This window comes from Rhinolophus sinicus, chromosome 15 (genome assembly GCF_057876585.1).
Source record: "Rhinolophus sinicus isolate RSI-liver-muscle chromosome 15, RSI-T2T, whole genome shotgun sequence".
In the NCBI taxonomy this organism is placed as follows: Eukaryota; Metazoa; Chordata; class Mammalia; order Chiroptera; family Rhinolophidae; genus Rhinolophus; species Rhinolophus sinicus.
In genome coordinates, this window is record NC_142515.1 from 96,548,719 (window position 1) to 96,620,807 (window position 72,089).

Here is a 72,089-nt window from a genome sequence, read left to right on the forward strand (position 1 = left end):
TTCCATGTATAATAAGACTACCTGATGCTAATTCAGGACACACACATACTTTAGTAGATCCATAAATGGAAATGGAAAGAAAACAAAACGAAACAAAGCATGAAATGATTTAATAGAAGATAAAAATCGGAGCCCTCATACATTTATACAGAATCAGATAGCTTACTAAACTGCCTAAGAGCAAACCCTGTCAAACATCATTCTAATTTTGCATAAACACTGAGATGAAGTAAAATTAAACAGACAAACCAAAGAATATTTGGTGGAGAAAATGAATTAACACTGTTTAAAAAAATCTAGAAGAAACTGGTAAGAGCACAGTGGCATCGGCAGCATGATTTTGGATCTTCCTGAATTCCCATGTTAAAGCATGCAGAGTAAGTAGAGAGAAACAAACAAACAAACAAACAAACAAACAAACAAAAAACACATGGAGGATATTTACAATAAAGCTAGGTGAATGACATCCCCAAAATACTAATGGAAGGGGAAAACCACTAATAATCACAAGACCCATGTTTTTCTCATCTATTTTGGAGAAAGCAAAGGGAAACAATTAGACATCTGACAAATGATGATGATAAGTGGGGAATCCTTAAACATCTAGTGGATATTCACTGCAATACAAGTGGCCTGAGTTAGAAGAGCTAACAAAACCAGGAGAGATTTAGTCACTAGTGCCACTGGGTAAATAGATATATTAGGGTACATTAGATATAGAGGGACAGAAGCAATCTGTTTGCATGAACTGGTGATGCTGAGCCACCAGACATTCCTTTCAGAGCAGACCTCGCCACTCAGAGAGAATAGAGACAACAGACACAAAAGAAGGACAACGTCCAGATAAAGGTAGGAGCTGGTGACAGAGCCAGGCAATCTCAGAACATATATTTATTAACATTACATGAATACAATACAGGAGGGAGCTCTGTGATGCTGGAAAAGCTATGTGAACCAAACCTTCCTCTAAAGTTCAGAAAAAATAAATTCACATAAAAAGCAGCAGAAAAGATAAAAAAAAATTCAAAGACAGAACTCAATTTAAGTTACTATAATAGAAAGTTTTAAAAAGGAGAATTACCTTGCTACAGAAAATAAAAACTTCAAAAAGACAATCTCCCAGAACAATTCCAAACTAGCTGAGGTGAAGACACAAGATATGGAAGAACAACATAAACCATAATTATAAACTCAAAACTGAGATAGTAAAACTCAAGAAAGAATTAAAAATGAAAAAATGTTACAAATTAAGAATGTAGTAGAAGAAACACAAGAGCAAATGAAAAATGTTTTAAAATTAGAAGGTTAAAAGGAAACTTTTCAAAATTTAAGATAAAGGAAGCAATACAAAAGAGTCAAGAAAAAGTGGCAGGTATTGGAATTAGTCAAAGAAGATCCAAGATATAGAGAAAATTGATCTCTAAAGAACAGAACCAAATTCAAAGAACAACAATAAAAAAATCTAAAAATAATCAGTAGGAGAAGAAAATCTGTCCTGATAAATAGAAAAAGAGGATTTGAGACAACATATTACAAGAGCATATGCCAAGACTAAATACCAAGACTTAAGCTAGTAAAATTACCATACTTTAAAGAAAAAGCCAAAAAATCCTTTGAGTGTCTCAGTGAAAAGAATATGTGATGCATAAGAAAAAAATACATTAGGCTTTTCAACAACAATACTTTATGACATAAAGGTAAAATAATATAGTTAAGATTCTTAAGCAAAGAAAATGGAAACAAAATTTTTGTATGCAGCAAAAATGATCTCCCTCTAGAAAAGATAGGAAGGGTTGTTATAATAAAACAGTAAATCTCAACATGCAGCAACCTAAAATATTTTCCTACTGGGCCTTTTCTAAAGAATCTACTAGAAAATGAGCTTCTAATAACCAAAATGACTAATCATCAAATTGTGACTCTTGGTTAGCATTGCTTTGCTGTACAGTTAGTTACTTGTAGAATTAAGAATGAGTAAGGGGTAAAGGGAAAGACTATAGTACTTTAGCAATACATCTGATGATGGAGATGTAAAATAAACACTAAGAAATTGAGATAAAATAGTCAAAAATGTAAGTGTTTTAATCAAAAGAGTATTAGAATTGTAAATCTGAGATTGTTCTAGCTGTATTGCAGTTTAAAGCAAATGAGTACATATGAAATATTCTTATTGCCATTCCCTTTGTCCTTAATAATGAAGATTCCTGGTGTAAAAAAGGAAACAGAGATACAATACAGAAGATGTTAAGTAGTAGGAGCTGTTATAGTGCTAAATTTGAATTGGAAATAAGAGTACAATCTCATGAGTTATCTTCTAACTCTGTCCACTAAAAGACCTAGAAATAATGAGCCAACTGAGCAATAATGTACATTTTCAATATGCAAATTGTAGACTTACTATTTCTCATTAAAAGAAACAAAGAATTTTTGGAGAATGCTGACTCTGATTCCAACCTGGGCAGGAAATGTCTCAGACGAACCTGGACCACCTTGCTATATGAGGTAATAACGGACATCAGACTACTGAGGTCATCTAAAAAAAAAGTTAGCAATCCTTTTGAAGATGTATTTACTGGCAAAAATGAGACAATTTAAGTTTTATTAGTAATAAAAATTGTAATGAATTGAAACATAAAATATATGTAAATCCATGAGTTTTTAATGCCATTAAAAATCATCAATAAATGATCACCTCCTGAGAAGACAAGTAACTAAGTCATTTTGAAAACTGGTGGTATTAGATAAAAGGAAAGAATCAAGCATTTATTCTTCCTTTCTTGTATTAACTGTACTACTGATACAAAATATCTCCTTATGAAATTATTTCAGCTAATGTATGTAAGCTGAAATAGCTTACGATAGAATGAGTTTATCACCATTTTGAAACCTCCAATAAATTAGCGGTTCTAGGCTTTGAGAAACAATGGCAGCTAACACCTATAAAGTATGAAAAACAGTCATCATACACCTTCTGCTGGAAGAACACAACGGCACTGATAGTCTTGCCAAAGGGATAGAGTACATGTTGAATTGAGCCTCTGAGTTCAGTTATCTATTTGCAGGAAATACAAAGGACAGAGGAACATGTTAATTTGCACCATTAGTATGCAGTTAGCAAAATTTATAATCAGGACGTTAATAATAAGGAAAAGTGGGGCGGGGATGGTGAGGGAATATATGGGAACTCTACTTTCTACTCAATTTTTCTGTAAATCTAAAACTGCTCTAAACGATAAAGTCTACTAATTAAAAAGAAAAAAAATGTCAGGTAAACGCTCCATTTAGAGGAGAAAGGTGGCTGTAACTGTTTTTGGACACAGGACCGGGCTTCTGAGGGTGCTCGGGTTTTATCAAAAAGTTTTACTTTTTGGCCTGGGTGGTGATTACAGCAGTATTCACCCTACAAGAATTTACTAGACTATTTTGTGCAATGTTTGTTCCTTAAAGATCAGGTGAATTGAAATATAACTACTATAGTAAAATTCATCCCCTTGAGATGTAAAGTTCATTTAATTTGACTAACATAAAGAAACAGTCATAAACCACCACTGTATTGTAATATAATGGAAGAGTTCCATTACCCCCAAAATTCTTTCATGCCCCTTTCCTGTCTGGCACCTGGCAAACACTAGTTGGTTTGTTTTTTGTGCCTGTGGTTTTGCTTTTCTCAGAAAGAATGAAATCACACAGTAGCCTTTTGAGTCTGGCTTCTTTCACTCAGCATAATGCCTTTGAGATTCATCTGTCTCGTTGCAATCAGTAGTTCATCCTTTTTATTGCTAAGTGGTATCCCACTGTTTATCCATTCACCTTTTGGTGGGTGATTACAAGCAGAGGGGCTATAAATGTGATTTCTTTTTCTTTTCTGAATTTGCATACAAAACATAAAACAACAAACAAAAATCTGAGCATCTTCTTCACCTACTAATGCTACATTGTATACTTATATCCAGAAAAATAGAAATCTGTTTACGGAGAGATCATTATGTCAAAACATTGCTCAAAAAATGGCTGTCGTAAAAATATATGTGAATTCTATTTTTCCACTTAATTTGTGGGGAAAAAAGGAGGAAAAATGAAGAAAATCTGAAAGAACAAAAGAAGAGTGAGATCAAATAGCTACTAAACATGTACACATATATTACTTTAAACCCCATAATTAAAATATTAAAATGTGTATGCATCTGCTAATTTAGTCAATGGGATAAACAGTCACCACTTTCTTGCTTTACCTACTCTGTTAATTCTTTCACTATGTATTTTTGTTTTAATTGATCTGATAATAGAATGATATATTCCTGTTTGCAAAAAGGGTTTTTTTAATGACATGAGGATCAAGTCAGCAGGACCAACTACCATTTGTTGAACATATACTATGTACCGTGTAGCATATCAAGGGTTTTCCATTGATAGTAGTATATCGCTGAACAACACTGCATAATACCTTTTCAGTATCCCCATTTTATAAATAAATACTGAGGTATGAATGAATGAATGAATATTTTATAATTAGGATCCCGTATTAAAACCCAGCTCTGCCTGGTTCCCAGGTCAGTACGTACAATAAGTAGATGTGGAACCTGAGTTATATAATGTACTAGATGTGTGAGTCATTTAGCTTTTCCCTCTGGTAACTTTCTGATGTAAAAGCCAGAGAGATTACCTTATATATATATATTTTTGTTTATGTTTTAAGTTTATATTTCAATTTTCTTTCAGATCTAAAACAACCAAATTGTATTAGTTTATGAGTTAAAACAGATGCACTGGCCTTTTATCTGCTTCACTGATATGACTGGCAATTTATAATAAGTGGTTGAAAAGCAGGCTTATCTAAAACTGTTTGCAAGTAAGGAGAAACATAACAATGTTACTAAGACCCCAGCCTCTTATGGACTATGCTGAGACTTCATTACTTATATATCTACTAAAGCGTCATCCATAACTTCCATTGAAATTGGATCCCGTCTGACTACTCATCAATTTTTAATTCTACTTTTTCTTTTGGTGTAAGTTTTAGTCTTGTGTGGTAACATTATAATCATCTCATCGAGGCCAAAAGTCCAAAATCAAAGGATCAGCAAGGTCATCATTCCTCTGATAGCTGTAGGACAGAATCCTTTCTTGCTTCTTTGTAGCTTCTGGTTGTTTGCTGGCAATCCCTGGCACTCCTTGGCTTGTAGCTGCACCATTTCACATTCTGCCTTCATTGTCACAAAGTATTGTCTCTCTCCTGATGTGTCTGTGTCTTTTCTCCTCTTCTTATAAGGACTCCAGTTGTATCAGATTAAAGTCTCACCCTACTCCAGTATGACCTTAACTTAATTAAATATGTACGCAGTGACCCTATTTCTAATTAATGTTCCTTTCAGAGTGGGAGAACTTAGAACTTGAACATATACAGAGGGTGCCAAAAAATGTATACACATTTTTAAGAAAGGAAAACTTTATTAAAATTTAATACTCAATATATACTGTTAACAAAAGATGAATACAAGTCACGTTTAACTTCTGCAGTTGTAAGAGGTGCTCAAAGTGGTTGCCATCAGTGTACAGACACTTCTGATTATGGCAAAGTACGGCTTGTGCAATGTTAACCAAAGTGTCCACTTGTATACATTTTTTGGCACCCCCTTTGCCCCCCTGGCATTTGAGGAGGGACACAATTTAACTCACAGCAAGGCTATGACAACTTTTTGAGAACATACAGTATAAAAGAACTATAGGTTCCATATCCATAGGTTGATGTGTTCTGTGATAAGCCTTGGCAAATACATTCTGACCATTCAGACTTGCTTGACAAGATCTCTTAATGGACAATCAGAGATCTACGTCTTTATCCTTTAGCTTGTCTCAGAGTAAGAGGATTGTTGCATGTTATCATTTTTTAAACCTCACATTCCTGGTGGATTATAAAAATTGATATGTGTCTGATTTAATATTGAAAATGAAACCTGGAACTGTTGTACTTCCAGGAATGAAAAAATACAATAGGTGGTTTTCATTATAATTGGAACATAAAATTTGACTTATAAAAGCTTTAATTTATACTCTTTTTAAAATAGTATGTTATCATCACCTTTATTTTTGAGATAGAATTGTACATTTTTCTTTGTATTTGTTACCAAACATCACTAGGTAGTTAATTTTGCCCGAAAATGTGTGGACCATTATTCAGTACAAATAAAGAGTCTCAGCCTGAGCTTTTCATTAGTTTATTGTTTAATTCTGTCAACTTCCAGCTAATCAGAGATAAAACACAAATTACAAAACAGAAACTTTGAACTCGTGCAAATAGGATGTAGTCATTATACTGTATGTGTTTTGCAGTTTTAACTTCATTTTAATGAGGTGAGCAAAGAAGCTGCAGTGGAGTTTCACAGAGAAACCCTGAGCTTTTGAACGATTCGTTAAGCCTATTTATTCTTTTTGCCTTTGACTCCATTTCTTTTCTGAACATCAGTGAGTGTGCTGGTGAAATCATATTTAACTGTAAATATAATGCAGACACTAATGTCATTTTTTTTCAGTCCTAAAAGATTTTACCTAGGTTTTACCATTTTGGAGATATATATATATTTAACTTTTTAAATCAAACTTACTGGGGTGACAATGGTTAGTAAAATTACATAGCTTTCAAATATACAATTCTATAAAACATCATCTATGTATCACATTGTGTGCTCACCAACCACAATCAGTTCTCCTTCCATCATCATATATTTGACCCCCTTTTTACCTCCTTCTACCACCTCCCTTGGCTTTTACCCTCTGGTAACAACTAAACTGTTGTCTGAGTTTCTGTTTCTTTTTTTGTTTGTCTTGTCCCTTTGTTGCTTAACTGAAAGCAACAAAGAAACATTTGGATATTTTTATCTCAATATTTTCTGCCCTTTCATGACAACATTTACAAAGTTTAATGTACCCATGTATCCTACACCTCTGCCCTAACCTTACTTAATACACATTGACCAAATGTGTGTGTGTGTGCGCGCGTATGTGTTCTTCCAATCTTCAGCATTTTGCCAACGTATTCTTGCTTCTAAAATATGCTTTATAAGGTGACCTGCCGAGCTGTTTTCTTGCCTAGTAGGATGCTCATTTCTCTAGCAGATTGTTGCAGGTGTTCGTTCATGCACTGTCCCTCATGCCTTACGTAATTCTGCACAAGAATAAGCTACATGGACCTATTTCTTTGAGGTAATAAACACCTCTTTCCAAGGCTTTATTGGTAGAGCAGCAGAGATCTGCAACATCTTGTTCCTCTTTCCTCAGGACCACAATTATTCTTTTAACTCGTATTTCCCATGGAGGTTTTCTATTTTTGTGCTCCTTTTCCATGAAAACACATCATCATTCTGTTTATATTTTGTTAACCAATAAAGGTTTCCTTAATAATGACTAGTAACCTTTAGTAAGAGCCTTTGTGCCAGGCATTTAGTTTTTAAAAATTGAAGCAAACGTCCTAGATAATATACAAAGGTACTTACTGTATAGCATGGACTATTTTTCATGGATTACAATTAATTATTCTTCTCCACTTATGCGGCAGGCACTTCTATTATTCTCTTATACAGATATTATGATCTGGATGTTTGTGGCCTCTCAAAACTTGTAGGGTAAAACAATAACCCCCTTTGTGATGGTGTTAGGGGGTTAGGGCTTTTGGGAAGTGATTAGGATTAGATGAGATTTTGAATATGGAGTCCTCATAAATGGGATTAGTGCCCTTATAAGAGTTATAAATTCGCTCCAAATGCCAAGCATGCTGATACCCTGGTCTCAGACTTCCAGGCTCTAGAAACTGTCAGAAATACTTTTGTGTTGCTTATAAGCCACCTAGTCTATGGTACGTTATTATACCCTGGTTCTCCGAAAATAAGACCTAGCCGGACAATCAGCTCTAATGCGTCTTTTTGAGCAAAAATTAATATAAGACCCGGTATTATATTACATTGTATTAAAGACCTGGTCTTACAGTAAAATCAGACTGTAAAATTAATATAAGACCTGGTCTTACAGTAAAATAAGACTGGGATTTATACTAATTTTTGCTCCAAAAGATGCATTAGAGCTGATTGCCCAGCTAGGTCTTATTTTCGGGGGAAAACGGTAGCAGCCCAGACTGACTAAGACAACAGAGAAGGAAACTGGGGTACAACAAAACTGAGTATTGAGAGTGTGTCAGTTAATCGCAGGAAAAAAAAAAATTTGAACCCAGGCAGTCTCTAGACCCTAAGTTCTTAAATACTGTACCATACTGCTTCTTGATGATCCAAAATATATGAAGGGGGATATTGGATTGAACACTAAATCATATTCTTTCCTGTCTAGATAGACATTTTCTATACCTTTAGGTCAGGGATGCTATAGTTATTTTGATACAAAGTCCTCAGAACATTATCAAACAGTCAGGAGGAATTCCTTAATAGAATTTTTGTGAGCAATTGGTGAAGATCACCTTACAAAAGTTATGTAATTTAGAATGTCACAGTTGTTCTATTTAATTATTAAATTGTAATCATGGGAGACAGGTCTGATCTAAAGGAAGAAAAATGTTTGTGAAACAAGAATTACCCATGCTCATTATAATCACATACACAAAATTATTAGGAAAACATATAAAAACTTCCCCTTCTACAGAAAACATTGATACTTGTTTTCCATACCTAGTTCTCATTTGTCATTTGGTTTAAAGCTGCCTACGGTACAGTGGAAACTTCTATTTTCAACATCCATATAGTTTAATATGGGGATTCACATGTATTTTGGAGGCAATAGAGCACAGTTCTGGATCTGAAGTTTCCTTGTGGTACACTTAATGACATCTGATACCTACATATATCTCAATAAAACCAGAACTAGAGAAAATAAATTGAGACAATTTTTCTTCTTGAATCATATTAATAAATTTTCTTTAAATGTCTCTAGAAATATTTAAAATGGGTGAAACAGATATTGTTGTTTCCTAAGACCACAGAGTCTTATAGACCCATTTACATGATATCATAGCCAGTGGTTTATATCTGATGGCTGATCAAGATAGATAGTAAAAGAAAATAGTTAAGTGCCGCCTGGTGACTTCTGGAATTTTGTGGGAATGTGCTGCTATGGACTAGAGTCTGGAAGGCAGGGGAAACTTCTGAGGGAGGTCTTTCCCACAGCAAGTACTGCTTCTAAGGCAAGTGGATCGTTTGATCCTCTGAGCGCATAGAGTTGGGAGCCACCTGCAATGAGTAAAAGATACACTCAGCATTTGCGGGCTTTTGTCTAATTTTAGCCTCAGTGGTATCAGCAGTCAGCATCCTACGGAGGTCTACCACCCCAGGGCTTTCCAGTGAATGCTTATGTCACAGCTTCTGCCACCATCTCCTTAAGTTACCTTTCTCTTTTTTTCAGTGACTAGCTGTCTTGGCAGGAAGTCTGAGTCCACACAAAGTGATTATGGAAATCCAGTGATTTTAATGTCAGTCATAAACAGTCATCTCAAACTGTTTTTTCTCACAAGCATAAACACTTTAGTATATAACTCTAAGGTTTGGCAGTGAATTGAAGCTGCTCGTTTTACTTGTCTGTAGCCCAGGTGTCCTTGTCTTTCTCCTCAGTGGGATTCAGGTCATTTGGAATCCGTGCTCATAAAGGAAACGATGTACCTTGTCTTATAAACAGTAAACACTAGATGTCAGCATTGCTCTTTTTCTTCCGAACAGATGGACTTAGTGAATGATGTCATAGCTTCCTATGTCTTTCTGTCATTCTACAGACAGAAAATTTTGCTGTTACAGAATATTCTACTGAGATGGTACTTGCCATGTACTCTCTGGTTTGCTATGATATGGTTCCTGTTGTTTAAAATTCTACGATTACTATTTTTCTTCTGTAAACAGTGATATTTTATGGAAAAAATAAAGGCAAAAAAAGGGTATTTGATTTGTATGTAAAGGCTTTGTTAATAATATAAATATTGTGAAATGTAATTAGACTTGATAAGTTTCAAATATAGCTAAAAATGCCAAGCATCTTTGAAAACTTGGTGAATAAAGAGCAGATGTAACACAAATAACAGCATTCAGGAAAGCATTGTGTATCAAATATTTTTTTAATCATATGTATATATATTCTATATTGTCTCATTTATACTATGAATCTTTAAGAAACTTTGTGGATCAGAAAGCTATATTTAAGCATTTTGTCTTTGGCAGAAAGCAAAAGCAACACCAGACTATCTTGAAACAAAATTTGCCAATATGTTTGTATCTGCAGCCACCTGATCCTTCTCACTTGACAGACCCAGCTTTTCATATTAGCATGGCTTGATTAGGGGCTAAGTTTATCTAAGGCTTTTGTCATCTACTTGAGTGTATATACACTCATGTAAGTTTTACAGGCCTCCAGGATTCAATTTACTACCAGGAAAGTCTCAGACCTACCTCTTTGGTTCATTCTAATGTACCTTTGTTTAACTAATTGTGCAAAAAGAAGCAAGTGTGAGACCTAGCTTAGGGTCTGATATATTAGTTTTCACCTCTCCCCTCCACATATCAGGTACTATAGTTAATTCTAGCTCTTAGTGTGTCTTATATAACTTAGGTTAAGAAATATCATATTTATATAATATGAAGTAATTTCCCTTAAAAGAAGAAAATTTTAAAAACTGATAATGAACGAGGTTGATAAAGCACAAGAATAATCAGTTATACAATTCAGGCATCTATTCTAAGCCACAGTAACAAACTGCTTACTAATTAAAATTAATTTGTCAAAAAAGCATAAAAAGTCACTCAAAGGCAAGGAAATATTACGGCACCTATTTGCAATTATGTTATCCTTCAAGTATCACTAGTAAAGAGTTGTGGCAGGGAAGTATTCAGAAATTAATTTATAGTAAAGTATTTATGTAGAGAAACAGATATATCCACAAGTTTATTTCCAATATTTAAACATTCATGGGGGAAAAGTTTTGAAAAAAATTCTGCAAAATATTTCATACTTCTCTGTATTTCTACTTCTCTCGTTCTCTTTTCCTTTTCTGAACCATACAATCCATGGCATGCATAATACAAAAATTATTTTTCACCCTTTCTAGTAATAAAATACTCATTCTAAGTACAATCAGAATGTTTTCATCATTTACTTTTACACTTGTAGCTAATTGAATGCAAATGCAAATGGAAAATTAATTTATGGGGTCTAGATCAGGGCTGGATAGGTGGTGAGGGCCTTATTTCCTTCCTTTCTTTCTTCTTATCTATTTGTACTTGAACACATTTTTATTATTTTGCATTGGGGAAACCCATTTATATTGCATCAGTTATTTACCAAGGGTATTTGAAAATCTGAGATAAATTGTATCTCTGATTTTGTCTCTAGTATTTTTTTTTGTAATTCATGTAAATAATCATGCCAGACATTTTTTGCCCTAAATTAAAGTTCTGGATGAGATATATTTACTTTAGAAATTGGTGTCCAGATTTCATTGGATTAAAGGTCCCCAACACCAATACTAGCAGTGTCTCAGCAGCTGTCTCTAGCTTATCTCTGGGAGTTTCAAAACACACATAAGTTGGTGAATATGGGACTCAAATTACTCCTTGGCCACAGATGTTTGAACATCTGCTCTCTCTTTTCTGTCTTCAGAATTTTTCTTCTATTCCTTCCTGATGACTTGAGATATTTACTTCTCTACCCACCCAGTAGTGACAAATGTTATTCTTTTGGTGTTTAGATCTTTCACAGGTGGAGAGAGTCTACTGAAAGAAGGGTTAAGTCTCTGGAGATGCTGTCCATTCCATTTTTCTATGGTGACCTCTTTCACAGAGTGAAGATTATCCAGCAAGAGACTGGGTCAGCATGAGTTAAATATGTGCGACATTTGGAACCATTTGGTTCTCCTGAAATCATTTCTCAGCCTGACATCATTTCTGAACTCCATCCAGATCATTCACTAATTCAGTTTTCCACTGGAGGCTCTTTCATCCATTCTTATAATCTAGTTTACATCAGGCCTGCCTTCACCTTCCTCCCATGTGTCATGCTTGCACAAGATCATTATGAATGTCGTCATAGGTATAAACATTCCTTGTTGGTTTAGTTTTGTTCATATGGTTCCCGGACATGAGGCAAAATGTGGGACCTTTCTAGCACCTATTTCCATGTCTATAAATATCAGATCATCAAAGAGGCTTTTCTGTTACGGGATGCATATAATATATTCCAGATGCTGACAATACCCCATCAATATGACAATTTGTCATGTTATTTTTGATCAGTGAGAGTACCTGTTCACATATTAATCATTAGGTTTAATTTGTATGGTATACAAATGGCCCCATTTCCTCAATAATTTTTATAATGTAAAATTTTATAAAATCATTTTATGGCTCCTGATGAGTAACTACATCATATTCAAACAAATCAGTTTGAATACACACATATAGTTCTCAATATCTTTCAGCACAAACTGAAAAAACAAAAATGAAAACGAAACCTTATGTAAACAAAACTACAACCTGACAATAAGAATGTATTTTAGCTTCATTCAAGTTAATAGAAGCACAAACTACTGGAAAAAAAGATTAAGAGCTGTGCTATTGACATTGCACTAGAATGTCAGATTAGTGGGCTGTTACAAAAAGTAGAACTAGTAGCATTGTCTGAAAATATAGCCTAGAAAAGAATTCGAGCATTGTATCCAAATTACTTGATGAATTAGTTTGGAGGGTGAGATTATGTGAAATCTTCAGAGTTCAAATGGATGAGAGTATAGATTTCGTAAACCTCTCCTTTGCGTTTGTTTTTGTATGTTTTCCGCAGGCAGGAGAATATGAGAAAAATTTATTACATTTTAAAATGTTTGACACATAAATGTAACTGGATAATGGAGCAGTCTGAACTTTCATCTTTTCCAATCACATCCTTCAACCATGCTCTGTCAAATTCCTAATCCAAAGTCCCTTAATAGCATTTGAGGCAGATCCCATAGCCTTTCTTTTATTTCCAGTTATCATAAATTCAATCCAGTTTCATCTGTCTCTATCCTCAAGCAATGGTTAACCCTTTGCTAAAGAGACTTAAATGGAGGGGCTTCTGCTTTTTTTATGCCGTTCTCCCTCCTTCCTTAAATTCTAGCTACTATGGAAATAGGCAGGCATTAGGGTGGATGGGCAAAAATCTCTTAGATAATTGTGTATGTGATTATGTGTCCCTGTTTTTGCTGCTGTGTTGGAAAACAGTATGTTAGCATGGATATCTTCTGGGAGGCTGATGATAGCTTTTTTATGCAGAGCCTTTGGAACTTTCCCAATGCTTACTTCCCTGACTTGGGAGATTCAGGTCTGACTTTGTTTCTTCTACTCATTAACTTTAGCTCCCTATCAACCTGTACAAACTTCAACCTCTTGAACTTTGGTCCCCTTACCTGGGGAGTCAATGGAACATGAACAAAAGGGAGCTATTTTTGAAGTGTAACATTACCTCTTTGAAATGAACAAATCCTTGCAAAAGCAAATGATGAGCATGACAACTATTCCATAGTTCCACTGCTGTCGCTTCCCAATTTTCTATTTCTCTACCCAAGCAGATTCATGACAGATCAATGAATAACCTGTACAAGTTGACAGAAGTTTAATAACATATATTCTTCCTATATACATGGGAGAGTCCCAAGTAAACTGATTAACTCTGCAAAAATGGCAGACACCAACACCTTAAATACCACCTTCACCTGAAGACAAAAGAAGATATTGGGAAAACAGAAAAATAAGGGGAAGGTTTTGTGCAGATTTAAATTACTACCATCTACTTTGATAAGAGTTTCTAGAGATAGTCATCCCCCTCTTCCTGCTAAAGCCAAGGGAGACACTTACAAATGGAGAGTCTCTTACTAATGTAAATGTCTTTTACAAATGCTAACTTCTACTTGATTTTCAAACCTTCTCCCATGTCTGCTATTTCTTAAAAGTAACTAGCCTAAAATAATTCTATGCCAAATAGAAATATTTTGAGGTGACAAATTCTCTTCCCCTATAGCTCCTAGGCTACAAACCTGTACAGCACATTACTGTACTGACTACGGTAAGCAATTGTAACACAACGGTTACATGCTATGATATTACGACAGCTATGATGCCATTAAGTAATAGAAAATTTTCAGTTCCATTATAATCTTATGGGGCCACCATGGTATACATTGTCCTTCATTGACCAAAATGTTGTTATGCAGTGCATGACTGTATACACATTTAGGGAACTGTATTCTCCCTCTTGGAACTCTTTCTAACTATGTCTAATTAATTTCTGCCCCTATCTCTCTTGTACAAACATTGATTTCTAGGGTTAACGGCATTCCTATGTTGTTGTCTCCAGGATCTTCTTTCATTCCACTAGCATACATTATGCAAGGTTTGATGACAGCTCTTTTGTACATATTGTCTCACAGGAATAGCAGAGGTAACTATAATTGAAATTCTGCCAAGCCTAAATGACTGTAAAACAATATTGATCATAAGGACACTTGATTTCAGAAATGTTAAAACAGGGAAGAATTATATGTCTTAGAATCAATCAAATACAGCCTATAGACTGAGACGGGCTGCTGGGATCTACCGGGATAATGTTTGCTGAGTTGTTTTGGACACCTAACTGTAACATCTGAGGGAATCTGGTTCTAATTGCTGTAGACTTTCTTTAGAATGTGGATTGCTTAATTTTTTCCTTTCTGGTTTGATCTCCATATGTGCATTCTAGGGCAACAGAAAAAAATTGACTTTGCAGTCTATTACACGTACAAAAGAAGGGAAAAATGTAAGATTTTAGAGGAATTTTTAAGATACTATCAAATAAATTGGCAATGAGTTAACAACCTCAATGTTGGCAAAAAAAAAAAAAAAAAAAAAGAAAAGAAAAAAGAATAAAAAGAAAGAATCTCAGAGAGGAGTCGTGGTTCAAAATTTTACTAGCCTCAGCAAATTTAAGAAGATTGAAATCATACCAAGCATATTCTCTGATCACAAGGCTTTGAAATTGGATATCAACTGCAAAAAGAAAGCAGGAAAACCCACAAATACATGGAGATTAATCAACATACTTTTAAAGAATGACCAGCTCAAAGAAGAAATTAGAGGAGAGATCAAAAGATACATAGAAACAAATGAGAATGAAAATACATCCTACCGAAATTTTTGGGATGCAGTGAAAGCAGTTTTAAGAGGGAAATTTATATCATTACAGTCCTATCTCAAGAAACAAGAAAATCCCAAATAAATATCCTCACGTTACACATTAAAGAACTAGAAAAAGAAGAACAAATGAAACCAAAGGTCAGCAAAAGAAAGGAAATAATAAAAATCAGAGCAGAACTCAATGAAATAGAAAACAAAAAGACAACAGAAAAAATTAATGTGGCAAAGAGCTGGTTCTTTGAAAAGATTAACAAAATTGACAAACCCTTGGTTAGACTCACTAAGATAAAAAGACACTAAGATAAAAAGAGAGAAGACACTAATAAACAATCAGAAATGAAAACGGGGAAGTTATCACGGATACCACAGAAATACAAAAGATCATCGAAGAATACTACGAAGGACTATATGCCACCAAATTCAATAATCTAGAAGAAATGGACAAGTCATTAGAAACATATAGCCTTCCTAGGCTAAACTTTGAAGAATTGGAAAACCAGATGGCTTCACTAGTGAATTCTACCAAATCTTCAAAGAGGATCTAATACCAATCCTGCTCAAACTCTTCCAAAAAACTGAAGAAGAGACAGTACTCCCTAACTCATTTTATGAGGCCAACATTAACCTGATATCAAAATCTGATAAGGACAACACAAAAAAAGAAAACTACAGACCAGTATCTCTGATGAATACAGATGCAAAAATCCTAAACAAAATTCTAGCAAATCGAATGCAACAATGCATTAAAAAAATTATTCATCACAACCAAGTAGGGTTCATCCGAGGCGCACAAGGGTGGTTAAACATATGCAAGTCCATCAATATGATACATCACATAAACAAAATAAAGGACAAAAATCATATGATTTTATCAATTGATGCAGAAAATGCATTTGGCAAGATACAGCATTCATTTATGATTAAAACACTTAATAAAATAGGTATAGAAGGAAAATACCTTAACATAATAAAGGCCATATATGACAAACCCTCAGCTAATCTCATAATTAACGGTGAAAAACTGAAGTCGTTTGTTCTACGTTCAGGAACACGGCAGGGCTGTCCCCTATCACCTCTGCTTTTCAACATAGTGTTGGAAGTCGTCGCCAGAGCAATCAGGTCAGAGAAAGAAATAAAGGCATCCAAATTGGGAATGAAGAAGTTAAATTGTCACTCTTTGCAGATGACATGATGCTATATACAGAAAACCCTAAAGACTCCACCAAAAAGCTATTAGAAACAATCAATGAATACAGTAAAGTTGCCGGCTACAAAATCAATGCACAAAAGTCCATTGCATTCCTATATACTAATAATGAAATCTCAGAAAAAGAAATTTAAAACAATTCCTTTTGTAATTGCAACAAAAAGAGTAAAACACCTAGGAATAAACTTAACCAATGATGTGAAAGACTTATATGCTGAAAACTATAAGACATTTTGAAAGAAATTGAAGAAAACACAAAGAAATGGAAAGACATTACGTGCTCATGGATTGGACAACAAAGTTAAATTGGAATCAACAAAGTTAAAATGTCCGTATTACCCAAAGCAATATACGGATTTAATGCAATCCCCATGAAAATCCCAATGGCATTTTTTAAAGAAATAAAACAAAATATCATCAGATTTGTATGGAACCAAAAATACCCTGAAAAGCCAAAGCGATCTTAAGAAAAAAGAACAATACTGGAGGTATCACACTCCCTGACTTTAGCTTGTACTACAGGGCAACAATAATTAAAACAGCATGGTTTTGGCAGAAAAACAGACATATAAGACCAATGGAATAGAACTGAGTACCCAGAAATAAAACCACATAAATATGGACAGATAATTTTTGACAAAGAAGCAAACAACATACAATGGAGAAAAGACAGTCTTCAATAAATGGTACTGGCAGAATTGGAAAGCCACGTGCAAAAGAATGAAATTAGACTGCTATCTGTCACCATGCACCAAAATTAATTCAAAATGGATCAAAGACTTAAGCATAAGACCTGACACAATAAACTGCATAGAAGAAAACATAGGTACTAAACTTATGGGCCTAGGGTTCAAAGAGCATTTTATGAACTTGACTCCAAAGGCAATGGAAGTAAAAGCTAAAATAAATGAATGGGACTATATCAAACTTAAAAGCTTCTGCATAGCAAAAGAAAAGATCGACAAAATAAAGAGACAACCAACTGAATGGGAGATTTTTTGCAAACAGTGCCTCCGATAAAGGGCTAATATCCAAAATATACAAGGAACTCATGCAACTCAACAACAAAAAAACAAATAACCCAATTGAAAAATGGGCAAAGGACCTGAAGAAATATTTCTCCAAAGAAGACATACAAATGGCAAATAGACATATGAAAAAATGCTCAACATCACTAATCATCAGAGAGATGCCAATGCAAACCCCAATGAGATATCACCTCACCCCAGTCAGAATGGCTATCAACTAGACAAATAGTAACAAGTGTTGGAGAGGCTGCGTGACAAAGGAACCCTCATACACTGTTGGTGGGAATGCAGACTAGTGCAGCAGCTATGGAAGGCAGTGTGGAGTTTCCTCAAAAAATTACAAATAGAATTGCCATATGACCCAGCAATCCCTCTCCTGGGTATCCACCCGAAAAATCTGAAAACATTCATACATAAAGACAAGTGTGCTCCAATGTTCATTGTAGCTTTATTTATGGTGGCCAAGACATGGAAACAACCAAAATGTCCATCGATAGATGAATGGATAAAGAAGTTGTGGTATATATACACAATGGAATACTATTCGGCATTAAGAAAAGATGAAATAGGACCATTTGTGACAACATGGATGGATCTTGAGAGTATAATGCTAAGCAAAATTAAGTCAGACAGAAAAAGTATAGAACCATATGATTTCACTGATATGTGGTATATGAACCGAAAACAACAAAAGAACAAGACAAACAAATGAGAAACAAAAACTTGTAGACATAGACAATAGTTTAGTGGTTATCAGAAGGTAAGGGGGGAGGGTGGTGGTAGATGAGGGTAAAGAGATCAAATATATGGTGATGGAAAGAGAACTGACTCTGGGTGGTGAACACACAATGGGATTTATAGATGATGTAATACAGAATGTACACCTGAAATCTATGTGTCTTTACTAACAATTGTCACCCCAATAAACTTTAATTAAAACAAAAATAAATAAATAAAAATTAAGTAAAATCATAAAATTATGATTGTGTTGCAAAGACGAAACACAGGCAGCTTAAAAAAAAGAACAGCACTTTCAAAAAATGTGCTTTTTTTTATATAGTAGCTTGCCTTAGAGAATAGATATTTGAAGTTCAGAAAAATTAAATCAACTTAAGACATGACACATTATTACAGTGTAGCAGGATGGTATTTTTAAATATTCACTTATATATGTCCCTTATTTTTTGTCTCCCTTGATCCTTCTTCAACTCAAGCACTGGAACCTTTCTGTGATCTTACCTCAGGGGAGAAATGTATGCACTAAAAACAGAAAAATACAATAAAATAAAATAAAAGAATTGATTTCCCGGCTCTGGTTCATAGAAATCTGAATCTCATAGGAGACAGTGCGGAGTCTTGAAACACACAAAATATTTGCAAGCAGGGCAGTTTTAAATGGTGGGTTATTCCACTTCTACTCTGCTGCCATCTCTTACTTTCCCCCATCCCAGAAGAGACTAGAAGAAAATTTTTTGGGCTGGATAAAATGAGGAGAGCAAAAGAAGAGGAAGCAATGCTTTTCACCACTGCACTGTACCAAAATTTAACATAATTAATTACATTATCAGAAGAGAGGAAGAAAGCACATGCACCTACAATTATGCTGACAAATATTTCATAAAATTCAATATAATGGAGAGACCATGTGCAGGTTTGAGATCTGGCTATATAATTTATGCAGCGCGGTACAAAAATGAAAATATGGAATCTCTTGTCCAAAAAGCAGGAATAAAAAAGAGTGATTAAAATACTAAACTCTAAAGCATGTTCTTTTCTCTGTAAGACTTCTTTCAGTTTTATTATGGTATTTTATATTTGCAGTATAATGTTCTAAGTAAGAAAATATTTAAAATTTAAATTATTCCCATGACCACCTTTGTATTTCTTTTTGTATTTCCTGGCCACCTTTATATTGTGCCATGACAGTTTTAAATACAAATGCAAGAGCATTTAATTCATATGTGCAATCACCAAAATCACACAGTTCATATTTTATAGCTCACCTATGCACATTTAGTTCTTATCAGAAGAAGGGAAACACTGCACAAAACTGTCTCTGTACTTTTTACTTCACTTCTTGATACACCTATGTTCAACCAACACTCTCCCTTCAGCTTACTGATAAGCAAGGAAAGAAAAAGAAACTATTGGTTGCTCCATTATTCCTTTTCTTCTACATCATCATTTTTAGTCTAATACAGGGAAGTAACATGAGTAAAAAATCATCTGATAAAATTCCTTGCTAATTCATATGTCTTAGAATGTCACTGCCTTCTTGCTTTGGAAACAAATTATGGTTCAAAGGAAAGCACGGTTTCTCAGGGCTGTCAGCACCTCCTCCCAACCCTGATTACTCAGTTGTCGATGTAATATTCTTGTTCTCTCTTTTAGTTTCACTAAGCTCCCAGACAACGTGGTCTGCTGGAAGCCTGTGCTCATGAGGCATCACAAACACTATATGCAAATGGGGAGCAAAAAATAGTGAATACTTTTAGCTTAAAAATAATCTGCATACCTCAGAGGCACTCTTGGTGTAACTCCTTTGGAGCCCCTACACACACATGCTCTATTGATCCACTGGTGTTATAAAACACAAACTCAAAGGTAAAATTATTAGGAGTTTCAAGGTAGCAAAAGCAGAAAATTAAACCAAGCCACAAACCCTCCTGAATATGGCGTCCTGTTCAACTGCCTGGATCACACACCCACATAGCCAGCCCTGACCAATGATCTAATCAGCATCCTTATTTGAGATCCAAGACAAGAGTTAGTATTAATCACCAGGCATGTAAGTGAAGAACCTATGCAGAATATTGGCTTTGGGCTATTGACTCAGCTCTAGCTTTCAAATTTTCCTGGCTGAAGTCCCAGGTTATCAGGAAAGATTTCCCATTTGAAAATGTTCCATTTTAAAAAGATAAATTACACAAAGTAGCCTTCAATTAGTTCAAAAGAAATCAGCACAGTAAAGATGACTATATGTAACCAATAAAATTTCAAGCTTCAGTGGAGAATGAGTGTGTGTGCTTCCCATCACCCATCACTCCGCCATATAAGTTACATAGGCAGCCACCTATTCTTCCCAATCACTAATCCACATACTGCAACTAGGTAGCCATTCTGTTATGATTGATGAAGAGATGACATTAAATTGAGATCCAAACAAAATGGCGGAGTAGGTTAACACTCATTACCTCCTCTCACAACCATATCAAAATTACAACTAAACTAAAAAATAACCACTAAGAATCACCTGAAGTCTAGATAAACTGAGGACATACAGAAGCCACCTTGAGAGTGGTAGGAGAGGCAGAGGTGTGGAACCCACACGCGTGTGTAACCTTGAAAAATTGGGAGGGATATCTCAGCTGTGGAGAGGCCGCCTGGAGGAGAGAGAGGTCCCAACCACACAGTACACTCCCCTGCCCAGTGTTCCATTGTTTGGGAGCGGCGTCCCCATAACTTCTGACTGTACTGAGTGAGATGAGGGCAGCTGCATTCCCAGGCACTCCTCTTAAATGGACTGCGCACAGACTTACCTGCTGACGGACTTGCTCACTCTGAGCTCCAGCGCTGGGTCAGCAGGTCGAAAAGCGCCAGGGACAACAAAGAGGAACTGAGTTGTCGGCCTCAGGGCAAGGGCTGAAGGGGTGGCTTTCTCTTAGATGGAGGAGCTGGCGGAAGCCATTTTTATCTTGATTGAGCCTTCCACTCCCCTGTGTGCAAACACAGGTGGCCACCATATCTGAATTTCTATCAACTTGGCTAACGAGCTCCTCTCAGTGGCTTTTCTATACAAATAGCCTGCCTTGGTTTGTGCTGCACACTTTCCTAAAACCTGCCTGTCAGGCAGGGTGTCATGCAGGGTCTCAGCTCCCGCTCCCCACATAAGAATGCAGGATATGGTGAAGCCAAAAACGAACACCCACAGAGCCATAGATAGGGGAGTCATACCACTATATTCTCTCTGGTGGATGAGTTGGAGACACAGGAAGCAGGAGCCACTCACTGTCCCTTCTCTGCCAACCAACCTCACTTGCTAACTGCAATACGCTGTGCTAACTTCAATACGCCTCTCTGCAATCCACAATCCACAATCCGTGCTTGCTAGCTTAGCCATCGCAGTTATATCAGTGGCTAATGGCTAACCAGTAACAGCTGATGGCCATCTAGTACCTGAGCCAGCACCTTTCCATGTGAGGTCGAGAGCTCTCCATGTGAGGAAACTGCTCTCTGGGACTCTGTCCCCACACTGACAAAACCCAAACAAGAAGCATCTGGCTTTTGGCATGCCCGGTACCTCAGATTGAGCAGACCTAAGCCCAACACTAGGGACGGCTGACCTTGATTTGTCCCTAGGCTTGGCCCCTTCAGACACCTCCAACCCAGTGCAGACAGTAGCCATCTGATGATTGCTTTGTGACTCATGCCAGGTGGTCCTGGGCAGGGCAAAGGCTATGGCTGAACTTGGCTTGCAGTGGGTCCCCTCCTAAGAGGCCCAGGGACTGACATGCCTAGTGGCCAGATTCTGACCGAGCCAGACCATCACCTGGACACCTCCACAGATGACACACTCCAAGGGCATACTGGGCAGGCTCAGAACCTGACTAAAGCTCCATAGGGTCAGCCCTTGCACAATAGCTCCTCCACTGTTGTCACAACCAGTCCTCACAACCAATCAGGCCAAGGATTATCCATTGACATGCAAACAGCAACCAAGGCTCAACTACAACAGAAGGGTACACCTAACCCATACAAGAGACACACATGGAACACCCACCTTAGGTGATGAGGGATACTGTGACACTAAGGCTCATCAGACACCTACTACATAAGGCCATTCTACTAAGACAAGGAGACATAGCAGCTCTACCTAATACAGAGAGACAAACACAGGGAGGCAGTCAAAACATGTCCCAAATAAAAGAACAGAGCAAAGCTCCAGAAAATCAACTAAACAAAATGGAGAAAAGCAATCTGCCAGATGCAGAGTACTAAACACTGGTTACAAGGATGCTCAATGATCTCAGGGAGAACTTCAGCAAACAACAGTAGGAAACATAAAAATGGAGATAGAAAACATAAAAAAGAACCAGCCAAACAGAACAGCATAAAGAAAAGAGAACACCCCAAAATGAGGGTAGTTTAGGGGGCCTCTGGGACAACATCAAGTGCACCAACATTTGCATCATAGGGGTACCAGAAGGAGAAGAGAAAGAGCAAAAAATTGAAAACCCATTTGAAGAAATATGATGGAAAACTTCCCTAACCTAGTGAAGGAAATAGACATACAAGCCCAAGAAGTACAGAGAGTCCCAAACAAGATGAACCCAAACAAGCCCACACCAAGACATATCATAATTAAAATGCCAAAGGTTACAGATAAAGAAAGAATCTTAAAAGAAACAAGAGAAAAGCAGTTAGTTACCTACAAGGGAGCTCCCATAAGACTGTCAGCTGATGTCTCAACAGAAACTTAGCAGGTCAAAAGGAATTGGCACAAAATATTAAAAGTGATGAAAAGCAAGGATCTACAATCAAGACTATTCTACCCAGCAAGGCTATCATTTAAAATCAAAGGACAGATAAACAGCTTCCCAGACAAGCAAAAGCTAAAGGAATTCATCACCACCAATCCAGTATTACAAGGAATACTTCTTTAAGATGAAAAGAAAATCATAAATATGAATAATATAATGGCAATAACTACATATCCGTCAACAATTATTAATACTTTAAATGTAAATAGATTAAATGCTCCAATCACAAGATAAGGTGGCTGAATGGATAAGAAAATAACACCCTTAATGCTGGCCATAAGAGACTCACCTCAGATCAAAAGACACACACAGATTGAAAATAAAGTGATCGGAAAAAGATATTTCATGAAAATGGAAACAAACAAATAAAAAGCTGGGGTAGCAATACTTATACCTGACAAAATAGACTTGAAAACAAAGGGTATAACAAGACACGTGGAATGACCCAGCAATCCTACTTCTGGGTATTCATCCAAAAATACCCAAAACCTTACTTCAAGGGGAAGTGTGCATGCATCCATGCAGAATTGTTTACAATAGTCAAATGTGGAGGCATCCTGGGTGTTCGTTGATGGATGTATGGATAAAGAGGAGGTGGTACATATATATAATGGAGTATTACTTGGCTAGGGAAGGGAATGGGTTCTTGCCATCTGCAGCGGCATGGATGGACTTGGAGGGTATTGTACTAAGTGAACTATATCAGATACTGAAAGACAGATGCAATATGATTTTACTTATATGTGAAATCTAAAAAACAAAATAAACAAAACAGAAACAGACTCATAGATAAAGAGAACATTTTGATGGTTGCCAGGTGGGGGGAGTGTTGGGGGGGTGAAAAAGGGGAAGGGACTAAGAAGTACAAATCAGTTGTTACAAAGTAGTCATAGGATGTAGGTTACAGCATAAGGACTATAGTCAGTACTACTGTAATAACTATGTATGGTCAGATGGGTAATAGATTTATTGGGGTGATAGACGGAAGGGGGCTAGAGAGGCAGGGTGAAAAAGATGAAGGCATTAAAAAGTACACATTGGTCATGGGATTGTAAAGTAAAGCATAGGGAATATAGTTAATGATATGTATAGTGACTATGTATAGTGCCAGGTAGGTGCTGGACTGGTCCAGGGAGATCACTTCCTAAGTTGCATGGATGTCTGGTTACTATGCTGTACACCTAAAATTAATATAAAATTGTCTTAAATATCAACTGTAATTGAACAATTAATCAAAGGAGGGAAAGGTGAAGGGGAATGGTTTTCAAATTTCCAGGTATAAAACAAATAAGTCATGGGGATGTAATGTACAGCCTAGGGAATATAGTCAATAATATTTTGATAACATGGTAAGGTGTCAGATGGTTGCTGGATTTATCATGGTGATCACTTTTTTAGGTATGTAAATGTTGAATAACTATGGTGTACACCTGAAACTAATATAATATTGTATGTTCACTCTATTTTAATAAAAATCTTTAAAAAAGAGATGATAATAAATCTAGTGGTTTTTATACTTGTGTTTCCCATACTTTTGGATTGGGGAGTTAATTTGGGAAAGCAGTATGGTAAAGATGTTTGGAGGGAAGGACTTGAGAGTGTGGGCTCTGGTGCCAGACCGTCCGGGGTTTGAATGTTGGCTCTATTCCTTATCAGTTAGATGACCCTGGGTCAGTTACTTTATCTCTCTTTGCCTCAACTTTCTCTTATGAAAAGTGGAGATAATAATAGTACCCATCTCATAAAAATGTTGTATTAAATGAGTTACACATGCAAAACACTTAACAGAAATGTCTCACATGTGAGAAGTGCTCATATACATTAGTTACTATTTTTAATAAGTTTAGTTAAAATAATAGTTTGGTTATTTTATAGAGGAATGAAAGTAAAATTAGATAGATAATTGTGTATGAGATGACTGTTTTTGTTTTAACTCTATGAAATAAAACATGCACTTAAAAATTACATAGTTCAAAAATATAAGAATCCCTATAGATGATTTATAAGTGATTCTCAAATTGTGTTATTGTCAACAAATCCAATGAAATCCATAACCTGTAAAAAATGTGACACTAAATAATCTTTATTATTTAAAATGCTAATTCAGTTAAAAAATTCTCTGAATCTTCAGGTCAAAACTACAGTAGTTCCCCCTTATCCACTTATCCTCAGTGTTTACATTCCAAGATACACAGAGGGTGCCTGAAACCATAGATAGTACAGAACCATATATATGAGGTCTGACAATTAAGTTCGTGAAATCATCCTAGAAAAAGTACTACATACCTCATTGCCAAATATCACTACAGTCACCTTTGAAGTGCTCCCCTTGGGAAGCTATACACCAACTCCAGTGCCTAGTCCACCCTTCAAAGCAATTTTGGAACTCTTTTTCTGGAATGGTCATCAGAACTATTGTCATATTATCCTTGATGTCCTGAATGTCATCAAAATGTCTTCCCTTCAGTATTTCCTTTATCTTCAGGTAAAGAAGGAAGTCATTGGGGGCCATATAAGTCGAGTAGGGAGGGTGTTCCAATATGTTTATTTGTTTACTGGCTAAAAACTCCCTCACAGACATTGCTGTGTGAGCTGGTGCATTGTTGTAATGCAAGACCCATGAATTTTTGGCAGAAAGTTCAGATCGTCTAACTTTTTCACTCATCCTTTTCAGCACTTCCAAACTTGATTAACTGTCCAGTTGGTACAAATTCATAATGAATAATCCCTTTGATATCAAAACAGGTTAGCAACATTATTGAAACAGGTTCGTGAATTTAATTGTCATACCTGGTGTGTGTGTGTGTGTGTGTGTGTGTGTAAAAATGCGCTTTTTCCTATACATACATACCTATGATAAAGTTTAACTTGTAAATTAGGCAATTTTGTGAAGAGAAGATTTGTTCTTACCATAGATCTGAGCTACCTCAGCATATTATTTCTTTTCTTATTGAGAACTTTCACCTTTTCACTTAAAAACACACTATGGCTTCTCTTTGGCATTTCCAAATTTCCAGCATCACTATGCTTGCACTTTGGGGCCATTATTAAGTAAAATAAGGGTTACTTGAACACAAGCACTGTAGTCCTACAGTTTATCTGATAATCAAGATGGTTACACAGTGACTAATGGGCGGTAGTGTCTACAACGTGAAGACATTGTATAAAGGAATGATTCATGTTCCTGGTGGGTCAGAGTGGGACTCGCAAGAGTTCATCATGCTACTCAGAATGGGGGGCAACTTAAAACTTATGAATTAATTATTTATGGAATTTTTCATTTAATATTTTCAGACTGCAGTTAACAATGGGTAAGTGAAACTTCGGAAAGTGAAACTGTGGATAAGGGGGGTTGCTGTAAATCAATTTGGAGAAATAGCCCATGTAACATCCAGCAGAGAAAACTACTGAAAGAACACTCAATGGCATCTATTGCCCAGTCTCTCCTGATCCAAAGACGTGGATTTAACCTTGTAGCTTTAAGTCTCTGCTACTTATCACTGACTGCCCTTCAGAGGTATGTTAGAGTGATCCTTTTTTTCCTGATTTTCTCTGTTAATTGCCTCTGACTTACAGCTTCTCTTCTTGCTGGAACATTGTCTTTGTAAATAACAACAAACAGTTATGAGATTGTGGCGTTTCAATCATTTCATTGTTATGTGTCCATTATTATCAGTCATTCTCAAATTAACTGGCCAGTATATCCATGAAAATTCATTTTAGTTTGCTTACAGGGTGGCTTGCTCAGGGTGGCTTGCCCATCACTAACTGGGGTCCCTAAGCCAACAGAGAGAGGCTCAGCTGGCCAACTAGCCTTGTGCTCTGCCCACGGGTGTGGGTGAAAATTGTAGCAGGCATGCTTTTGTATAAAAAAAGTTGATTCATATAAAGATAACTTTTGAGTCTAATTAAACATTTTCATGAGGAAAATGTTATTAGAATGGCTGACAACTGCATCTTGGGGCTATGTACATGGTTAATACGGGATGTAGGATGTTATAATGATATTTGTACATGGGTATGGCTATTGTTTTTTCTACCATGTACAACATGGAATTCTAGGAATATATAGATGTATGAAAAATAAACATTTATGTGCTTGAAAGAAGCAAAAGACCCTCCACAGAATATGTTGATGTGATATCTAACTATGATTTCTCTTCATAGCATTTGGCTGATCTTTGATTCGGAATATTTCCTTTTTGGTGTGACTTTCCTGAGCTGGACCTGTGAGGTAGGCTATTTTGCCTTTTTCATTAAAATGGTTAAGATAGGAAATTATATTCTTGGTGAAAATCCAACAGCTATCTCACCTTCCAAACACATGAACCTCTAAAAGGTATTATTCTACTCTCGCAATTATTTTGAACAATAACTAGCTTCAGTGAATTAAATTCACATTTTTCCTTTCCTACTGGCACTTAGCTGCAGGTAAGCAACATCAGAAAAATGCTATTTTGGGCAGTTGGATTATCTATTTCTTACCACATAGAGGGTACAAACAAGAGCTAAAGATAATAAGATTTACTTCTTTCCCTTTCTGTCTGCTACATGGTCAGTTTGTGATTCATCCTTTATTGTTTTCTCAAAAGCATAATAATGATAGTTTGTAAAACTTCGACAAAAAAAAGTTAATCGCAAAATGTCCATGCTTACTATTTCTCTTCAGGTTGCATAGTTTGAAACAACACAGCAGGTTCTAATATCCAGGAAATAAGAATCTTATGAGCAGAGGAAAACCATTTCTAAGGACAGTTGGAAACTGCTTGCCTGAGACGCTTGTGTTAGAATCAAAGATGCCATGTGGTGACACATTTCCAAAGAACAAGATCCTTCTGTTTGTGGAACTTCGCACTGTTTGACAATTTATTTTCATTCCCAAGAAATAGCCAGAATGAAAGACAGTTTGATCTTATAATTTAGTGTAGTGCTCTGATAGGTACTTTCCTTATCTCCCAGGGCATTTGGAAACAAGTCTGCAGGACTGGGAGAAATGACAATGGGTCTGGGAAAGCTCTGCATTATAAAACTTCCTCCTTTAACTAAGAAGCCAGATGGTGTTTACATGTGTCAACTCCCATCTAATCGGCATTCTCAGCCATATTTAAAGGAGAAAGATGAAGATGGGCGAGTTTACCAGAATGTTCTTTTGAGGACAAGAATTAAATATATTGCAGCTTATGATGAAACAATTTCAAGATAATGTTTCTGGGTGTATCTTGTGACATCTTTACTGTAAACAATGCTTAGAACATATAAAATATTATATATAATGCTTATGCTAAAATAAGATCTAATTATAAAGAAAATTTATCTTTGAAGATATTTCCATGGCAATGATATTGAAGAAAATATCATGTTGAAGTTCCTCATGTTTAAAATTGAACGTGCTTTTAGAGTCAGTTGAAACTACCTGAAACATGTAGAGGCTAAAGGATGATTCCAGAATTTGCTGAAAGCTTAGAGAATGCAGATATTTGATTAAAAAAAGCTTTTTGAAGGAAGTGGAAATTGAGCTAGTATTTTGAAAAGATAGAGTATGATAAGGATATTAGAAGGCTGTTATATACATAAGAGAAGGTTTGAATATTGTACTTGGGAAATGTTATGAAACCAATAATATTGGACAGGATGTCTGTGTTAGTCTCTTCTTAATACCTAGACGCTCTGATTTATTAAAAATGTCTGTAAATTAAATCTTGCCTTAGGTCCCTGGAGTAGCTAACTTCTTTGTCAATCAGACAAAGCAAACCATATGAGGAAGAAGAATAACTGCCATTTAAGTAAAAAGAGGGGGGGGGAATGTAAATTTTAGTTTGGTTTTATTAGCAAAGCATAAGAACATATCAAACTTGAGATTGTGAGCTCTTCAGAGTGACAACTGCCAATCATCTTTCCTTTTTTATTTTGTCATTTTGTAGTAATTCATGTGTAGAGCAATAGACTATGAAAATAAGCTATGTGAGATTTGAAAATGCATGCCTTGAACAAGAAATTAAATTAGCTCTTGGTATGTAGGGGCTTTCTACTGATAGTATATTTTAAGAAACATAAAATTGTCAACTTTTCATATGATTAAAATTAGCTATTTTAGTTTCCATTTCAAAATTTCTTTTGAATCACATTTTTTTTCAAACTATCCTCCCTAAATTACATGTATGCTCTATACTTTCTGTTCAACTTCGTAGTTTTGCATTTCGAAAAGTGCAGATTATTCTTAAAACTGAAATGTGTCTGTATTTTAAAAATAAGTAAAAATATAAAAACAAAAATAAAAAAGTAAAAACACTTTCAATTTAAAAAAAATAGGTTGTATATTCAAAATGAAAGATTAAAATAAAAAAACTAAATATGTAATAAATAACACTGGCAGAGATGCATCTTATTTATAGCAATATTCTATTAGAAGTGCAACTCACCTGACTTTTACTCTTAGGGAAACTAAAATCTTGACTTCAATAGAAGGGACTAATTCATTCTTTTCAAATAAAAAAATATCCATGGTCCTTTACCTGAGATTTATAAAACAACACAAGGATTTGTAAAGAATGACTAATCTTCAAGTCTGCATTGAGAAGAATGTGCATACTGCTTTATGGTTAATTTAAATATAATTCACATTCAGCAAACTATACGTACTCTATGCCAGTGTCCTGCCATGTATGTCCAGTGTGCCCCTTTTCACTTACCCCATCCTTTACAAGTATTACTAAATAATTGTTTAAAATAAAAACACCAGCTGGATATGGTAAAACTTAGATTATTTTTTTTCTGGTCTAGTTTTTGTATTTCTTTAAAAATATGTATCTTAAAATTAAGGGTAATCTGTTGATCCTACTCAGTGTGTACCATGTTTTTTCCTAACTTACTTGCAAAAAATACTTTATCACTCTGCAGAAAGTTTTAGATTCTATCATTTTTTTATTGTTAAGGAGGCTCTGTTTTCTCCAGTGAATCTTTAAGTTATCAGCTGCCTCTTCGTGTTATGTATCTAGGAAAGACTGTGCAGTGCTCTGTCTCTCTCTAATCCAGGTGTTTCTGCTCTTTTTCTCTTTTTTTTCTGTTGCCCTGGGTCCATAGAGAAACAAATGAAAAGATAAATCAAACATGAATTCTATACAAAAGTAGCTTCCCTTTCAGAAGAGAAAATAAGGTATGTCTTTTCTATAATAATAGAACAATTTGGAAATGGATATATGCCTCAGAATCTTACAGATGTAATGCTATAGAATTTGGCATATGTGATATTTGCTTAAATTTAGGGTGAGGGGCTCCATAAGAGAGCTAGAATTTAAACAGGCTTTGGAAGATTTGAACATATGCCTGCTCGAGGGAGGGTATGAGATAAGTTACAGAAATAGAAAACTATTTACAAAAAACTAAGCTGAGGTATAGAGTATATTACATGCTAAGGTCTAAATATTTATGTCCTTCAAAAATTAATGTTGCAATACTAATGCCCAATGTGATGATACTAAGATGATATGTTACGGTATGATCTGCCATGTGAGGATATGATGAGAAGTCTGTGACCAGGAAGATGGCCCTCACCTGACCATGCTGGAACCCTGATTTTGGACTTCCAGACTCCAGAACTATGAGAAATAAATATTCGTTTTTTATTATCTACCCAGTCTGTGGTATTTTGCTATAGCAGTCTGAACAGACTAAGACAATATATGAAATAAAAATTTTAGTGAGACATTTCTGAAAGCTGTGGTGAGACTACGTGGTGGGAGACCTTGATGGATAAGAATCTGATAATTGTATCTACTACAATGAAGAGAAATAGAAAGTTTTTGAATAAGGGAATAATATTCTAAAAACATCAAGATGATTCATAATATAAAAACGTGTAGGTAGACTAAATAAAAGATGAGGAGAGGAAACTAAATTAGGATAATATTGCAAGCACACAGATCACACAAAATAGGTATCTGATCTAGATCAGTACATACGAGACTGAAAATTACATGCTTGATCTCAATAAAGTTGACATTAACAAGAATCAATTTATTAAGTAATTTTCAATAAATAAAGTACATGGGATACTGAAATTATGCTGTTAACAATTTTGATTTATGTAAATATTAAGGAGATGTTTAGGATACCTCCATTTTTAGATGAATTGTTAGTCACCTTTTCCTTTAAACCGTTAACAATTAATTTATGAAATATATTATGTCCTAGACACTGTGCTAGACTTTGGGTATACCAAGCCCTATGTCTTACATATATCCTCTGTCCTTAAAGAGCATATAGGGTAAAGGGAAGGAAAGACAAGAATATGTGGTTATCAGCATATTACAGTATGACAAGGGCTATGATGTATATACATATATATACATGGGAGATAGTCATAAGACAGGCTCTTCTCACTCCAGAGCAGATTGGTGGTGGTCAGGTTGCATCAAAATTTGTGGAAATAAAAGGCTCTCCATCACACGAAGAATACAGTAAGGCCATTTGGCACAGAATTACAAGCCTATGCAAAGGCACAATGCCAAGGAAATCTATGTCTCCTATATGAAGCATAATGTATGGTGTAGGGAGAGATGTATTAGACTGTACGGGTAAGTAGAGACATTGAAATCAAGCTTAATTCAGATTATGCCCTAAATTCTATTAGAAGTTATTAAAACGTTTATTCATGACAGTGGCATCATCAGCTATGTGATTTAGAAATCATTTTACAGACAATTTAAAGTATAATTGGAGCATGGAAGAACTGAGGCAAGGACATAATTTTTGAGGTTGTTTCAGCAATTGGAGCAAAATTTAATGTGATCATGAAGTAAAGAAAAGCTGAAGGGGGTGGTTAATAAAAGACTCATTTGAGGTAGAATTGCTGGCACTTGAGAATTGATTGAAAGTGACGGGCTTGAGAACAGGGAAAAAATCAAGGATAATTTCTGAATTTCTCATTTGAGCAGTTTCTTACCTGACTGATTTTTAAGATAAAGAATACAGAAAAAAGATTAAGTTTGAGAAGACATATTGGTAAATCAGTTTGGATGTGGTAGTTTGAATGCCAATGGAACAAGCAAGTGGGGATATTCAATGGATAGTCAGATTAATGGGTTTCGAGTTCAGGAAAGACATCTAGATCTTTGCTAATCAAAGTGTAGTTTTTGGAATTGCAGCATCAGCATCATCTGAAACGTTATTAGAAATGCAAAAATCTCAGGACATGCAGATTTACAGTATGAGAAGCTTCTTTTAAGCAAGAGCCTCATAATTTGAATGCACATTAAAATTTGAGAAATACTGACTTAGAATCCACACACATGCGCGCACACACGTACGAGGTCTGACAATTAAGTTGGCAAACTCGTCCTAGAAAAAGTGCTCAATACCTCATTGCTGAATATTACTATGGTCACCTTCTAAGTACTCCCCTTCGGAAGCTATGTACTGATGCCAGCACCTAGTACACCCTTCAAAGCAATTTTGGAACTCTTTTTCTGGAATGGTCATCAGAGCTGTTGTCATATTACACTTGATGTCCTGAATGTCATCAAAATGTCTTCCTTTCAGTATTTCTTTTATCTTCAGGTAAAGAAAGAAGTCATTGGGGGCCAGGTCAGGTGAGTAGGGAGGGTGTTCCAATACGGTTATTTGTTTACTGGCTAAAACTCCCTCACAGACAGTGCTATGTGAACTGGTGTTTGTCGCGATACAAGAGTCATGAATTGTTGGCGAAAAGTTCAGGTCGTTTTCATCTAACTTTTTCACTCAGCCTTTCCAGCACTTCCAAATAGTAAACTTGGTTAGCTGTTTGTCCAGTTGGCACAAATTCATAATGAATAATCCCTCTGATAGCAAAGTAAGGTTAGCAACATTGTTGTAATGAGTTCGCAAATGTAATTGTTGGACCTCATATATTTTTTTGACATTTAGGTCATAGTAGGAGCTGTGGAAATACTACATTATTCATTCACTGAAATGTATAAACTAATCATAGAAGAGTGGGAAAAATATAAAACTGTAGAAGCTTCCCCTATTTAAAGAAGGATGGAAGAAGATTAACCCCCAGAAAAACAGGCACATTTCAAGATGAAAAAAAACAAACACAAAACAAAACAGGAAAGAGGTATACCAAAGAAGCTAAAGAATAAAGGAATTCCAAAGTTTTCAAACTAATATTAAATATGGATAGCAATAATCATATAAAATGTTACAGTGGATACTTACTACATATCTAATACAAATACATTCTGATCAATAAATTACATGAATATGAAAATATGCACAATATTTTCGTAATTTTATAACACCTCAATATGGGAAAGGCTTTGTAGGACAGAGGCCACATCCAGTAGTCACTAAAAGATGATAATTTTACTTAATTAAATCAAATTTTCTGTTTGGCAGAAAACATAAACATAGAAGAAAAATAACAAACTAATCCAATATATTTTCAATTTATCACAGAGTGCTAATCCATCAACATTTTAATTTAAAGAGGACCTAAAAATTAGTAAGACATATATCAGTAAGTACAGTAAATGAACAAAATACCTTCTGAGAAAGTAATATGGCTTTTAATATATTACAAGATGCTAAACCTCTCATCATAGAAGATGAAGACAAATAAAAGCTATAAGGCAATTACATTTTAATTTAGTAGCTTGGTAAAGACAAAACTGTTTGAGAATACTTTGTGTTAATGAAGTTATGAGGAAGTAGGCATTTATTTTCTATTGTAATGAAATGTAAATTGATAAATTTGGAGTAATTTGTGAATGGCTCAAATGAAAATATTATACATTTAAAATATTAAAAACATTTCTGGGTCAAATACACTTTGACCTGGAAATTTCTCTTCTAATAATTTTTTCTTAGATCATATGCATATTTATGAAATAGCATTGTTTCATAATACCAAAAAACAGGAAACACTGTCTATTGTTAGAGTACATTTAAAATTTAATTATTATATAACAACCTATAAAATAATGCTTTCACAAAAAAATGAGATTCTTTGTGTATGGATATAAGATCTAAGATAATTTTAAATGAAAATAGTAAAAAAGCATAACTGTGTGCACATTTTCTATCATTGTATATTTTTAAAGACTGCATATATGTGTATAGAATAGTCACAGAATCAAACCTTATACAAAATTGTAATTGTGGCTTCTATTGCAAAGTAAAATTGAGTAGCTTAGGGACATTCATTGGAGAGAGAATAGAGAAGTTAGTAGATGTTCCAAATACCAAAAGATATTGAAAAATTGGTATGGGATTCAATATCTACTTATTACTCTGTATTTCATCAAATCAATTGTTTTTTAGTTTGTTTAATTTGTCTTTTTGAAATGCGACTTTTGAAGGAAAAATGTAGTCTATTACAGCTGTTAAGAATGCTAAAATTTTAAAGAGATGCATTGAGCCACTTTGGCTTGAAATAATTAGACACTGAACACATACCGTGTTTCCCTGAAAGTAAAACTGGATCTTACATTAATTTTTGCTCCAAAAGATGCATTAGGACATATTTTCAGAGGGTGTCTTATTTTTTCATGTACAACAATCTACATTTAATCAAATACAGTCATGTCATCTCCTTTTGGAACATTGTCATAACATACTAAATGCGTCTGTCTGACTGACCATCTTAACTGGGGCTTATTTTCGGGGTAGATCTTATTTTTGGGGAAACACGGTATTAAAAATTTTCTGACATACATCACTGGAATTTACTAGAATATTTATATTACCCTGAAAAACTAAACTTGGATGAATTTTCAAAATGCAATTTGGTTACTATACACTTATTGCATTCTTTTCCCCATAAGCCAAGTAGAGAAATGGGTTCACTATTCAGATAATTTAGTAACAATAGACCAACGAAAAACTAAATATACTAGTTGTGAGTGAATTTGTGCAATTTACATTAATTCAATTCATTAGAAACCTGTAAAATTTTATATTTGCTTTTTTAGTTTAAACAGAGCTAGTTCATTGAGTTTTAATAAATAGAAAGCACTATATTTTTACCTTTAAGTGTGTTACATAGATACAAATGCTTCCTTAGAAAGCATTGAATCTGATAATGAAATCATATAGCACATCTTAATGTAAAAATTTAATGTTACAAACTGCCTTCATTCTCCAAAGCCATTAAAATTGGTACATTTAAAACCACTTAAGTCTATTTTAAACATCAATAAAGTGGCCCAGATAATGAAAGGCAGTGAAGCCATTATTTGCTTCCATTAATAATGGTTAGTGGGAGAAACATGGTTTGGTTTTGCTACCTAAGTAGATAGAAATTAAACATCTAGCCAATCAGATAGATTAATGTTTTTTTGTTTTTTTTTTTTAAAAAAACAACAACAAAAGAACATAATTTCAAACTTAAACTCAAGGATCATTCCCTTCAATTTCATGTAATATAGGGTCAGTGGCTGTTTCTGGCCGAGCAGGTCATCACTGAATTGAAGGGAATTATACTTTCTTTCTTACAAACTCCATAGCCAGGGTAAATATTGGTAAAGGTTCCTATTACTTACTGCCCTGGGATTCACACTGGGGCTGCAGTAAATGAGATAATTATTCTTTTTAATTTATAATAATATGGTTGAGATATAATCCACATAACATTCACCTTTTAAAGTGTAGAATTCAGTGGTTTTTAGTATAGTCCTGGAGTTGTGCAACCATTACCACTAACTAACCATCATCACTAACTAATTTGAAAATATTCTCATCACCCAGTATAGAAACTATCAGTCACTTCCTATTGTTCTTGCTCCCCAATCCTTGGCAACCATGCATCTACTTTCTGCCTTTATGCATTTGTCTGTTCGGGATAATTAACATAAATGGAATACAATATATCATTTTTTGTGACTGGCATCATTCACTTAATGTAATGTTTTTGAAGTTCATCCATGTTGAAGTGGATGTCAGAGCCAGATTCTGTTTGTTTTTTTTATTGACAAGAGTACTTCATTCTATGAGTATGTATATACCACATATTGTTATCATTCCTGACTCAATGGACATTTGGATTGTTTCTACTTTTGGCTTTTATGAATAATGATGGTACTCATGCAGCGTTTTGGGGGGCATGTGTATATATTTCTTGGATATATACCGAAGTGTGGAGTTTCTGGGTCATACTCGTATGGTAACTGTGTGCTCAACATTGTGAAGACTTAAACTGTATTTCAGAGTGGTGGCACCATATTGCAGGCTAATCAGCAATGTAGGAGGGCTTCAATCTCTCCATTTCCTTTTCAACTCTTGTTATTGTCTGACTTTTTTATTTTAGCAACCCCAGTAAATGTGAGTATTTCACTGTGATTTTGATTTGCATTTCTCTAATGACTAATGATGTTCAACATCTTTATGTGCACGTACTGGATATTTGTATACCTTCTTGAAAGAAATGTCTATTCAAATCTTTTGTTAATTTACTGTGTTTTCAATTTACTTCTGGGCTTTCAATTCCATTCCACTGATCTATGTATCTATTGTTACACTGGTGCCACACTGGCCTGATTACTGTAATATATTTTTGAATAGGGAAATATGAATTCACCACGTTTTTCTTCTTTTTAAGGATAGTTTTAGCTATTCTGGGTCCTTTGCATTTCAACATGAATTTTAGGATCAGTTTGTCAGTTTCTACAAAATAATGTAGCTGGAATTTTGATAATTGTTGCATTGAATCCATAGATCAATCTGGGGAATTTTAACAAGTCTTCTGAATTGTTTTAACATTTAGTTTTTAAATTTATTTCAACAATATTTTGTAGTTTTCAGTTATTTAGGTTAATCTACTGAAACAGCTAAAATGGTGAAGAGTGTTGGTAGTTAAATTCTCAGGTAATTAGGTCATTGGTTGCATGGAAATTATTCTCCTATAATGGTAGATAATGAAGAGTAGAGGGACTTCAATATTAGCTATTTTTTAAAGATATATACCTGTAATTATAATCACAATATTATTTGTAGAGCATTTAAACCATTTTATGCTACACTTATTTTTTAATTGTTAAAATATGGTATTCAAAATTTGTCTTTGACATACACTGGACATAATTTAAACATGAAATAGACCATTTTTACTTTGGAATTACTATAATTATTGGGGTTAAGATGTTTAGATTATTTGCTGATGCTGAGGTATATTTTGCTTTTTTTCACAGCTCAATGATTATTTTAAAGATAAATATGACCTGGACTGGAATTGATGTCTATACTATCTCCTTAACAATGTTTATACCAGCTTAGTAACGTATAGTCTCTCATATCCAAGGCAGATATAGTCTTCTTTTCATTTATAAGTATGTAAAACAGCAAGAATATTATTTGGGAAAGTGACTAAATACAGTGAGATCAATTCTAGCTCTATTCAAAACTCTTTCAGTTTTAATAGAAATCACAAATGCCACATCCAGTATATTATTTAATTCTTCCATCCGTGAGTGATCTCCTCAAAGGTCATCTTTTCTCTCTTGCTTGCTTTTTGAAAATCTCATTTAATTCTTAAGAAAGATCAGATTCTTTAATGATCATTATTATTCAGCACACAAAAAAAATCAAAACTCAGTGAATTCTGACACTTTAGTTAACTCTCTGAACACTAAAAATGCAGTTGTTAAAGAGGAAATAAATGATCGTCCTTTATATCAGTGTTTTTGTCAGACCATTGAGTCTTATTGTAAAACAAACTATAAAATTCAGTGGCTCGCATAATTATACCTCAAGTTACAATGAGTAAAATTGAACATCTTTAAATGCTCTTGTTCAGATAAATAGTTCAGTATTGTGGAAGGTGTAGGTAGTAATTGTACTGAATGCAATAAATTTTAAATTTAGTCTCAGTAAAAGAATATATTTAAATTTGCAAGATGTGAGACCAAATTTCATACTACTAAAAGATAAAAGTTAAAAATCTTAAGAACAACTTAAATAAAATACAGTTCATTATATCTCAAGTACAAATGTTCTTTATTCTATGCATATTTCCTGGTTGCCTGGATTACATACTTATTTTTTAAGTTAGGAGGTTTGGAAATTGCAATGTCCTTTCCAGGGCGAATTGTTTTATATTAGACACTGTAAGAAAAATAACATATTAAAGTGTAAACTGTTGTTTTAAGGAATTTGCTTTTGTGCCCAAATAAATATTTTGAAATTTTCCTAAGTAAATTTTATGTAATTTTTTCTGTGTGTAAGCTACTTAATTCAGTGACTCATCCCACAAATGTGTTATTTAGTTTAGTCAAAAGATACAGGATAGGGATTCAGACCTGTTTTAATATTAACATGCCACATGACCACAGGTAAGTAACTTGGAAAAGTTGAACTGCATGCTTTCTTAGACCCCTTTCTGCTCTAACAGTCTATGAGTTTGTACCGACCTGTGAAATGTACATCATTTTTCAATATATCTGGTTAAATTATATCTACCTAACGGAATTAACTACTGGATAATTATGAAGATGATGAAATTCTTTTGTAGAGTTTAAACAATTTATTTGAAATGTATGACTGATTCGTGCTTAGAGTAAAGCAAAACTACTTGTTTTTTGTTTCTTTTTTGAAAGTGATGCCAAAGAATCTCCATTTGGGTATGTAGATACTGTTTTTGCAAATGAAAAATAAACTGAAATCGATGTCTAGAACAATAATCAAGCAATAAGATAATTTCCCATTTTTTAAATTAGTTTCGGGTGTACAAAACACTGTAATAGTTAGACATTTACACCACCCACAAAGTGATAACCCTCCTCCCCCAAACTACTACCTCTTTGACATCGTATATAGCTGTTACAATTCCATTGACTCTATTTCCTATGCTGTAATTTGTCAATTTTTCACAACTCATCTAAAAATATTTCAAACCATGGATCTACCTGTTGAAATATATGAGAAAGTGAAAGTATAAACAATTATGCATACTCTATGCAAATCTAAAAATATTTCATAGTTTAGGAATATATACCATATCCTAAATCAAAATTATGGCATTAATAGTTACAATCTCTTACATTGAATTTACTTCTAAATTTTTACATAAATCATACTGAAAATGGTTGGATTTTCCAGATTAAAAAAAATATGAAAATTCAAAATGGAGGGAGAAGAAATAACATAAGTAATTAAGCTACATGCCCTACATCTTTCTTTAAAAGAAAGGTAAATATCAAAATCATTCATTTTCAGATAACAGAAAACTGGAGATAATAAATTAAGAATACTAAGTGAAATAAAATGTTTGCCCCATGTACAATGTTAAGAGTTTTGAGTTATGCCAAGTAGTATTTCTATTATACTTGTGGTTCACCGATTTTTACCTTTTTCACAGATTTTCAAAATGATAACTACCTGACTTGAAGACAAATATTTCTACTATTTTATTTAATTGGATTTCTTGGTATGAATTTTTATAAACGCAAGTAAGCTAACAGACTATCCCAGCATCATTTTTTTTTTTTCCAGTAGTAAACTTATTCACATCTGTGGAATAAATCCACTTCTTTGTCTCAGTGGGCTATGTGGGTAGAAACACACCCTACGGGAGAAAGAGGTGACAGGGTAGTTTACCCTTGTTCTCTTGCCTGCACACTCTGAATGGCTTGTAGCTGTGGGCTGGGTTCTGCAGTTTGGGGCCAGGACAGTTTTTTGTTTTAAGGGCTAAAGAGAAAATTCGCCAGAAAGAAAGCTATCTATTAATCATCCTATGCTACATATCTGAGGAAAACTGGGGGAAAATATGCATGAATTATATTTTGATTGCCATGAAGTAGAAGGGTGAAGTCATTCATGGATAGATCATTGTGTCTTGCCCCCAATTAGTCATTGCTGTCAATTATCAGAGTTTTTGAATCACTTTTTCCAGTCTTCAACAAACGACACTGACTTATGATGACTTTGAGACTGATGTTTACGTTTTTGAGGCCAAAAATGAAATATATTGAAAAATGTATTGTTATAGGAAACTTATTAAATACAAGATCATTCAATGTAGTTTTGGTGTCTTTATATATAAATTTACATTATTACAATTATTCAAAGTGACAAATTCTCCCCATTAAAATGCTGATCCTTTTGATTTTAACTATATTATTAAAATTATCATTAAGTTTTCAAGTAAGTTAATCACAATTCCAGTAATGGAGGGAGGGAGCTCTGAGAGAGAAAAACAATAAATGAGAAGCTATTAAGATTAATAGTCAAGACATGAATAACAGGTCTTTTTGTTTCTGTTCTGTTTATTTTGTTATTTAGATTCCACATATAAGCAAAATCTTACTGCATCTCTCTTTCTCTGTCTGACACTTCACTCAGCACAATTCCCTCCAGGTCCATCCATGCTGCCCAAATGGCAAAAACCCATTCCCTTCCATGGCCGAGCAATATTCCATTGTATATATGTACCGCCTCCTGTTTATCCATTCATCCACTGACAGACACCCAGGCTTCCTCCACGTCTTGGCCATTGTAAACAATGCTGCAATGATCATATGGATGCACACATCCTCCTCAAAGTAGCATTTTGCATTTCTTCAGGTAAATATCCAGAAGTGGGGTCACTGGATACTTTGTCTCTTGGTCTAGCCTTTGTCTTAAAGTCTATTTTGTCAGGTATAAATATTGCTACCCAGTTTTTTTATTTGTTTGTTTCCACTTTCGTGAAATATCTTTACTTTCAAAGTGAAAATAATGAATAACAGGTTTGACTTTTAGAAAATCTCCTTTGTGGATTTGTGTTAGTATGAATTCTGGAGTCAAGGGTGTCTAAAAGAACCAGGAAAGAATCAGAGATATTTTTGATTTTTGTTGTTGTTGTTGTTCTTTGCTTTTTAAATAAAGCATTATCTTTATTTTTATCTAGAAGAAATATGCCTGGGAGAATCCTCGTCTATGTTCTTCATTTGAGCACATGAAAACATTGTTTTCTCTGAGAAGTTTTAAAGTGTGTTTCAGGCATTACTTAACAGATCGCCAGCATCACTGTGTATCAGGTAGGCTTTGTTCTAGGCATCTGTTGTAGTTGTTTACATCGTGATTCATTTAGTCCTAAAACATTCCTCTATAGAATACACTATTATATCTCCATTTTACAGATAAGGAGACTGAGGTACAGGGATATTTAAAAACTTATACCAAGTGGCAGAACTAGAATTCCAACCAGAACTGCCTAGACTTGACTCCAGAACCCGCCTTTGTAACCACTAATTTGCCTCTCAATTTATAATTTACAAACATAAATGACTTCAAAATTCCTTTTCACAAACTATTTTGTGGTACATGTGTTTCACAAAACCTACTATGGGCAAAATGCAAATCCTTGTATTTTTAACTTTATTTGGACACGTGGAAATTAACATTTTTCAAATTATTAGGTGGAGTAAAACAATTATGAGAAAATGAACTCAGCTTCTGTAAAAATATAGTGGGATTCATGATTTTCATAGCAGTTTTTTTCCACTTTTTAACAATATTCCTTTAAAGTGCACATAAATTCTAAATGCCAGTTTGTTTCTGACTCTAATTATTTTTATCAGCAAACACCAAAGCATGCTAATAAGAATTCCATTTTTTTAAAGAGTTTTCAAACTGCTCTTCAAATTTATTATAACTATTTTCCTGACGATGCATAAAATAGTTGATTTTAAAAAGCACTCCTTAAAATGAAATAAAGCTGCTATGCACAATTCAGAGCCTTGTCTTTTTACACGCACCCTGAGGAAACTCAGACAGCTTAGATTTATGCATGTTTTATTTCGTTACATTTGTGAAGTATTTGATCGTATTTCTAAAGATCTACAATTGCTTTTGTAGTGCAGTCAGGTGGTATATTTTCTTCTCTTCTAGTTTATGAGAAATGGATATGATTTATGCAATTGATATAAAACTGCTTTCAAGTTAAGATATAGTGAAGACAGCATATGAAGCTAATAGTCAAAATCATTTGCTGAAGGCTGGTGCTTTCACTGGATATTTGGAAACTGTCAAGTTGAGGAAGCAATAAGAATATAAGTTTTGCACAATTCAATTTCAGTTCTCTTCTGGGATGAGGATTAACATTGTTGACAGTGAATTTTGGGAGATAATCAACATTAGAGCTAAGGGTTTTTGAAATTCGTATGCATTTAGAGATTCCACTTAAATTGTAAACTATGTGCTTGTCTTCAATCTAAATGGCTATTGGTTGCATTACTAACAAAATGCAAAAAAAACCCCAAAAAACTCATTCATCTGTTCTGATCAAACATGTAAAGTATTTAATATGGTTTTAATATTTTTAACAAAGCACCTTATTATAAAATGTCTTTCCCTCTTTCCCTCCATTTTCCAGTTTACCATTTAACCTAATTAGAAAGAGCTAATAGTGAATTATTTAATGTTTAAATTTTCTTAGAACATGACATATATTATCCTGTTATTAACACTGATGATATGTTTCATTTAGTCACACTAACTGCTTTTCTTGTGATTTCCATATACACTTAAAATTTTCCTCAAACATTTTATTTTATACTATCTTTTAGATTATATTAACGTCTTGAATTATTTAATGCTCCTTCTTCCCCCCTAGTAATGAGGAGATCTCATTGCTTGGCAAATGCAGTCTTCAAAAAACAAAAATCGCTTCTTAGATTCTCTTCTGTCATCACAATCTGACCCATTCTAGAGTATCTTTGATATGGGTGAGTAGTCCCTTCCATGGCAAATTCAGCATTTGAGAATAATCTTTCTCAGTCCATTTTAAATGTATTATAGTTGTGCCTCAAGCAAAACTTCTATTTTAATAACGTATTACATGTTTGTAACGTTTTATGTCCATGTGATCTCATTTTTAATCCCTCTGTTTTGTTTTGTTTGTTTGTTTCTTGAGGGCCCTGATATGGAAGGATGTGTTGTTGAAGTAATCTCTCTCAAGAAGGAGTTTTCATTTGCTTCTACTCAGTATTCAGTAGCACCATCGGCTCTGGGCAGCAGAGAACACTGTCCTATGCCTTGTGCTTTCTAGAGGTTCCCGCACATTGCTTAGTGAATACAGTGATTCTTGCAATAAGAAATAATTCCCAATAGTACAGAGAAACCATGTCATTGCTTTTCTTTGTGTTTCTATAGGAGTGTAGAAATAGTTCTTGAATTGATTCAATATTCTGAAGAATTGCACCTGACCATTTAGGAACAATTTCAATACTAAAATTATTCATATGTCCTGCAAATATATTTATATTACCCCATGCCCCTTTAACATTGAAATACAGAGGTGCATTGAATCTTAGCATAGTTTATTTGTATACAAATATAAATTATTATAAACATATTAAACATACGAGGGGGTATTTTTTATTAGTTTAGGTTAATTAAAATTTCAAATCTTTTGGAAAAAATCTAATGATAACCAAACAAGTTTTATCAAAACAATCACTCATTTAATTAGTGTTTTGCCCTTACATTTCCACAGATAACTAACTTTTAGAAGGAAACTTTCTTTATAAACATATAAAAATTTTTATTTATTTATTTTTTTGCTGTTTTTCATTTAGTATTTAGTATTTCTTCGTATTCTTAGTAGGAGGGTTACTGCCATTTGCTTGTATCAGAAATCAGAATGTAACACTTGCCAGTGGCATCACGTGACATTGATGAGAACTCTAAGTAGGTCATTTAAAAATTTGAAGGATCTGTCTTCAGAATATCTCCAAGGGTACATTATTTACTAAAACCCATCTTTATCTGCTTAATCTCTCCTGAGAAGTTAGTTAAATACTGCTAATATCCAATTTGGTAATGTTTCCTGTTCAATTTTCATAATATCAGACTGATTTTGGGGGCTGACCCTTAGTTTGGTAATTACAAGATGGTGTAAGTAACTCTATATTTTCCATACTATTTGTATCTTTTAAGCTATTTTAAGTTCTATCAAATCTTTTAATAATCATTTTCCAGATCTTATTTTTGTGTATATGGCATTTTTCATATAACTTTCCTTCTTTTTTTAATTTGGGCTTTATTTTCGACATGTTTTCCAGATTTGAATCAATTCCTACCTAATTAGACAAAGAAATCCTTATCTCAACACTCAACATTAAACAAGGACAATAAAGTTGTGAAATGTTCCAGTCCTTTTCTCAATAATTTTGAAAAATAACTAAACTTCAGTTTTAGTAAAATAATCATTGATTTAGTATCTTGCCTTTATATTTTCCTTTACATTTATAGATTATAATAGGTAAAAAAAAAAAGAAAAGAAAAAGAAATATAGATAAGTACTTCCCAGTCATTTTATTCCTTTTCTTTCACTTGTCCTATCTTTTTGTCATTTACTTAATATTACATAGTGTCTGGGTGTAGAATCATAATTCCTAAGTTTCTTGCAGGTAATACATTTTAACCTTATAGGATCTAGATGTATTCTACTTTTAATTTTCTTGGTGAATACATGATGATATAGTAAGCGTGCCAAAAAGAAACAGACTGTGTAACAGACAATGAAATTTTGAGCAATGGGACTGATAGGGTTTGATAGGGTAAAATAAAGATATTTTATCACATGCCAAATACAGTCTAAGAATTTTATAGATTCTTTTAATATGCATTTCCCTCACAATTCTTTTGTAGTCTTTTTTAATAATATGGAAAATGCTGTGATTTAATGATAATTTCACAAACAGACAAATCTCAGCAGGGGATCATTTTTTAATTAGTTTTTAACTGGTTTTAAACTAATATGATTTTATTGATCGGTAACTTGCAAAACATTTGGCACATCTTACCACTGCTTTGGGGTCTTCACTTATTTTTCTCCTCTGCTTTGCTTCTTTGAAAATAATGAACATGCAGATAGAGTTGCACTTACTGTATTAAGGTTATGTATTAAGATGCACCTAATACGAATGCTGAGATTTAATAGTGTGAAACAAATGTCACATTTTTATATTAACTTTTGGATGGTTAATATTTATTTACTATATATATTACATACACCGGAATTCTGAAATAGGACTCCAAAGAAATCTCTTTGGTTTGTAAGGTTATTATATTTGGGACACAATTTGCATAGTTCAGTACAGCTTATAGTATATCCTGAAATTTTCCTCATTATTCTTATTACGAATAAGAAGAAAAAATGTTTTTTTTCCCCAGTTGCATGCCAAAAGAGGCTTTGATCTTGAATGTACTTGTCATATACATTTGTATGACTCCTCTGAGGAAATTCTTTACTATTTCTGTATCTGCTGAAACACGATATCCTAGCTTGTGAGCAAATGCACAATTGACTGTCTCCGGGACAACTCCGTTATATCAGCACTAACAGTTGAACTGAAAACTATAACTACAGATGAAATGGTTTTCTACAGCTTCATGCTTTGTTAAGTGTAAAGGATTCTCCAAGAGAAACACTTTTGTATGACATATTTTTAACCGACTTTGAAATTCTATGTACCATTTTGAGGTACAGAACTGGATCAAAGCAACTATTCCCTTTACAAATGTTACAGAGCTAAGAAAATATTTTAGAGATATTTTTTCCCCCATCCACCCTCAAATCACTTTGAGGATGTGATGTTGTTCCAGGTAAATCCTTTAGATCAACAGGATAAATGAAAAAATATTCAGTGGGACCTTGAATTCTTCTTTCTGTAGGTGTAGCTAGAGGTGGTACCTTAGTGTTTTTCAACCAATTTAGACTTAAGATTAACATGATTACAACAGCATTAAAAAGAATTAAGATATATTTTCCTTAGGTTGACTAAATATAATACAACATATGAGTATGTACAAATAGTGTTTCTTATCTCTCCAATAAATCATTAGAAAATTACATTAGAACATATAATAGGAAATACCCAATTCAAACAAACAAAGCTTATAAAATAATTAGGGATAAGCATTATAATATGTGCTCAAAATCTTTAAGAGGAAAAAGTATAAAACTTTAAAGAGACACATAAAAAAGACTCAAATAAATGGGAAACATAACATTATGAGATGAAGGACAATAAATTAGCAATGGTTTAATTTCCCTCACTTAATAAACAAATTCAATTCAAAATCAGTCACAATAATGGGAAGATTTTTAAATGAAAAATTATTTTCTTCTTCCTAGTCAGGGAAAACAGTCCATTTTGTTAAAGTAACAGCCTCACATTCTATTTTTCGTCTCTTCCTTTAATATTTTAATTAGTGAAACCTCCTAGTATGTTTTAACTTTTAATAAGGTTAGTATTGTATCATTGATTTACTTTTTAAGAATATTTGTGCTTATTTTTCCCAAAGAAAACTTAGAATGCATGGTTCTGAAAATAAAATCTATGCTACTTTTAGGGTTTAAAATTAATTTATAAGTTTATGAGTTACTGACATTTTTGTGCTGTGACTTTCTTTTCAGAAACATGGAATCTCTCAGTTTCCACAATATTTAACAGTGCTCTTTAGGAATTTCAGAAATGTTTTCAATGTGCAAGATGTGCACACTTAATTGTATAAATTTATTTGGGTTTTTTTTCTGTTTTCTTTCATTATTATTAAATCCTTTTAGGTTTCCAAGAGGTTGCTTTTCTTCCTTTTTATAACTTTTTGTTTGTTTTATTAAATTACTTGGGGTGACATTGGTTAATAAAATTATATAGGTTTCAAGTATGCATTTCTATAATACATCATCTATATATTGCATTGTGTGTTCACCACCCAGAGTCAGTTCTCCTTCCATACTATATATTTGACCCCCTTTAGGAGGTAAAAGAGGGTGTATTTTAAAATTTTGAACCACTATGTTAACAGTATTATGGTTAATTCTAAAAAAACAAAAATTTTAAGTGTTTCTTTGAAATTATTTGCTGTATAAAATATGTTAGAATATCTTTACAAAATCGTATGTGTATTGCGCTTTTGAGGAAATTATTTTTTTATAGCTCTTTCAAATTCTTCTATGGAATTTTTCTCTTTTCTTTCACCCAGTGTTTTAAAATTATATTTTCCTAGAATTTTCATATTCTGTCTATCTTTTCAAGTGCATGTGCATGAAGGTATGCAAAATAATGTCAAATGACTATTTCTAATATTGATATTTTTGTGCTTAATTTCACTTATTTCTACTGATCGTGGTGTTGGTTATATGATTATTTGCATTCGTCACATTTCATCAAAATGTACACTTAAAATTGGTGAGTTTATTGTATTTAAATTATATCCAAATAGAAAAAATAAAAATGGTAGTACAGTTATTTCTTAAGTTACATAAGTTACGTGTGTGTGTGTGTGTGTGTGTGTGTGTGTGTGTGTGTAAGGAAAGATGATCAACATTCCTTAAAAAAGACATGAAAACAAAGAACCCCAGACTAAGCTCGTGGACAGACTCTGTAGGCCACCACTATTAAATTAGCTCCAACCCATTTCTCTTCTTGTGTCATTGAGTCAAGATCAAAAGTTCTGAAAGAAAAAGAGTGCCTTATTGGACTCTTTCTGAATAGGTGTCTGCCCCTAGGAATACCATCCTTGATAATTGAATCATCTCAAAGCCTAATTAGAAGAAAATGTTTCTCTAAAACATAATCACAATGCCATTATCAGAAGAGAGAATAAATTCCAGGCAGACAAAAAACAAAAAAACAAAAAACAAATCTACTGCCTCACTGTCCTCATGACTACAATGAAAATGTACATATAATAAAATTTTAATTCCTTTTTGTTTCTCACACTGTTTTTTTGTCAATAGAATCCATTTGACCTTTACCATGTTGCCATGAGTTCAATGAATCTCAACACTGGCCTCATATTAGAATCACCTTGGAAACTTAAAAAATGTTGTTTCTAATATGAGATATATTACTCTGTTGCCGATAACCTCAAAGTTCTTTTTTTTCTTACCTGTGCTCGGGTCGCCTGTGTCTTGGTATCCTGCCCTCACTGCTCCCTCCTGCTCCAGCCATCAGTGTCAAATACTGAATAAACACAAATTGGCCCTGAAAGAAAGAAGTGCATTTAAAAAAATAAATTGGCCAAGGAAGTAGAACCACGAGATGCTCTTTCCCAGGGAGCATGCATAGGCAAAATGACAGCTTTCGTGCAAAGCTTCTGGCATAGAGAGAAGGGGTGGAAGAAAAAAAAAAGATGTTGAACATGCCAATTTGAGAAGCTATGTGTTTAACTACTCTTGTATAATCTGTAGAATGATAGAAGTTCTAAATCACACCCAATCTATACACATACTATATGTTACTGTATGTTCTTTAACTTCCTAGTTTCCTTGAAAAGCTGAATTACTTCAGGAAGTAAGTTTGGTTTTGAGAATTATCACGTAATATCTGCTTTATGTTAAGAAGGCTTCAACCAAAACGTGCATTTTAAGCAAAAAGATCTTTCTGTTTAAACTGCCATGTATCTTTAGAAGCTCTTGCTTTTCACATATTGCCCAATTAAAGTATTTTCGTACTTATTAAAATATTTATGATTATTCATTACCTGAAAGAAAAAAAAGACAAAATATTTCCCCTTTAAGATATAATTTTGTAACGTTTGTAATTCAAAATTCTTATTTTGACTATCTTCCTAAATTTTGTGATGCAAAACTTGAAATAGGAAAGATCACTTTCCAATGAAAAAACTTCCATAGAGTTAAACTAAAGATCAGAGCGTCGTTTTATTTCGAAAGATTATCTACTTATACTTTAGTTCCCCTAGGCTTTCTTCTTCTTAGTGAGAATGTTTAAATATATTATTAACTTTACATCAAACTTTAATATTTAAAGACAGTTTTTTGCAGCCTAAGGGGACAATTAAAGCTAGTATGAGGAGCTTACAAAAACCCAAACTAAAGAACTGGTTTTACAAACTCCGGACTTGTCACTCTGTTGTTCTCCCTCGTCTAACTTCTGTACCCATCACCTGCTTGTCATCACTTTTGTTCCTCCACATAATATTATTGTCATGAGGAGCATCAGCGTGATGTACAGCCAAACTTCCAGAGGCAGAGTTGCAAAGAAAAACTTTTTTTTGAAAATATGAACAAATATTAGGTATCGTTATTCTAGCATAGAAGATAGTTCTTATTTGTTTGACTTGTATAGGAATGGATTTTCATTTTGAAATCTAATAATGTTTACCTTTAAACAAAGTTCTCTTTTTATGATGAAATTTACTCTTTTCAACTTATGAGAGTTATGTAAAAATACATAGAACTTTTATTCATTTTTAAAAATCATGCTAAAATGAAATTAGATGAATATGAATTCTGTGATGGCAGTAGGGCTGTTTTATTTATCATTCTTCAGAAACTTACAGACAGAAGATCTCTTAAAAAAATAAACACAACTTATGGGATAAAACATTCTGCAAATTTCCTAATGTAGTGTTTCCTTTTCTTTGTTGTAGGTTTAGAAAATTAAAAAAAAAATGCAAATGCTTTGATAACCATTTATACTTAGAAACTTTTCTAAGTTACTAGTCTATTCAAAAATAACTTTTTTCACCTTCGTATATGAAAACTGAGATATATATATATATATGTATATATATATATGTATATATATGTATATATATACATATACATACATACATACATACATATATATATATATATATATATATATATATATATATATATATATATCATGGATGGTAGGCTATATCCATTAATATTTTTTCTAAATCTCAGTTGAAATTCACTATTTGTAACCAGGTGATCGTGTTTTAACCTAATCTGCATCTTTAGGTTCTTTAAAATATATTAAAGAAGGTAAATTTATCTCTAGTTCATTTTAACACATTGAAATCATACATAGAGTTATTATAGCACCAGTTATGGGAGGGTAAAATGGGAAACAATTTTTTTCTGTAAAATATATTACTAATGTATGAACATTCTATGTTAGCCTTTTCCCCTCCCTGCAGTACATACAACAAATTGAACCTATTATGGTACATCTTTTGTTTTCAGTTTTGTTTTATAGAAAATCTGATCATGTTGGCCAACGGGGTTGTTGTCAGTGCTATGTCATTATTTTTATGGTACAAAGAGCTCTTAATTCTCAACACATATTGAAAAGGGACTCCTTTATCTAACGCTTTTAAAATATTATCACATCCATGGGTGAATCAACATTCCTTCACACCAGTTTAAGAAGTTCTATTGATGGGTATCTGAGGTTTTCATGAATTCAAAATATTATAGAGGTTTTCTTTTCAACACTGGAAGATCTGCATTTTGTGATTTTTTTTTTTAAACATCAGATGTTATTGGTAAATAAAGCTATTTAATGGAGGAACACACTTTTTATATTTAGGCAATTCTTTAAATTCTAGTCCTCTGGATTTCATCATTATTTGTATGTAGTGTGTGGTACAATTCCAGCTATTTAAGGATGAACTGGCATGTGGTTTTATGTTATATTTTTATAGGTTCCATAAACTAATCATGTCTAAACATTCCGATATGTTGTCTTGATATGTTAAAGTCATTTTAAAAATTTTCAGTGACACTCAAAATAAGACTGTGGAACCCTAAAAGATCTGCAGATGCCTCAGAAGCCACTGTCTAGAAAAAAGGCTTTCCATGCCAAATCTAGCCATCTCTGTTCAGAGCCACTCTGCTTTAATTGGTTGAATATATGGCCCTATAGCTAAAACAAGTTTGAAAATTATTAATTCACCTCCTTTACTCTTGATGCAATTCATATTCTTGACTATTTGAGATAACATGAAGTATGATTTAGGCAGTGAATTGAAGTTACTTGTATAACATAGAGACAAGACATTTAAAAAGTATCTGACTGCATCACGGTCCCCAAGACTACCCTCAGGCTTGATGATTTGCTAAGACTTGGACCCCGAAAAGTTGTTACACTTGCAGTTATGGTTTATTATAGCAAAAGATAAAGACTAAACCCAGCAAAGGGAAAAGATACATGGAGTGAAGTCTAGGAAAAACCAGGCACAAGCTTCCACATGTTTCTTCCCAATGGAGTCATATAGGGATGCACTTAGTCCCCCAGCAAAGATGTCTGATAACATGTGTGAAGTACTGACAACCAAGGAAGATCACTGGAACCTTTGTTTCAGGGTTTTTACCAGGGGTCAGTCACTTACATGCAAAGCCCACATGACTGACCTCAGAGACTCAGACTACAGCCTCTCCCCTCCTCAATCAAACAGGTTTTCACCATCAATCACATTGGTAAGATAGATAAACTTATCAGTCCAACTGGCACAGCATGAATCAAAGCTGCAGGCATACAAAAACACCATTGTTGGGCAGAATATTCTAAAAATTCACAAGTTACATCCCAGAAACTAGCCAAAGGCTAGACCTGAGGACTGGCCTTTCTTGGGAATGTGCAGGGTTTGCATGATCCACACCTGCTGAGTTAACCCTTTCTTGTCCATTTACTTTAATATCCCTTAGTTATATATATGTATCCATTCTAATCCCGGGCAATTTCGTGCTGCCCACTGATTTCTGGAGACACTATATTCATTTGATCAATTCCTTTCTATACAGTTCATTTTTACATAGCTCTTCTTTTTTTAGGAGGAAAAAGAATCGCTTATTCTTTTCTTCTCTTTTCCTATTAAATTAAAACAAAACAAAATAAAACCTCTGGATAGACAACCAAAGGAATGAATTAAGTAATCTAAACCCTAATTGACTCTAATATATATTTAATGTATGTGCTGCTGATGTATAAAAAAAACAAGTTATTGGTTTTAGAGACTATAATCAACACTAGTTTTTCAAAAATCAACTATTTCTTATAGTGATATCTTTTGAGTTAGTAATATTTGCAGGTAGGTGGCTGTAACTCAAGTATCCCAGAATTCACTGCCATCTGACTACAGATAAGGTAACACTGTTTTTATATCTAAGTTGTAATTTCCCAGGTCCCATTCTACTTGATTGATTTCACCAAGTTCCAAACCCTGAGGAACTGTGCAAGCCCTGAAAAGCTTGTATGTTCTACAAATCTCTCTTGGTTGTTACTTTCCACTACCTTCAGCCTCCTGGATCTAGGCTCTGGTCTCCTGGATCTACTCGTGTCTTCCTGAGGAACCCCTTTCATTTTAAATTTGCATTTCCTCAGAGGGCAATTTTTTCCACTCTGTTGTTTGGATCCAACCCTGGGCACAAACTTTTCCAGTGAAGCAAAGGACAAGCTACAACATTTAAATAAACTTAACTAAAAGCTTAGAGATAACTGAAGTAGATCACAATTGTGGAAAATTCCATAGCAAATATGGTTGTTAGAAGGTTCCATAGAACCCAGCGATATTCTACCTTCTTACTCCCAGGCTTCTACCATGTTGTTTTCCCCAACAGAATTTCTCTTAAGCATTACACTAGCCTCACTACTAAAATCTCTGAAAAGAAATATGTACTCAGCAAAGCTGCAATTCGCCCCATTTTGAAGACACCCTTGGACATTCTTGTGGAAAGCAAATGAGCTTCTCACTGACTTATTTAAAATCAAAATTCTCTATGTTTTATGCCTATGGATGGAAACTTTTAAAAGCCATTCATTTTAATTATTCAAACTAGTTTTTGTTTAGTTTTGCAAAAACAGTGATAGTATTTTGATCCTATCAAATAACAGAACCCAAAAGATTGTAATTTTTTGTAGTTTTGGATAAGAGAATCTTAATGAGACATCTCGAGGCTTCACTATAATTCATGAGCCATAATTAGTCTACTAAACCAACCTTTCTTTACAATCCTAAAACAATGTTTAGCAAGTCTTTATTATGGGGACTAGATCAATTCTATAGGGAAATAAATTGTTTTGTTTATGGGTGAAAGGCTTCCTATGCAACAGAGGAAATCCATTGTTTAGAATTAGATCACAGTCAAATTAAAATTTACTTGAGCGTCCCCTATAACCTAGTTATTTAGCAAATGTATTCTGTTATCCCCTCTTCATACCCAGTTTCTTTTATGAAATCAGATGCAGAATATTCTATATCTTTATATGCTCACTTTTCTTATCAACTCTTTCAGAGAAAAAACAGACCTGGAGAGTAGTTGAAATAGCAGAAATACTTTATTCACGACTATTGCAACAGGAAAAAAGAGACCTCAGTGTAGAACTGGGCTTGATTCTGAATACAGCATATGCAAGTGGGAATTTATAGCCAAGGAGCAGGGTGGGAGCAGTGGGTGAAAAATTACTAAGAGGAAACATCAAGGGTAAGGGAGATTCTGGCTAAACCAATCTAACAGGATCTTTGCTGAAGATAGGCCAAGTTCATTAGACATCACCTGAGGGATGGTGCAGGATGATGAACTTAATTACCCAGGGTCATCAGATATGGAGGGTGGGGGGACCCTTGGTAAACTGACTTAGCAAGATTCTTGCTAACACTGCATTTTACCAGGAAGTGCACAGATGGGCCTAGGGGGAAGTTCAGGAGCCTAACTAAAGTTTGGTCAAGCAAAGAATCATTGTCAATGCAAAGAAGCAATTACAACACAGTAGCTGAAGAATTTTAAAATGTTTTAGCTGAAAGTGATTTTCTTCAGTTTCCTTCTAATGAAAGTTTTTATTCTTTATTAAGAAAGACAGATTTTTGGTTTTATATTTCTGCCTAAAAGAGGGAGCTTGTAATATTATTCGCATCACTGTCTTGAAGTTGGCCCTTTAAGAACAGTCTTTGATTTAACTATGCATTAACAAAAGACCCTTTAGATTGCGCCTTCCCCCCACTCCCACTCCCAGAAAAAAAGACCAGTTTCTTCCTGTCTTGATAAGGACTTCCCAGGAGAAAAATCACCTTCAATGTCTGGTACTCTCAAGCAAATGCAGCTTTAAACATAGTTTTCTTTCTTGTTTCACCCATCTGTCCTCAGAAGTTAAAGATTGCAGGCGTCATGTGTGAAACTGATGTAGCTACAAACACTACATTTAAATTACAAGACTGTAATTGGCATCCAACCATTTATAAAAAGACTGATGAATGATATGTGCCTGTGTTTCACGTGCCTAAGTTTCACCCCTCTGGTTAAGAGTTAAGCTTATATTCAGTTGGTTTAATAAAAGATAGGGCCAGATGCCTGTATTCTGCGTTTGCATAGGAAAACGGTATTTCCAGCTACTGTTACACCTGTTGAGATCCCTTATCACATAAGCTATTTCTCTAGTTTGAACAAGAAAGCACCTACAGATTGTAAGAACGGTCACCACTACAGTAATACATACACATTTTCTTTCCTAGTTCAATGTGCTACCCTATGCTGTTGGGAGTGATGAGAGACTGAAATCCTATACACTCCCCACCACTGCTTTTGTTAGACAACCTCTTCTTTCTTCCCCAGGTGGTTTATAGAGGTTATAAAATGATATTACAGTTTTCCTGTGTCTCACTCTTAAGGTGTGAGTCTTTGTTCCTGGCATAATGTACCATAGTTAAGGAGGGAAATGATTATGCTTCTACCTCTGCTTCTAGTAAAGTCTTTCTCATTTAGACCATTAGACTTCCAATGGAATAAATCAACACTATAGCCTCGAAGAAAGGAGAAAATAATGTTTTAAAACAACAGGTTTTTCCCTAGGCTTCACAAATATATTTTGACATTTAACTGCAGCCAGAAATTCACATTATTTATCACTGTCGACACTTTCTCCAGAAACATTTTCTTTAACCATAGACCATCCTCCTATGACAAAAGGCAGGATTTTGATAAAAATGACATGTAGAAAAATAATGTGTTCAAAGAGATAGAAGTATAAAACATCATGGAGTCAAGGCACCACAAACATTCCTTTTTTATATTCTTTTTTTTTCTAGAGAATAACGTGTGCTGGTAGGTAAATGGTACACTGATGGGTGTTTGGAATGGTCTAAAATGAAGCTTGCATGCCATATGAGGAATCTGAGGCTTTATGACCAGCTGTTTTCTTCTTGTAACACTGAAGAGTCCATAGTAGAAACAATGGGTGGGTAAGGTTTAGGACAGAAAATCAAAATATGGCGCCAGTTTTCTGTTTAGGTGTGCAAGGTGGAACTGAAGTTCAGGTGACGTAGTATGGAAGAAAGTGGACAGGTAGAAAGGTATTAGGCAGAAGGTTGCCAAGCAGGGCTGAGATGCTGGGTTCTGGAATTTTCTGACTAAAGAAATTTTTTTCACAGACAACTGCTCCTATTTTTGTGGTGAGTCTCAGATTTGATAGTGGGTTTCCCATATTGCCTGTGCTGTGTTTTTGGAGATTGAGGAAAATCTCAAATGATAGATGAGAACAATAATTATTAATCGTTCCGAAAGTGATCCTAATATGACTAAAGCTTCCTTGGTTAGCTTTGTAACTTAATATGAAATGAATTTGGAGACTTTTCCCCTAAATATCTCCAGGTACTGACTAATGCCTATGAGTTCCATAGAGGGGTCAAATTATTTCATTCCACAGTGACTCACATGCATTCATTTATAAATACTGTCAGAAGAGAAACTGTCCACAGTTGGCAATTATACTTCAATAAAAATCGAAAAAAATATAGCAAAGCAAAACAAAATAATTGTCCAAACTTTATTCACACCAGGTTTAAAATGAGGTCAACAGGTAATTCAGAAGATAATGTAGATTACAGAAACTGAGTAGTTAATTGTAGGCCAAATACACGATGTATGAGGATAGGGAGAGGTGGTGGAAAAAGAACATGCAATTCACCAATTTGCAATTATTTTTCCTAATGTGTTAGAGAGTTTAGAAATAAAAAATTCATTTTTAAAAACAGTTATAGTAAGTATGTCATGTCTAGAATTTCAATTAGCATGATAATCAGGAGATGGACTGAATGCAGGGAATCATTTGAGATATATATATATATATATATATATATATATATATATAAATAAACACACACATATATATGTATATATATACACGTATATATATACGGGCAAGTCAAGAAATGTAGTTGCTGACATCAAATATTTGATGTTCCCTTATTTAAAAAAAATATAATTACTATATTCTTTGAAGAAATAATTTATGCTGTAATAGTTTTATGATGTTATTTAATGATGTGTTTTAGATTTTTAATTTATCATGGTTTCTTTTAATTAATATACTTCTTACTTGTATGCTATTTATCAATTATGGATTAAGGCTCATTCATAAAACACCATTAGTTTATCTTATACTAAAAGCATTAGCCCACATAGCTGCATGTGCAGTGTAGTGGCCCAGTGTTACAAACTGTACTGCCATCTTCTACATCGCTGTATCATTTCTTAAATCCAATTAAAACGCATATGTTAAGAATTTCCTCTAGAGAAATGGAAAATGTCTGCTAGTGTGAAGAACAATTATAGCTGCTGCCTGTGGACATTAGTTCCCAGAATTATTGCAACATGTGTCATTTTGATCTGTTTCAGTGTCATGCTGTGAACACACTGGTCAGCTTCCAGCAATATTCAGTGGGATTTAAATTAATAACTAGCTGATGAGCTGATATTTAAAAACAGATGGGACTCATAGCTAACACAACAGAAAAATCCATCACCACAAGTCAAGATAAACAGTGAAGGGATTCTAAGAGCACTATATTTTAAACTATCTTACAAGACAGACTTATAACTCCAAATAGAAATGACATGAATAAAATAATACTTGATTATTCATAAAGTTTAGTATCCAATGGTGAAGCCCCTCAAAGTGTAGGACAATAAAATGTTCATCTTTCTGCAAATAGAAATTGACAAAATATTTTTCCACTCATTAATGAAAACAATTAAAATAAAATCCCTGGCTATGAAAATACTTCTCACAATTGTCTTAATACTTTTTAAAGCCTGTCATATGTTTTGAACTAATTAAAACTATTAGTTTCCTAAATGCAACACATTTTCCTTATTTGAGAGCAAGCGATACAACAGAAACCTTGAAGCTAAGAAACTTGAAAACTTTTATGAAACTATATACCTGTGTATGCTTGCATTAAAATTTTGGCTAGGTATTCTCAGATAAATTTAAAAACATGCCAGGTTAAGCAAATGTAAGCCAATAATTGCTGAAGAGGTAAGTAAATAATTTACTCAGTATTTTTTTCTCAAAAGGGCATACTGGGTGGTTACTATACGAAAGGCACGGTGATAGAAGAAAACATATAAATATACCATAAAAAATTTGTATCAAAGACTAAAGCATCAAAATGAAACATCTAGAATTAATGTTTTTGGTCATTCTTTGACTAATACTTTGGAAAATTCATTATTAACATTTGAGAAAAGTATTAACTCATATGGGAAGGAAATATTTATCAATAGCATTAGAGTAGGTAAGAGATGGATAGGCTGGTTCCCTGCAGTAACTGTTCTGGGGCATGATTACCTTATACAGGTTTCATGGGTGCTCTATTAGGAGAATAGTTTCCACAGGCTGGCAACACTTTAGCTGTGTTTTTCTCTTTTTCTTTCTTTTTTTTTTTTTTTTTGCATTAGCTTAATACTTCAAGGTAGGTTATGCATCAAGTAACACTCTTTCCTTAAGCTTATAATTTTAATATTTATGAGTTAATTTGAATTCTGTATCTAACTGATGCTAGGCTGTAGAAAACAAGTTAACCTTATCTTAAGCATAACTAATTATTTGGAAAAGCTCAGTTGATTCCTTCTCCCCCTACCGCAAACATGTTAATAGCTAAATGTTGAATGACTATAGAATATATAACAATTTTATAAAAATCCTGAAATTGATTTTTATTTCTAGGCAATGATTTGATACTATATAGATACTAACATTATATTCCTCATCTGTATAATTAACTGATAGAAAATTATTATTTTTTAATAAGTTCTAGAAATATTTTCCAAAAAAAAACATTATTGGTATTTTGGTAATTTCACCTAATCAGAACGATGCTTCCATTGTTGTTATTTTTTTCCAAACTCTTAGAACTAATGTGGCTCCATGTCCAGGCCCATTTTTTGTTTTGATTTCTCTCATTTAAGATTTTCATTTGATAGAGTTTTGTTATCTATGATATTTGTTAGGAAAGTAGTGTAAGAAGGAAATTACACAGTTCTCCCATTTTTTTTTCCAAAAAGAAAGGATGAAAGGAGAGAAAAAAGGAAGCAAAGAGAGGAGAACAACGAAAAAAGAAAGAAAAGGAGAAACAGAATCACGACCGAGACTTTGGGCCATTGGGGCAATTAGCAAGGTGTTAAAATGTATTATTTGAAAGGAACTATACTGCATCTTCTAAACAAAACTTCTTTCTTCATACCTATCAAGGACAGTGTCTCCTGTTGGCCTCACCTATACAGACGCACTTTGGTCTCTGACTACAGGTACTCAGGAGGGAGGTATGTTACATGGAGTAGGGCCAAACCCAGTTCAGGTCCTGCTGTCCCCCATGCCCCATGCCCTGGTGTGGGGCTGCTTTGCCTGGGTTGAGGGCTTCTCTCTGAGGAGGCATTCTGGTTATTCCTGTGAGGGCCCAGCGTCTGATCCTCCGTCCTGCTCTCCGTGCTCTGTGTGATTTGTGCTCCTCCCTACTAGGACCTAAACTACTCACAATTAGAACGGTTTATTTGAGTTAAGCAAAAGAAAACATTTATGTGTATTTCAGAATTATCAGGCTGGAAGCAGTGTGGAAGATGGATTAAACAGGTAAAACTACACGCTGGGAGATGAGTTGGAAGACTGTAGGAAGTCTACCAGGGGTGCCAAAAAAAAAAAAAAAGTATACATTCTAAGAGATGTTATCTATGTATTACTTATCCAAGTTGAATTGAATTATGATGGCAATGTGTATATGTAGCATGACGTTCGCTCAAAAGATGGCATTAATCAAATGCTAGCCTCATCCATTCATTGCATTACAAATGCAATGGTGTTAATCAAATGCTAGCCTCATTCATTGCATTACAATTTTAATAGTTTTCTCCTTTCTTAAAATGTGTATACTTTTGGCACCCTCTGTATAAAAAACGTGATGAAAAAGGGAACTGAAATAAAGGTGATGGAATTGGTGGCGAGGTGATTAATTTGCGAGATCCTAATTCAGTGGCTTCTATGCTGTGAGAGTTGGATGTCAGGAGGTGTCTCCAATAATAGTCTTATCTCTCGTTGGAACTGTGGTATCCTTTACTAAGTTAAGAGTTAGACGGAGAAGCAGTGTGAGGAAAGAACAGTCATGAACTTTATACTGAACACTTGAGCCTGAAAGGTCTACTGTACCTTCAGGTAGAGATACTCAGCATGAAGTTAGATAGTCCATACCTGCGCTTGCTCACCATTGCGTGCTTAGCCACCACACTGTGCCTAGCACCCGGTAGACACTCTGAATAGGTATTTGTTAAATAAAGAAATCAGTGTATGAGATTACAGATTTGGCATTCAGACAAACATGGGAGAAAAACAGACAGAAACCTGCAATGTCAAAGAAGCTGATGATGGGGAGAGATTCAAAGAGGAGTCAACAAAAAATAAAAGGTAAACCATACCCAATGGCTTTAGGCAACAGCGAGATGCTGTTTAACTTTCTAGAACCTTTTCTGTGGATTCAGTGATGCTGTATAAAGTTATGCCGGTTGTTCCCTGATGGCAACACTATCTACTGAGCTACCAAGACTAAATACTGATTGCTATTTCTTTTTAGCTAACCTCAGCAAAACACCTTCTTTTATTAATAAATGTATTTTGAGGGAAAGGTGTGATTTTTCTTTGCAAAAGACATCATATAACTATCAATCGCTCTGATGAAAAGAATAGCAGCAAAGACTGCAGTGGCTTGAGAACTGGGTGTCTCTGATACAGCAGGGGCAAATGAGTGAGTACAATGTGAATAAGCTTACCTGTAAAAGAAAGAGGAAATATATGGAAATGGAAGAAAGGTTTTTAAAAACAAAATTGTTTTTTCTGTTTTGTCTTAAAAGGGAGAATGGAACATATACTGTATATTTGTTGAAAAGAACCATGTGGAGGAAGAGTTGAAAGATTGCTATAAAAATGGTATGAATGTAAAAACAAGTTCTGTGTTGTAGTGGGAAAGTAAAGGATCCAAAGCCTTAGACAGGAAGGTAAGACTAGTGTGTTATCAGAGGGTTCTCCAGAGAAACAGAATCAACAGGATGTGTGTGTATACACACACACACATACACACATACATATCTATCTGTCTGTCTATCTATCTATCTATCTATCTATCTATCTATCTATCTATCTATCTATCATGTATCTATCTATCTATCTATCTATCTATCTATCTATCTATCTATCTATCTATCTATCTACCTGTCTCTCCTCTACCTATCTAAAGAGACAGAGAGAGACAGAGAGAGAAAGAGATTTTAAGGAACTGGCTCATACAATGGTGGAGGTTCAAGTCTAAAATCTGCAGAGAAGGCGAGTAGGCTAGAGACTCAGAGAAGAGTTGTAATATGGGTCCAAGTGCAGTCAGCTGAAAGAATTCCTTCTTCCTTATGGAGACCAGTCTTTGTTCTATTAAGGTCTTTAAATAATTGGATGAATACTACCTACATTAAGAAGAGTAATTTGCTTTACTCAAAGTCTGCACATTTAAATGTTACTTTCCACCCAGGGAAAAGTCATGCTGCAGTTCAATTCTGAGGGTCATCAGGTGGTGAAATTCCTTTTTGCTTGTGATAGGCCAGTCTTTTGATTGGTTGAGGCCCTTCGACTGATTAGTTGAGGCCCTCCCATGTTATGGAGCACTCTCTACTTTAAAGTCCACTGATTTAAACGTTAATTTCATTCAAAAACATCCTCAGAGAAACATCCAGAAAAAGTTTGGACAAATACCTGGCTTCTGTGGCCCAGCCAAGTTGACACATAAAATTAACCATCATAACTATCAAGGCCAAAATAGATGATATCAAGGCAGGTGGTATGGAAAGGCAATTGCAATGGTTCTGAACCCCCAAATTATCTTTCTGCACTCCACAAAGTTGGAGTGAATTAGCAGGTAATTTAGTAAGAAGCATGAGAAAATAAATGACAGTTTAAATAACCAATGTGGGAGAATGAGAGAAAGAGGGAGCGAGAGAAAGAAAAATTATCACAGGGGAGAATTTCTGTGTTGAGAATGCACAGCATTATAGCCCCTTTGTATCGGCATCTGTGTGGCTGATTAGAATGGGTGGAGTTTAATAAGACACGGGGAACTGGCAAACAAAATACCCAGAGAATTTGGTCATGGCTAACAGATAACTGAAGTTATGGTTCTGGCACATAAACTGACTCGAGAAGGGAGTGAAGTCAGAAAGGAGGAGAATGTACAGATGTAGTCTTCTAGGAAAGGGTGCTCATAAGGTTAAAATGCAAGTGACTGGGAATGGTAAGTCTTAGAAACAAAGTTTCAAAGGAATTCTTATTTGGATTTGTTTCTAATCATTTGTTTAAAAAATATTCCAGTACCTTTCAATAGGTAACTTTGCTCCAATCATTTATTTTGAGGACATTGTAATGGAATTATCTTATTTGTCACCACCACAGGAATGCTAGTCGTGCTCAGGAACACGGCACATAAAAAGATCAGAAAAAGTGTTTCCTGGTCGAATAGATGAAGGGTAAATATTCAGTTAGTTTGTACTCAGACAGTCATTAAGAATTGTCAAAATATTGAAATCAAACTCCTCTGGTTGTTATCAGATCCTTCGTACAGTCACGTCTGTGTTTTCCTGCTGCTCAGGCCACCTGAGCCCATCCCTCTGTATACTTGGATTTCCCCCAACCCCCTAATCTAACAACCAAGAGATTGACTTGGGGATAGAAGGAATGGAAAGGAACCAGATTGATAAACATTTAGAATGTATCCCATGGGCAGAGAGGTGTATGCAGACAGATGTACATATGGATGTCTATCTGGATGCATGGAAGGATGGAATTCTGAAAGTAAATAAACCCTGTTTTGTGATACTCTATGTAATTTCAAAGTCGGCTTTTTATTTCTTACTGCTATAACAAAGTTCACAAATTATTTTGCATTAGGCACAATAATGAAATATTCAATTATGAGATTCATCCAGAACTATTAAATCAACAACTAAGAAAAATAAAGATGTTGAAGGCGAAAAACTCTTTACAGGAGGAAAAATACAAAGCCCAAAAACAATAAACTCCTTGACTTTGTATTTCTTTTGGAGAACATTTGATTTTAAGCCAGTAATAGTTATGGTTTGTTCTACATAAAATAATTTGGAAAGAAATCTTTCATATCAAAATAACACATTTTCTCCCACTACATCTGTTGTTTAATTTCAAGAGCATCACAGTATTCAGTATTTGTAAGATCCTCTCCACAAACAAGCAACAACAAAACAAAGGAAAAGAAACCATTTCCTTCGTAACGATTAGGACATCAATGGGAATAGCACTCTATCTTTTTTTTCAAACCATAATGCTTTCTTTGTTCACTTTATTAGAAATTTAATAAATATCTTTGTTATAGACTCATGGTTCAGAAGTCCCTTCAAAATAATACTGGATTCTTCTTTGTCAAGAAAATATATCTGTGACTTTGATTATGAGAAGTATTTGAATTTGTTGTATAATATGATTTAAACATAAATTTTATTTTTTAACTTTAATATTTAATACGTCTATTCAGCAGTTAATCTAATTGCCTCAAAAAGAGTGAGTCAATCTGGTGGTTGCCTGAGCAACAAATACTGACCTGTGAAAACAAAGGGTGGGTCAATGTAGAAGTGGCGTATTCACTATTAGGAGTGAAGGGTGTGTGTATGCATGGTGTCCCTGGGTACCTGCTTGGCAGAGGGAAAGAAGGATCATTCTTGAGCCTGAATATTTAAAATTTTTATATCCATTAAAAATGCAATGAACCCGACTAAATAAGCAATACACACTTTTGTTTCCCTACAGGTGTGCTTCTGGTGGTCTTTGGCTGATGGTATCAAAAACATATTTATTTTATAATTAAGACCAACAAAAAAGAATAGAATGATAAACCCCAACAGACTTAATTAGGAGGATACATTCATAACTATATGGCAATATGTTAATTCACTAAAAATATAATAAAGAATTTTAATGCATATAAGGAAAAGCACTTCAGACTATTTTTACCAACAAAACACCCAATAAGAGTATGGCTGTGCATCTGTCCCCATTCTCTTAGGAATATATTTTTTAATGTCATTCAACTATGCATTAAAAATAAAATTACTACATTCACGGAACATGAAATTATCACTTTATATTGGCAATTAACCTATACTCAAAGATTGTCACTGTGGATTTATTTACAGGAGAGTGACTTTAATGTGGGAACAATGAATCATGTTCCCAGAGAAAAAAAATGATGACGACTAGATGGGAGGGGTATTGGGGGATGAGGGAGAAGGTGAAGGGATTAGAAAGTACAAATTGGTAGTCACAGAAGAGTCATGGGATATGAAATACAGTATGAGGCATATAATGAATAATGTTGTAAAGATCATGTTAGATGCCAGATGGGTACTGGACTTACCAGGGGGATCACTTCATAGATTGTGTAGATGCCTGACCACTGCGTGTACACCTGAAGCTAAAGCTGAATAATATTGAATGTCAACTATACTGCTGTCTAGTTGTAAAGTACAGCATAGGCAGTGGTATTGTAACAGCTATATCCGATGTCAGAGGGGTAGTAGATGGGGGTTATCACTTTGGGAGGGGTGTATATGTCTAAACATTATGTTGTTTTGTACACTTGAAACTGATGAAGTAAAAAAATAAATTAAATAAAAAGCTTTAAGCCACTGTTTAAAAAAAATAGGAACATGTTCCAAGGGGCAACAGTGAAAAAGAATTGTCATAAACTCTGTCTTTTTATTTACTGCAATTTTCAAATACCTAAGTCATATAGAATTATCTTTGTCTACGAAAGTAACAGAATCTTAACTATCAGCTTTGGATCACTTGGTGATTTGTTACCTGAGAGTCTCTATGTAGCTTTTAGCAAACAAGATTTTTGTTTGTTTGTTTTAAACTAACTTCTGTGTATTTAAGCCAGCTGTGTTAATTTTGAGGAAGTACACTGGGTGAAGAGTGCTGTTTTTATACTTTTCCTCTTCTTTAATAGAAACAATATGTCCTTTGTATTCTCTAGTATGTTGAATGGTCAATAGTGTTTTTATAATTTATATGAATTTGGTCCTTCAAAATTTTCATTATAAATTAGTTCATTTAACAACTGTTACCTACAATGTATTATATCATCAGAAACTTTTTCTCTTTTCATTTCATTAAATTTATAATATGGGAGTATGGACACAAATAATTGAGCAAGTAATATAATATTTTTTTAAAATATGATAAGTATTTTAAGAGTGGAAACATGAGTACTATGGAAATACACAGATGGGTTCCATAATCTCTTCAAGGTCGGAGGAGGCAGTTGGATGCTTTAATGAGATTTTTGCTGGAGAAATCCAGGAGGGTTCAGTCAAAGAGAACAGGCTGAGAGTATCACGAAGGAGGAAAAATGACAGAGATGAAGTTAGAAAGTTACACAGGATCCAGATAGGGAAAAGATTTTTAATCACTTTAAGAAATTTGAATTTTTTCCAAATAATAATGGGAAATCATGAACTCATTTTAAGTAGGAGACTAAAGGATCAGATTTAAATTTTAGAAACATTTTGAATAAAGTTCAGTGGGTGGAATTTTTGTAGATCTTTTTATTTTCAAAATACTTGCTGACCTTCTCTTCTGGTACCAGCTTTGGTAGATTTTACTTCATGCATGATGACATCAGACTTGGCCATTTAACTTGGGAAGGGCAGTGAATGTGCTGCCGCTTAAGCAGAAGCTGTGAGAGCCATCATGTGGTTCTACCTATTTCCCTTTTTCCTTTGTCCCAGATAAAAAACCCTTTTTAAGCTTGGATTCCAAATGAAGAAGGCACAAAACAAAGACAAAGCTGACCTATGAAGGAGAAGAACATAAGCAGGAAATAAACCTTTGTTACAAGACACTAGGATTTGGGATTCTTGTCGCAACATATGAAAACTTAATAGAGAGGTAGGCAAAATTGGGAACTCTGTAGACCTGTTAAAGTGACAGGGTCAACCTTCCTTTACTTGATGGCACTATTGTATTGTGTTGTACTATGTTGCATTGTGTTGTATTGTATTACATTATATTACGTTACTTTACATTACTATATTCAGAGGTGTTGTTCTAATTTACTAGTGGAATTTCACCTTAAATTCAAGATATGCGCAAATTTTCAGATGTTTAGTAATATTAGTATAAGAGGAGGTATTATTTACACATGGTTAACCTTCCTGGTTATATAGTCAACAAATTCAGTGTGATATGATATAGACACACTACTAAGATTAGAGAATTAAATTATATGCCTAGGGCTAGTTATTCTATCACTCCAATCATACTAGAAATAGATTTAACTACCCTTGTAGATCTTTAGTGGGGGAATCAGCCTTGATCCACTTAACCGCCAGCTGGTTGTGCCTATAGTAACTTGAACCTTCTGGCATTTTTTTTTTTTTTTTGAGGACCTTTGAGTTCCCTCAAACTCCGGGTCCGCCAGGGAGACATATTCTACAACAGAGGAAGGGCTGGAATTTTATGAGCTGTAGAGCAGATACCAGACTACTTGGTAGGCTTTTGCATGCTTTGTTTCCACAATATCTGGATTCCTCAAAGTGAGTTTATCATATCAAATTAAACAAAATGTATCTTTAAATATGACATGTATAGTATGATTATGCTTTTTTCCCAGTTAAATTCTGATATAAAGGAAACACAATTTAACCGAACCCATTCAAAGCCATCCTTGTCTAAATAATGCAGGATCCTAGTAAAGAAATTTTATATAGTATGTGACAACCATATGGATTAATTTTGCAGTCAAGGGACAAATCATGTCAAATTTTCTACAGAATCTATATAGACTCTGCTACAAAGTCATCCACGGTTTGATTGTTCATATACTTAAAATAGAATGAGTAAAATTTAAGTGAAGGTCCTTTACAAAGGGTAGCTGTAATTTTTTTCTAAGCTTTTATTCACTTTAAATTTCTCCTCTGAAATTCAATTAGAATTAATTGTCCTTAAAAAACACATGAAAATTCATTATTCATTATAATGAACTCACAGTTTTCTACATTAAAATTTTCCATATAATACCCGTTCTCTCTGTCAGACAATACAGGACATTTTATGCACTCACTGCTTTTGATGGCATGAGTCTATTATTCTGAGGATTCCATTTTTCATTCCCTCAACTTCAATCACATGAATTACATAATATTATTATCATTCATTTTGAGATGAGAATTAAACAATAAAAAAATCAAGAAAGGATTTTAAGTAATCAATAATCAGGGGGATGTAGGTTGGTGGTTCCTTAACAACAAATTTTTAGAGAAAGAGTCCATTCTAATTTCTGTAGGTATGGCCTCTAAAATTAGAGTTAAATGTAGAATAAGAAAGAAGAAAAAGACTTTCTGTGTAAAAATAAAACCTTAAAAATAATTGCAAGATTAATAATCACAATTGCTTTTTACTTAATCCTCATCTTATTCTGCTAACTTGAACTAAAGTCTATTTCTACAATGTGTCTATTTTTTGGATTAAAATATTCCTAGATCTCCTAAATTTTCCAATCCATGGTGTAGTCTCTTAGGTATCTGCCCACAGTGATAATGTTAATCACACTGAAAAGCCTTTAGAATTGAATCTACTTTTGATAGTGTCAATAGAAGAAAGTACCTGATAAATTTATTTTCATAGAGATTCTGAGTCTTATCTTCTTTTAGTGTTTCTTATGGAAAACTGGCTTTTATCTGGAGCCCTCAGGCAAATCATAAATAGGAAGCAGAAGCACATGTTAATGAAAAGAGTTTTTGGTTAAATTATAAAAGTATCAGAATGGAGAATAGTACAATTTCCATTCAGGGTGCATTACATAAGCAAATGGACACACCCATATTTAGTATGGCTTTATTCAATGATTGATATGCGGTGAAGACCACATTATGGACATTGAAGATATTGATAAATCAACAGCTTATTAAAATCTGACTTGTAAATTGTGTGCCCATTCCTAAAAGATAATATATCTTCATGATAGGAAGGATGGTAGGTTGAATTAGTTTTGTTGACAGTGTCCGCTTATAATAAACCTAATAAACAGATCATTCTATTGTTGAGCTAATCAAGAAAACATGAGGCATGGCAATCATGCCAAATTATTCCCAGCTCTCCTACCACTTCCTGACTTGAAAGTCACAAGATAGGAGGTAAAGTGAGGAAGCAAGTCTTTGGTGCCATCTAGTGGTCATCTAAGGAGCACCAACGATGGTCACAGCATGTAAAATACCCTGTCCTGTTAATGAGATCAAATTTCAGGATTGATTCTGGAGAAGAGACACATCAAAAAGAGTATTCACATCAGAACAGAGGTGCCCCAGAATAATTAAAAGGTCACATTTTGGCTTTTATTAACAAGAATAAAATTACTCTCAACAATCACAAACAGGATGATTAATATTAGGGATATTGATTTCTCCAGCATTTAGGAAGTAGCCTGTCTGCATTTATGACATATCCACATCAGCACAAAGACATGAATGTTAACTGATATATATGTGAGGGTAAACATTTGGATCTGGTGAAGAATAAACGTCTGTCATGCTACAGAAAGCAATTTTGTTATTATTTTACACAAAGAATAGAATGTATATGCAAAATGATTTTTCTAAATGGGTTATTATTGACCTCTATTCTATTATACATGAACAATTTTAATGTAACTCATATGCATGTATTTTAAACATAAATATACATGCAAAATGGTAATGAATGTCAATGTTACCAAATTTTATAAAATACATAATAATCTTACAATGGATATCTAAACTTAGTTTAATTTTATAACACCTATTTTAAGAAATATTTTAAAACTGTATTTATATTATCCTTGTCAATTAAAGTTATAAATAACAATATGTTCTCATATATACAGGAGACGGTAAGTAAGAATGCTTCCGTGGAGAACAAATATTGTTTTTTTACTATTCATTTTAATTTCCAATCTTTTAATGCAACTAAATATTACTTAATAATTACTTCAATTTAATATTAGGCTAGTCTTAAAGATAAATTGGAGTTCTTAGAATTACATTTAAATTAAGATTAAAAAACAACACAGTTGTTGTTTATATTAAAAATGTATTAGTGAAGATGGCACCTTATCATCTTTCTCAGATAATTCAGTAGAGTAATTTTAGGTCACATAATTTCTAGTGTTACAAATCACTTAATTTTGTTTTTAATTGTAAGTCAAACATTTTATTAGTTTACATGATATTATCATACATTGAATATTAATTTTACATTTGCACAATCTTATAATTTCTAGTGTAAGTGATAACTTATTGGACTTAAGACAAATATAAATAAAAATAAACTGGCATTTTGCATTGTGTCTGAAGTTCTCTGACTGCATTGATTCGCAGAGTTGGCAAGAGATTGCTGAAGAAGAGAATCGGGCTGTCCTAATAGAAGCTGCTCAGCAGGACCGACTACACTGCCTTGCGGTGTCTCCACCAGGGATGGTTTCTAATTTGTTGTAGAAAAATATGGAAAGCTCGTAAGCCCTCAAATTACTACAGAAGCCTGTCAAACCTCTGACATGCCTCTCTTATGTCCATGACCTTCATATCTGTTTGGAAATAAAGCACTATGGTGAAACCAGATTTCTAGGGTTCTGGCCCCAACAGAAAGCAAGTTTTATGGGAGCAACTTTAGTCCGCAAAAGCCAAAGACCTTTCAAGGTTACTGGCTTACACCTATCCTGGGCTTTCTGAAAGAATTGTAAAAATTGAGGTTTTTGTCCAAATATAACATAAGCTGGATGTTTCTCATACATTTTTAGCCTTGTTACATGAGAACATTGTTTCAAGTTCCAATTTCAACTCTCCAAAATGACAAATGGCTTAAAAAATCGTTTACCTTGACTTCTTTACTTGATGGTTCATTTATTATCTTATCCTAGTTTCTTCTCTCAACTGGACCTGTGTTAAATGATTCTCTTGATAGTGTCTGATTACATAGTACATACCACCATCCTAGGGAAAAAATCAGTCAAAATATAAACAGAAAAAAAAATCGGGCTGAGAAATAAAAACTGAGAAAAAGTACACAGGAATTGGAGTCATATGATTCAATCTCAAATCTTTCATTTACCACTTACTAGTTTTGTGACTTTGTCAAAACATTAATACTTTTAATCTTAACTTTCCATAAATGTAAAATAACAACCTTTATGGCCATCTCTGTGGATTATTGAAAGGACTAAATTAGATAATGCCACTTAAAAGCACCTACTCATTAATGAATTCAGTGTAGCCAATAAATAAATTCTGACTCATTATTTTAAGTCTAGAATACTTTTTATTAAAATCTCCCATTTTATATTTACATTAATAATCTTTGATTTGCATTAATAATCTCTACTTCCTCATGAAATAGCTGAGTGCTGCTAAAGTAGACAGTGTGGGGGCAAGATGAAAAAAATGTTATTTGCATCTAGTTCCAGGAAAGAAATAAATGTCATTTAATAGGATGTAATTTATTTAAACTGTTTTTGACATCACAGTCTGTGGCTGATTTATTTTACGCTACATTATTTCATGAAATCTGCTGACAATATAATGACAAAAATTATTCGATTTAATATAAATTTAAAATATTTTGAAGAAAAGAATCCTGCATTGCAGTGCTATGCTCTTATATGGATATAGGCATACTAATTTATTTGAAAATAGTAATTAAAATTTTTAACAATGAAGAAAAAAATAGCAAAAACACGTGTCCTTGAGGACATCTTAATTGTAAATAAACAAATCTTTAAACAGAAGACAGCACCATGAAAACTGGTCATAAAACATTTTCATAGCACATATTAGTGTTTCCCAAAATAACATTTTATCTCATTTCCTTCAGGTTTAATTATTTGTGGAGTAGCATAAATATAGTTTTTGAAAATTCTCATTGTTAATTATTAGATCTTTTCTAAATGACTAATTTCTTAGCCATAAATCATACATTATTGCTTGACAGACTGGGTTATTTCTATAAATTGCCATCAGAACAAAAAAGAGTCTTAAAGCTTACTTCTAGCCCAGGTCATGTCTTTTTAATATTTTGATGGGTATATTGACATGAAAAATGTCTTTTTATATCAACTTACTGCATAAAAAATCCAGTTTTTATAATCTCAATTTTGTTCACGATTTTGAAGAAGAATTAAGGTCTTCATATTTACCAATCAAATTAGAATTCATACCTGAAATCATGATAAAAATGTAACAATTTTTAAAAAATCCATAATGCCTATTTTTATGCATTAAATACATTAAAAACATCAGAAATCCCAATTTGAAGGTATTTTATGGCAAAAATTGTTTAGTAAAGTAAATCAATTTTTCTAATAGAGTATTTTTTTCATATATTTATTCATTCATGAAAGGCTGAATAATATAGTGATTGAAGTAGGCCCACGTGAATTCTTTTTGTTTAATTTACTTATTTTCAATTACAGTTGACATTCAATATTATTTTATATTGATTTCAGGCATGCAGCATAGTGGTTAGACATTTATATAATTTATGAAGTGATCCCCCCATTAGTCTAGTAGCTATCTAGCAATAAAAAAAATAATCGCTTCATAAAAATTTTTAATGAAGTAAAGTTTGTAAAAATATTTGTTAGAGCTCTTATATCATTGTGATACTGTCTACTGATACTGCAAATAGTAATAGATGTTTTGAGTATTTATTGAAACTCAACGTGTACAAATGGGAGGGGGTTTTATGTCAGTGAAACAACAATCATTAATTGACTAATTAGACTATTTGCGACCTTCCTGGATAACACTAAATAAAAATACTAACTAATACTTTTGAATGGTCAATCTTAGTTATCAAAATAATATTAAGAAGATCTTCAGTTATTCTTTGCTTAAAATAAGTATTTTATCATATTATAATCTCACAGAAAATGCTGACAGCTGGTACCTCAGATAAAGACTGTAAGTGTAAGATAAAAGTTGTATGTATAACATTGTAGAAATGAGGGAGGATTAAACTTCTGATCCATATCAAGTTAGAAGACTGTAGCAAGCAGCCAAATGTTCTACTAAGAATCTCTGTGGTTCTGATGTGGTCCTGGTTTTAGGTTAACAAGGAAGAAGTCTGACCCAGAAACATAATGAAGGAATCTTTCACAGCTTTAGCACCACGTACAATAAAAACACTATAATAATGAAAGCTTTGAATGTACTATTAAACACAGATCCATGTTCATTTAAGGTGTTTCACTGTGGGTGCTGCAATATACGTGTAATTTTCTAAGCCTTTCTCCTAAAAAAACAAAACAAAACAAAAAGGTAGAATTGAACTTAAACACAAATAAAATAATAAGGACACAGATATGAAAAATGAACATGAAAAACTTGTTACGTCAGGTGCTAAGATTTGGTTATCATGATCTTATTGGACAGTTTAGTTGGGTTTATTTAGGATATGGGAGAAGTAAATTGTTTTTGTTCATGGACCACCGCTTGCTTTAATCAATGAAGAAATATTTAGCTGATTCTTAACAATATAATTATGTCATTAAATAGATAGTTACAACTAATTGGCCCTGAAATATTTCAAACACATTGTTCCTTGAAAACTGAACTGATAGAGGTCTAGTAATAATAAAAGTACAATATGTAAAATTACAATAAGAAATAAATGAGGGATGGGCAAAGTTGAGAAACTGAAATGTAACCAAAATGTTCACACGTGCTTTTTCCACTTTGGAAGAAATTTCCAACCTATTACTCTAAAATACTCAAAAACTACATTCACCAGATTCTCTTTGAAGCAACCTGTCTTTTTTTTTTCATCTTTATATCAATAACCCTCAAAATATTTTTGATTAAAAATAGCTGTCTATTAATCAAGTAAAAAAAAGAAATGTTAATTAAATGAAGAAATAAAATAAAATCTTAATATATTAATACCATTTAGTTTACAAACTTGAATCTACTTATGACATTTGAATCGACTTATAATGTAATCTACCAATCTTTATAGAATTTTCCTTATTTAAAGATATTTATTATTTATTTATTATTATTTCCTTATTTAAAGATAGTTTTATACTTATAATGCCCGGT